The sequence below is a fragment of the Artemia franciscana genome, unplaced genomic scaffold, assembly GCF_032884065.1.
Source record: "Artemia franciscana unplaced genomic scaffold, ASM3288406v1 Scaffold_1012, whole genome shotgun sequence".
In the NCBI taxonomy this organism is placed as follows: domain Eukaryota; kingdom Metazoa; phylum Arthropoda; class Branchiopoda; order Anostraca; family Artemiidae; genus Artemia; species Artemia franciscana.
The window spans coordinates 1-59,434 of record NW_027062722.1 but is presented as its reverse complement, the minus strand read 5'-3'; the positions used below and the strand labels follow the sequence as shown (position 1 = coordinate 59,434).

Here is a 59,434-nt window from a genome sequence, read left to right as displayed (position 1 = left end):
TTAGGAAAATAGGGGGAAACACCCCCTAAAAGTAGTAGGATCTTAACGTAAATGACACCATCAGATTCAGCGTATCAGAGGACCCTACTGTAGAAGTTTCAAGCTCCTATCTACAAAAATGTGGAATTTTGCATTTTTTGCCAGAAGACAAATCGCAGGTGCGTGTTTATTTGTTTGTTTTTTGTTTTTTTATTTGTTTTTTTTCCCCAGGGGTCATCGTATCGACCAAATGGTCCTAGAATGTCACAAGAGGGCTCATTTTAACGGAAATGAAAAGTTCTGGTGCCCTTTTTAAGTGACCAAAAATTGGAGGGCATCTAGGCCCCCTCCCACGCTCATTTTTTTCCAAAGTCAACAGATCAAAATTTTGAGATAGCCATTTTGCTCAGCATAGTCGAAAACCATAATAATTATGTCTTTGGGGATGACTTACTCTCCCACAATCCCTGGGAGAGGGGCTGCAAGTTACAAACTTTGATCTGTGTTTACATATAGTAATGGTTATTGGGAAGTGTACAGACGTTTTCAGGGGGATTTTATTTTGTTTAAGGGTGGGGCTGAGGGGAGGGGGCTATGTTGGAAGATCTTTCCTTGGAGGAATTTGTCATGGGGGAAGAAAAATTCAATGACAAAGGCACAGGATTCTTTAGCATTACTATAAGAAAACAATGAAAAATAAATATGAAAACGTTTTTTTTTTTTTCAAATGAAAGGAAGAAGTAGCATTGAAACTTAAAACGAACAGAGATTATTACGCATATGAGGGATTCTAAAAATGCTTTAGCATAAAGAGCGAGGTATTTAGGAGGAGATAAATACCTTCCTCTTTATGCTAAAGTATTTTTAGTAATTTCAACTGTTTATTCTACGGCATTTCTGATTCAGGGGTCATTCTTAAGGAATTGGGACAAAACTTACGATTTAGTGTAAAGAGCGAGTTATTAACGAGGGTACAAACCCCCTCGTATACATAATAAAAATATAAGGTTATGAAAGTTTGTTACGTAAGTTAATTCTCAAGTTACGTATATTTTTTACTAATAAAAACGTTCGTTAAAAATTAAAAGTTATGGTTACGTTTTTAAGTAACCGAAAAATTGGAGGGCAACTAGGCCTCCTTCTCCATCCCTTATTTCTCAAAATAGTCGGATCAAATCTAAGAGAAAGCCATTTAGCCAAAAAAAGAATTAATATACAAAATTCATTTTAATTAATTTATGTGCGGAGAGCCAAAACCAAACATGCATTAATTCAAAAACGTTCAGAAATTAAATAAGAAAAAACTAATTTTTTTAGCTGAAAGTAAGGAGCGACATTAAAACTTAAAACGAACAGAAATTACTCCGTATATGAAATGATTTGTCCCCTCTACAATCCCTCGCTCTTTATGCTAAAGTTTGACTCTTTGCCACAATTCTACTTTTTAAAACAATTAAAACTTTTAGCGTAAAGAGCGAGGGATTGCGGAGGGGACAAATCATTTCATATACGGAGTAATTTCTGTTCGTTTTAAGTTTTAATGTCGCTCCTTACTTTCAGCTAAAAAAATTAGTTTTTTTTTATTTAATAACTTTTAAGACTGCTTATATCAGTTGCCCAATTTTCTTGCTAATTACATATTGTTAACAAAATCACCAGACGTTACACTACTAATTGAGCTAATACTTTTTAATCGAAATTGTCTCATATCAAATAAAAAACAAGCGTCATACAAGTCAGTGTGTTACGCCAGAAATCGAACCCTAATAATTTTTTCATTTTTCTTTTATTATTATCGTCTCCAAATCTTATCAGCAAAATTATAATCAAAATGACAGCAAAGTTTAAAGGATGAAGAGAGCGTTTGTTTTTCGCTGTTATCTTTTTCGCAGTTTGTTGGTGTCAGTTGCATTGGAGCTGATTGAGTTGAATGTTCAGGAACAAAGCTTTCTAATTGGTGTTGTTATTAGGTAAGATACCAGATTCCAAAAGATTGTTAAGATAATCAGTTTATGTCATGATTTCATTCTATTTGTATTTTTTTTTTCAAGCAAAGTCGTTGGTACTTTTTCAGGAAAGCCAAATCTCCATTAGTACTTCTTAGGGTTCAAAAAGGTAAATCAGGAGCATATGAAGTGTTTTTTTTTTTAAAGTCTGTTTTCGATTAATAAGGTACTGTTTATTCGGCCGAGTTCGCTTGAAAAAGCCATAATGAAGAAAGGGCTTCAGGAAGACTGTGATAATAACATTGGAACATTGTGAAATAACCATGTGAAGTAACCTTGTTAATAACAGAAATAGTACAGTAAATTTTTTCCCTGTTGAAACAAAACACGGTAGTTGCGTACATAATGGTACATACTCCAGAAGGGAAATTAGGTTAATCCAAATGAAATATACCAAAATATGATGAAATAAAAAGACAACACAGAATGTAACAAGAAATAAAGTTTAAATTAAAAGAATTCAAAACTTTAAAGTCTTCTTGAAAAGAAAGTGTATTTTTCTAAAGGAAATGTTCATAGAATATCTTTAGAACGCTTGAAGTGTTTCATATCGAAAACTCTAAGAAGATGATTGTTTTCTTTCCTCAAGTCAATCAAATTCCAAGTTAATAAAATTCACAACTTATATATCAATTTTTGTGTAGGCTAAAATCACTGAAAATTTTTTCTGTTTCAAGGATTAGAATAGGGAGAAAGGAGAAGCGGGTTGGCCATATTCATATTTTCTTTTTGAAATGAACGTTTTCGTTTTTATTTTATTGTTATTTTTGTTGTTTTTTGTATTGTGGAACATTACATCTAATACGATGGAAAAATAAAATACAATATGAAAAAATTATATTGATAACCGAAATACGCACTGAAATATAATTTTCTATCCAATTTTCTTTACATATTCAAGCAATTTATAAGTACATGTTGCCTTGATGCATGTAATCTTGGTAACACCAATATGTAATCATGGTTAAGAATACTTTATTGTATATTGTATTGAGTAGATTGCAATCTTTAGTTTTTCTAAATGTAATTCCTTATAGAACATTACTTTTATAGGATTTTTATCCTCCTGTTGGGCGATCAGCAATATTTACGTTTATTTCACTAGCCAGGTTAGGAGCAAGAATGCTCACTTAATTTTTCAGAGGAAGGATGGATTTTAGTTTTCATATGAGTTTCAACCGTATTATCAAACAGTTCGTGGTAACGAACTGTAGTAAGGAGCGACCCGGCTCAATAGTAAACGAAACTCTACAAAACGGAATTTTAATGCTAAAATATACATCAAAAGATTTGGATTTTTATTCTGATTTTAAATATATAAGTTTCATCAAATTTAATCTTTATCATCAAAAGTTACGAGCCTGAGAAAATTTGCCTTATTTTGGAAAATAGGGGGAAACAACCCCTAAAAGTCATAGAATCTTAACGAAGTCATAGAATCACACCATCATATTCGGCGTATCAGAGAACCCTTTAGCAAAATTTCAAGCTCCTATCGACAAAAATGTGGAATTTCTTTTTTTTTGCCAGAAGACAAATTTACGGGTGCGTGTTTATTTGTTTGTTTGTTTTTTTCGCCAGGGGTCATCGTATCGACCAAGTTTGTCTCTTTGCCACAATTCTGTTTTTTATAACAATTAAAAGCTTTAGCGTAAAGAGCGAAGGATTGCGGAGGGGACAACCCATTTCATATACGGAGTAATTTCTGTTCGTTTTAAGTTTTAATGTCGATCCTTACTTTCAGTTAAAAAAACTAGTTTTTTTATTTAATATTTCAAAAAGACATTGTCTTGAACCATACTGCCTTGGTAAAACAGCCTCCAGAAGAAAATGGCTTCGTCAAAACAATGGGGGGATGTACTCATTAAATGAGATTAAATTGGTCACAGGAGTAAAAATAACCTGTTTAGGCGTTCTCCCCCTGGAAATTATCCCCTTGGAAAATTTCCCGGTACTTGTATATTATTCAGAACACACTCAATAAGTGAAGTTAGGTTCTTTCGTGAAACAAACTACGATGTCAGGTTAGGTTAGTTTTATAAAGTCATGTTGTGTCAATTTACGCACTGTTTTGTTGTGGGCAACAACCCCTTATCCTAAAAATATAATAGTATCTTTTTCAGTGTTTGGCTAATCCCGAATCTTAATTTAAAAGTCCATATTCAGACACTATCTTCTATCACTATGTGTTGCAAACTTAATTGATTTTTGTCTTTGTGGCTTTGAAACCGGATTTTCTCAGCAAAATTCTTGAGTGTGTTCCGAATAGAACTGAATCAATTGAATAACGAATAAGTGCCAAATATTTAATTAAAATGTACCTACATCGTAGTTGTTTCACAAAAGAAATTCAGTGAACTTCAACTTTACTTATTGAGTATGTTCTGAATAATACACATGCACCAATATCCCCCAGCGATTCCGGTTGGACTGAAGGAAATTTTGACAGATAAAAATGGTCTAGAACCCTTTAAACCTCTAAAATGAGGTTCTCTGTTTTTTCTGTAGTTATGGAGGGATGGATATGCCTCAGAGGGTGGACTTTGCTGCCAAAACATCCCAAGTCTCATTGAACCTTCGCATACATACAGAATTAGTTCTGAATGAGAGACGAGAGGAAAGAAGTTGATATATATTCCCCAGGGCCACATCCAGGACTAGATTAGAGAGATTATACAGAAGATAAGAGATTAGAGAGACATTAAGATATGTAAGATTAATGAGATTATTGTAAATAGGGGGGGGGGGGTAAATAGAAAACATACATCTCTTGGAGTCCCAAGCTATTATAAAGATTTTATAACATGTTATACGAAATTAAATTGGACGACAGAAAAATATAATGGCAGTTTTCGAGATCTGAAAAAAACGGAACAAGAGGGGCATGAGGTTATCAGATACTTCTTAGACCATCTAATCAACATTTTGAGCTACTCATTCTGTGCTTTCTCTGAGCTGCTTTACTTTATTTGGGGGGTGGGGGCAATTTTAATCGGAAATTTTCGGTTGGAATGGATATCTGCGTGTGGGAGGTATTTTTCATGGAGGGAAAACACCAGTTCCAATTTTTCAGCCTAGACAGTTTTTCTAAGCATCTTTTTAAAGTTTTGGTTCCTATATGCTACGATTTGCTCTTCGTTCCCCTGCAGCTATCACTACAGCTGTGATCAATTAATATAAAAATTTATGCTCGAGAATTTGAATATAAAGTGGAAAGCCTTATGTATGCTAGGAAATCAAATCATGAAGAAATTGTTAAATCTAAAGAATTTTCCTTTTTTTACCAAATGAGAAATCTTTTGAATGGTATTATAACAATCCCAGGTACTAACTGATATCCTTTTGGAAAAATTAGAAAAATTAAGAATAATTTCAATTACATCCGGTTCGGTAAATGGATACATTTGTGACTAATAAATCTCTTAAGTTTAGTGTTACTCCTTACTTTGAGCTTGAAAAAGTATTTTTTGATTTAATTTCAAAAAAGTTGAACATGTAAAGATGTGTTCTACCCTATGATATTGCCCATACTTGTAGAATACCGAAAAACTGAGTATGGTGGTTCAGTTACATGAGAGCTCATGGACAGCTTTCACCCCAGTCGATAATTTGCAAAAGTGAAAAAAAATAGGAAAGAGCTCATATGGCACTTTTGACGAGGTCGGAAGAGCCATGAGTTTTAGCAAAATTCTAAGAGGCAATAGATTAATTTAAAAGGAAAATCAGAGGCTTAATGCCGGTTTGGATTTAAAATAAGAGCTCTGAGACACGAGGTCCTTCTACATATCAAAATCCGTTAAGATCCGATTACCCAGTCGTAAGTTAAGTATACATCAGTTTTTCTAATTTTTCCTCCCACTGCAGCCCCCCAGATGGTTGAATCGGGGAAAATGATTTTATCAAGTCAATTTGTGCAGGTTGCTGACATGCATACCAATTTCCATTGTCCTAGCACGTCCAGAAGCACCGAACTCTAAATATCCAATTTCATATCCGAACACCCAATTTCAATTTAAAAATACCTCATTTTTTTCAATATTTTCTCTCCCTCCAGCCCCCAAGATGGTTGTATCGGGGAAGTGACTGTTATCGAACCAATTTTTGCAGGTCTCTGAGACAGGTCCCTGACAAGCCTACCAATTTTCATCATCCTAGCACGTCCAGAAGCGCCAAAATCGCCAAAGCACTGGATATTCCACTAATCCCCCAGAGAGAATGGATCCGGTCCATTTTTGTCAATCATGTATCTAGAGCTTGTGGCTATTCTTCAGATCAAGTTTCATCATGAAACGCTTCAACCTATTGAGAATAAACTAAGTTTATTCTCAAAAATGGGACAGACTACCTTGAACATAATATTCTGAGCCAATCCTAAAGACGAAATATCCCCAGTGGTTTTTGGGTTTTTTACTTCTTCTTATGTATTTTTTTTACTTTGATCTTTTTTTTAACTATTGACTAGCTTTTTCTTATAAAATTTGAAACAATAAACACCATTTAAAAGCACCCGTCCAAGGAAAGCAGCAAAGCACTTAATTAGAGACTGCTGATATATTTTAACCCTAACCCTTTTAATTAACCTTTGATATAAATTACGAACATGAGAATATTTTAATTAAAAACTAAAAAGGGATAAGAAAGAAAACTGTCACAGAATCTAAATGAGCATAATTCATAACCAAAAGATATCCTTAAAACTTATTTGGAATAAGCCAATATGTTCAGTTTGGCAATATTTTTTCGAATGTCTGGAGCTAAATAACTACAACATAGAGAAGTCTCAGTTTGTCCAGAAGAATGTGCCAAAAAGTCTAAACCATTTTTCATTTGAAGGTTTTGAAACTAAAATCTGTAAATATTTCACTATAAGAGTCATTTCTAAGGAAATAAATTTTTGATTCCAGGGATGAGTTCCCAAAAGTTGGTCATAAGACGGAAGAAAGAATTTTTGCCTTTAACATGCTTAAAATTGAAATCTGTTGCTGGACCATGGGGATTCTAGTTACAAAAATTAACTTTTAAAAATTTGACATCGGAATTGCACTTTTTTTTTAAATTTGTAATATGTCATTGAAAATTATGCCATTTTAGGATATGTTATGAGCTGTAGCACAGAGGCCATTAAAAATTTTATATATCCTTCAGTACAAATTTAGGCTATTTAAAGTTTAAATACATGACAGCAAACAACAAAGAGTGATAAAACTCAACAAAAAAGCACCAAACGAGACTGGGGCCCTAAAAACAAAAAACAAATTAAACCACCACCAACAATAATAAATACAAGTTTCGCTACTGATCTACTTAGGGAAAAGAAGCTAACAGAGTTACTTCAATGAAAACATCAAACTTTTTTTTATCGAGAACTTTTGTTATCGAAAACTGAGAACTTTTTTTTATCGAGTTTTATCTCTCTTTGTTGTTTGTTGTCATGGCTGGCCAGTTCGACTTTAGAACTTTCATTTAAATACATTTTAAAAATTTTAACACCACAGTCATATAAATCCATAATTTAAATGGTATTTTTACTATACTCTAGCCTCGAACATCTCCTAAATTGGTTTGTTAGCCATGAAGTCTAAAAAAAAACGGTTTTAACAAAAAGCCAAAAGACTAACGACTTCATGACGTCCCAAAACATTTATGGCAACATTTTTGTTCAGACATCTTAATTACTATTTATTTAATTACACATTTCTATAGCACTGGAAAATAACCTCAATCGCTTAAACTTCTCGGAATCTTATGTAATTTTTAAGAAATAATAATTTAATTGTAGTTTAAACAATAAATTTAGCTAATACTTATTTTGATCAATGTTCTATATATGTTATATACATTCGTTTTAAATCGATAGAAATTTAATTAGCAAAATATTTTGCTGATTTGTTGATTCAAAATATTTCTTCAATAGATTTTTCAGGCATTAATTTTCTAACGTTTGAATTGAAATAGATTGTCATTAAATAATTTTATCTAGATATATAATACAGTTTTTTTTGTTCTTGTTGTTGAAAAATTTGCTTCAAAATACGTGATTTTTTTTCGAGCAGCGCGAAAAACATGCGCCTTTAAAGCCATTAAAGGGAGGTAGCTTTGTTCTTGCTTAGGATAATATAATGGAGCAAATTTCCCCTTATGGTCGTTGTTTGGGGTTTGACGTCTTCGTCCACAAGTCATTTAGGGTTTTGCTACTATATTTTGTGTTAATTTAGAGTAAAATGAGTTTTCTTTTTCAGCTACAATATTTAGGCTGAAGTAAAGATCGTCCAACCAAGACACATTCAGGCTCTATACAGTTTGACCTAAATTATCTAGGTCAAACAAGATATAGTAATTTATTGTTATCAGAACATAGAAACCAGTCGACATTAAAATGGGGGTTGATATTGATAGATTCAATGGAGATGTTGACTCCAGTTTCATCTGTTCAATATGCAACGACGTCTTAGAAGATCCTCAACAGGTTTGGATTTACAAATACTAGATGGGTAGCTTATGAAAAACCTTCAGCTGGAAAGAAAAACTATCCTAGGCTAAAGGAAGCACTGGACTAAAAGAAACAATTCAAACAAAATCATAGGCAGTGCAATAGCATTGCTTTAGTAAAGAGCGATGTGGGCACAGTGTATTATCTTTCTTCTGCTTTTTTTTTACCCGGGCACTGCCCATCGAAGGAGTTGTCATAAAAACTCCGAAAAGGTTCTTTTCATTGGAAATTGGAAGGATTTGTGTCCTTTTTGATAGTCAAAAGTGATATGAGGGCAGCTGATATCCCTTCATTGAATCATCTGATTGCTAATCAGATGTTATAGTGAGCTATTTGATATTCAGAGTTATGGGAGGGTGGATACTCCCCTCCCCCGCATCTCGTATTTTCCCAAAATATATTTGATAGACATTTTGAGATGGCTATTTGTTTTTGAATAAACTTAGAAAAGGCTCATTCGTTTGGAGATTGGAAGGACTAGCACCCTTTTTAATAATAAAAAGTGATTGGAGGGCAACTAAGCCCACTCCCACGCCCATGCTTTTCTCAGACACATCCGTTAAAAATTTTGAGATAGCAATTTTGTTCAACGTTGTTTAAAGGCTCAGAAATTATGCCTTTGAAGATGACCCCCCCCCCTCCCAACCCAGAGGCCTTAGGGCAAGGGTTATAAGTTATGCCTTGGGGCATATAAGGTATATATCTATAGAAAGGGTGATCGTATAAACTATTTAGGGGACTCATTGGATTGGTAATAAGATGTCGTAGTGCTCTTTTAAGATTCAGAGTGATCAGAGGGTGGATAATCCTCCTCCTGACACCTCGTATTTTCCTAAAATGCATCTGATAGAAATTTTGAGATTGCCATTTGTTGCCGTAGAAATTTGGAAAAAGGTTCATTCGATTTCAAATTAAAACGGCTATTTTTGATAGTTGAAAATGATTGGAGGACATCTAACTCCCCTCCCAAGCCCACCATTTTCCCCGAAAACATTCAATCAAAATTTAAAAATAGCCACTTTGTTCAACGTAAATGAAAGACTCGAAATTTATGACTTTGAAGGTGAACCCTCTTCCCCTCCCTAGAGTCCGCAGCTAAAAAGTTCCCGAAATGCATCTGATAAAGTTTCAAATGGCTATTTGTTGTTGTAGAAGCTTCGGAAAAGGCTCATTCGATTCAAAATTGAAAGGACTATGGCCCTTTTTAATAGTTCAAAATGATTGAAGGGCAGCTAACACTCCTCCCATGCCAACCATTTCCCCAAACACGTCCAATCAAAATTTTGAGATAACCATTTTGTTTAACATAATTGAAAGCTCAAAAATTAAATTTTTGAGGATGACAACTCCCCCCAGACCCTTCATGGTAAGGGTTGTGAGTTATGTGTGAGGGGCATATAAGGTACTATAGGTAGCTCAATAGTCCTGCCTAAGTAAAGAACGACATGGGCACAATATATTATTTATTTATGTGTTTTTTTAGACCAGGTCACTCTGTATCAAAGGAGTAATTGGAGGGTAACTAACATCCTTCCCACGCTCACCATTTCCCCAAATACATCCAATCAAATTTTTTCACATGTATTTTGTTCAAAGCAATTCAAAGGACTGGAAATTATGTTTCTGAGGATGACAACTCCTCAGACTTAAGGGCAAGGACTCTAAGTTATGCCTTAGGGGTAAAAAAAAGGTATATACAGACAAGATGATCTTATAAACTTCGGGAGGTGCTCGTTGAATTTCTAGTGTTCTTTTTAGATTCAAAAGAAATGGAGGGTGGATAACTCCCTCCTCAACACCTCGTATTTTTCCAAGGTGTATCTGATAGAAATTTTTAGGTGGCCATTTGCTGTCGCAGAAACTTTGAAAAAGACTCTTTTGATTGGAAATTGAAACGACTAGTGCTCTTTTTACTAGTCAAAAATAAACAGAAGGCAACCACCCACCCCCTCCCCCTTCCAACGGCCATCAATTCCAAAAAAATGTCTAATCAAGATTTTGAGATAGCTGTTTTGTTTAGTGTAGTTGAAATTTATGGAAATTATGTCTTTTACAACCCCCATATCTTCTCAAGACCAGAACATAACTTGCACTTTTCTGAGAAAAATGACCGTGGATTGTCAGTTTGATATACATATACTGATATATATGTACATATATATATATATATATATATATATATATATATGTATATATATATATATGTATATATATATATATATATATATATATATATATATATATATATATATATATATATATATATATATATATATATATATATATATATATATTCCTTAAAGTTTCGATAATTTGTGATACATTAAAGATGAAAAGTTAAAAAATTTTAAACGTATTTTTCTTAAATTTAAATAATACAATAAATAACCGATTCAAACTCAAAATGAATAAAATTAACATGAGTAGGCCTGAAAACTTCCATGCTTTGTCAAAAGCAGAAGATAATTTGCACTTTACTGAAAACAAAATACATTTAAAATGTGTTCACTATGTTTTTACTTCTTTAAAATGTGTTTACTAGATATATGAAAGGGGAACTCCTCCCCCTTGCACTTCAATTATAGCACGAGTATCTGGTGCCCTTTTTATAGAATAGACTATATTTATTCACTACAATAGCCTGAACTAGCGTTAGCATTCATGACAAAAATAATTTATACCTTCAAGAACACTCACAGGAAAATTTTAACAAACATTATATTAATCAAACACATATTAATCAAACATTAAATATTAGTCGTGTCAATATTATTAAAATGACGGGTAAAATATGGAACAAATGATTTGCGATATCTTTCAGTACTATAGGCTGAGTAAGTCAGTAACTGTGGAAAATTCCTTTTTATTTGTCGGAGTCTAGTAACTGGTCCTTCAGTTGAGGGGCTCTCAAGGATGGGTAGTAGACGACAATGAGTTGGGGAAGTCTAAGAATTTAGCCAAATCTATATGTTAAGCCATCTCTACGACTATCAACTGAGTCCAAATTTAGTTTTTCAGTGCATCCTCGTAATTTGAGTAGTTTTGTCCAAGTATAATTTTTACAGCTTTTTTTTTGTATCGTCTCTAGTCTATCTCTTTGATCTTTTGTCAATCCTGGATGCCAAGCAGGACATGCATACTCAAGAGAAGGTCTAACATAGCTGTAGTATACAGAATTTAAAACCTCAGTTGGTGTACCAAATCTTTTTAGGTTGGAAAATGAATGTAAAAGCGAGGCGCCTTTTTTAGTCAGATAGTCAACGTGCGAATTTCATCTTAAATCACGTCCAAAAGAATCCCAAGTATTTTAACAGTTTTCTTTGTTGGCAGTATGGAATTATGAGAAGAGTGGTTGTTACCCTTTAGGAAGGAAAACGTCATATAAGAGCTCTTAGTTTCACTGACCGTCTGTTTTAGCTTTCTTAATTAAGCTCTTAGATCATGAGAGATTTTGATCAAGACAGACTGTTCAGTAGTCGGAGGGCTTAGTCGCAGTGATAAAACAGTTAAATCATCAGCAAATTTAAAACACTCACGAATTATTGTTAGAATACGGTTAAAAACAGTAAGAAAAATAAAAATAATAATTTATTTATAACCCATAAAGTACATTAAACTGTAGAGTAAACACACAAAAAAAGAAAAAAAAACAAGACAAAAAACATAACAACATAAATAACATAGCAGCATAACAATATACAACTTAAGTAAATTACCTCAATTCAAAAAATGGCAAAAGAGGGTCAAAAATACCAATCATTTGCCGAGTTTTAAGACATATATCTTTAGATAAATGTTTCAGTTGCGAGGGTGCATCAATGATGTCAAATTTGGAAACGACTGTATGATTCCGATACCACCGAGGCAGACGCAGCAAATACTTGCAATACTTAATATATCCTGAGCGTATTTTCCTTATATCCTTCTTGCAAAGGAGGAAAGCAAAACCAGAAAGATAAAAAACAGCAAGGGCGCAAAAACTAGAATAAAGACAGCATAGTCCTTTTCGGTTATACCGACCACGATTTGGTGAAATTTTCGCGTATCCAACCCGCATGCTTTTCAGCAAGCTAGACGTAATAGCGGAGCAAGTAGACGAAAGTGACGTGGAAAAAGAGAAACCCAACCATTTAATATTTGCTGAACATGGTATAATTGAAGAACCCAAGCAAAGAGGTGATGCTGATGGAGGACTCCCAAAACACAAAAACTCACATTTGGAGGCATTAACTGAAAGGCCTAACTGTCCGGCTAAGAAGCAGAACATCATCAGCATATGCAACGTGACTAATGCCTAAATTATCATTGTAAAAAATTGACGGTTGAACACGTTGGAGACACCAAGCTAAAACACATTTAAATATGCTCGGGGATAACACGGCACCTTGCCTAACGCCTTTTTTAACAGGAATATACTCCCCTACAGTACCATTCCACTTCACCCTAACTGAATAATTAGCATACCAATACTTAAGCACGGAAACAGTAGAAAGGTAAACACCTGAGGCTGCTAGAGAAAATAAAGCATTTGAATGAATTACATCGTCACAAGCACTAGATATGTCAACAGTCAAACCATACAGGGGACTTTTTTTTAGCAGCAGCTTGTTTCATTAGCCCACCCACAATACGGTGAGCTTGAACGCAGCCCATACCTTTTCTAAGACGAAGCTGGAATGGTGTAAAATTGCACTTGGAGCTAATGGCCGGTAGCAGTACATATTCAAATAGCTTACTAACAAAACAAGACGAGTGATAGGACGGTAATTAGAGCAAGCACTGGGGTTCTTTCCTTCCATTAACTACTCCTTACCTTCCACAACGTAGCGTTTTCCTTCTGTGGGAAGTGAGATGCACATTAGGACAACAGTTCAGGAAACAAAGGCCATGAGCAAATTTTTTATACAGAGATCTGTGAGGCAGAATACAACACTCATCACGGCAGATGCCTGTGAAATACTCCAAGCAAATATGGAGAAACGTGCAATTCTCCGCCTTTCTGAGGCCTCGCCTTATGTGAAATCTGCAGACACGTCGTTCAGGAATATGGTCTGTTGCAAGACCATCTTCATCTTCATCGGTGTAAGCAAAGATGACAATAAAACGAAGGACTGTCTTTTGTCGGTTCTTAACACAAGAGACAGCTCAGATCAGGACCTGAGCAGTCATTTCTTTCTTCGGTGATATTTTCTATAGTATCCATAATTCTCAGTGCACCGCCAGGAATGCCTGGAGATTTAGATGACAAGGGCTCTTTTAAAGTTGATCCTGGATTTAATCGTTGTTACTTTGCTGTTTCGGACTATTATTTTTCGATGTCATTTTTTTCAGAGTAAAGGTTTTTGGGGAATCTTTTTGTGTACAAATTACGCACACATAGGTCTTCTTCAAGTCATTAGAGTATTTAGTTTTTCCACGACTAAAATGAGACCATTTATTACATTTGATACCCTGCAAGCTGCCTGTTTTGCTTGTAATTGTTTTTAAACGGATACCACACTGTTCCAGATCCATAATAGATATCGCTACTGAGTAAACCGAGTTAAAATTGCAAAAATTTCAATAGTAAATAGATCTAAACAGTCGGATATTAAATGACTCTAGGGAAATCACTCAGGTTAATTCTTAATCAAAGTTCCCAAGGGAATCTTTTCTCAAGCCCAAGCATATTCTAAACGTATCCAGTCAGAATTTGGAGAAAATTGTTTTCTTCAGCATAGTAGAGCGCTTCAGCAACTATGTCCTTAGAGATATTAGGGATGTCACCCCCCAAAATTGTGCAAATTGCCCTTTATATTTTAAAATTAATTTGTCTTTAAAACAAATCAGAAGGCAATGTGCTTATGGTTGTCAATAAGACACCTCAGTAATATATCGAGAACGACTGAGGGCCTTAAGTTGAATCATTGAGGACTTTTACTATTTCCGTAACAAAATACGTCTGGAATGTTTTTGCCTTTCTTACTTTCATTAATGAAAAATTATTAAAACCTTAACTTAGAAACGTCAGTGCATGTTAATTAAACTGAAAATTCACTGTCATTTGTTTTTATGTTTGTTAGTTTCGCGTTAGTTTTTCCTTGGTTATAGTTTGACTCGGCTACTTGTTGTAATTTCTGTTCGTTTCGAGTTTCATTTATTTAGTGATAATCATTTTTGGTAGTTTTGCGCTTGGAAGATTATTTGACTTTATTTTTACTCATTCTTGGATTAATGGAGCTCTTTACTTTCCTTTGAAAAACTTGTCTTGTGGAAAAGGTTTTTTACATTATTCATGCGAAATATCCATTCAAGTTATTCCAAGTGTAATTTATTTATTTTTTCTTTCTTGTGTACTTTATTTATATTGTTTCTTTTCTTATGTTATGTATCATTTTGTATTTATATATTTTCTGAATCACATATTATTCTGTTAATATAGCCGACTAGCTAGTATTTCCATGAACTATGAGTATAGCATAATATTTGTTAGTTTTCTTGTGAATTTGTATTTATATTTATTTTCAAATATTTATATTTATATTTATACATCTATATATTATGTATTTCATGCATATATATATACTCTCCTGGACTTAGATTATGCTGATATTTCAGGCATCCTAGATATAATTGTAAGCAAAATGAGTAGACTGTTGGAGGTTTTGTGAGTTCAGGGTGGTAGAATAGGTTTGAAAATTAATGTTAAGAGGACTAAGTCACTAAGGATAGGAATAAGTGAGCAGGAAAAGGTGACGTTGAGTAAAACAAAACATTGATCAGATGGGCAGCTTCACTTACTTTGGCAATATTATTAGCAAACAAAGTGAGAGCAGTGAATATGTTAAAAGTAGAATAGCCAAGGCTCAGGGTGTTTTTTCACAATTAAAGAAAAGTTTGGGAGAATACAAAGATGAGTGTGCGAACCAAGATTAGAATATTGGAAGCTACAATGATGACAGTCATCAAATATGGCTCTGAAGCATTTGTGCTCCGATAAGTGGATGAAGATTTACTAGATGTTTTTCCAGAGAAATTGCTTACGGATTGTACTAGGGTCCTGGCTGACTGATCGTATTTCAAACAGTAGCCTGTAAGAAAAGTGTAGTTCAATCACGCTTTCTAGGGTTATAATGAAAGAAAGCTTGAGCTGGTTAGGGCAAGTTCTGTGGATGAAGGATGACAGATTGCTGAAGATTGTCCCTTTTGGAAAACCGTCTAGGGCTAAACAGAAAACAGGTCGTCCCTATCTGGGTTGGGAGGGTGTAAAGAGGGAGATTCTGAAAAGATCGGGATGGAAGGGAGCATGCGTAGCTGGGTTAACCTCAGATGGCTTGGTGCTGTGGTGAGTTGTTAAAAGTAGTAGTAGTAGTAGTAGTAGTATACACAGGCTATATACGTATATACCTATATATGTGTTTATTCTTAGTACATAAATAATCGCGGTTAATGAATAATGGACAGCCTAAAACAAACACGAAACAAGATGAATGAACAGACAAAGCTTATAGCAATGGCTTTTACTAAAAAAGTATAAATCTAGCTAAAAATGAAGAGAAAATTCAAAAGAACAGCCAGGTCAAACAAATGACTTTTTAAACTCAACTGTAAATCCGTGTTATATGGACCAAATCTATGAGTTCTTTGAGATTTTCCAAGAGTTTCTCTATTTAATAGGATGTACTTGTGCCCATCCTATTGGTTGATGAATAGCTATGCCATTCTTAACAACCACTAGTTTTACGACGTAGACTAAACAGTCTTTTTCATTTGATCATTTTTTTGTGAATTAACTAAAAAAGCAAGACTTTGTTTCGAATTATTTGGGAACAAACTTCTAAACACAAGAACCGTTGATTTGGAATGGGAATTATTTTTGAAACATTAAAAAACCTGAGCACAACAAGTGAGGAATTGAGAAGCATAGCTCACCTAGTATATGGTATATTTTATGTCCACTTTGAGTTTTCATTTTGCTCCAATTGAAAATCTTTATTTTGCTATCAATTATAAAACTGTTTTGAAAAAGTCATTTGAAAAATCCATTAAAAAGTGTTCTATTACTTTAAAAAGTAGAGGTGTGAAAAAAAGGCAATCTTTAGTGTAAAGAGCGGGGCATTATTGAGGGGACAGCCCCCTCCATATATGGCAAAATTTCTGTTCGTTTTATGTTTTAATGTTGCTTCTTACTTTCAGTTGAAAAAAACTTGTTTTTCTTTTTTACTTTTGGATCTTATTTTTGCATAATGCCAGAAAATCTGGCTACTCCTCCACTAGAAAATCCCTCCCCCCAAGTATTTATTCTCTAGACAATTCACTCCTAGTAAAACTTTACCCTGGACAATTTCCCTTAACATGTCCATGCGTAGAATGGAGTATGTAATGAGAAAGCACGACGTCAAAAGAATTTTGTATAGGATTTCCGGCATATTCCTCCAGTGTAAAATTTCCCCTGAAACTTTCCTCCCCGCAAAAAATTATGCCCGTGGAAAATCTCATTCTTAGAAAATTCCCCCCTTGTTTTTGAAAAATGTACGCATACTTCCCAATAACAAATACTATACCTAAACAATAGGACAATTTTTTAACTTACAGACCTTTCCCCATGGGCCTGATATCTCCAAAAGCCTATTTATTTGGCCTTTTTACTATGCCGAAACAAATACCTGTTTTAATTTTTAATGGGACGATTTTGATAATAAAGGAGCATGGGAGGGGTCCTAGTTGCCCTTCAGTTTTCTTAGTCACCTAAAAAGATCACTAGAACTTCTATTTTGCTTTTGAATCAGCTCGTTTACGTTATTCTATGACCACGTGGTCATAGGTGGTCGATAAGGTCACCCCTGGAAAAAATACACAAACAAAAAAATACGCCTACGTGATCATTCTTTTATCAAAAAGAAAATTCAAAATCTTTTCAGAGAGGCGCTTGAAAATTCTACAGTAGGGTTATCTGATACGCTGAATCTGATTATGTGCAAAAATAATTATGTTACTATATTTGGAAAAAGCTCAAACGGCTAATTCTTCTAATGCATTGTAACCAAAGTTCCTTCTGTTAGAGTTTAAGTTACTATTTGGAATATTTTGCTTCTATCCCGTTAATCTATTGATATCAAAATTCCGTTATAAGAGTTTTAGTTACTATGGATTTGCTTGGCTCCTTATTTCCAGTTAGTTACAACAAACTATTTGATTTAAAGCAAGTTGAAAGAGCAAAAGAGTTTTGAATCTTACTAAACAAATAAAATCTGTTTCTCTGTCGAACAAAGACAGTTAATATACAAGCTTATGGAGCAGGTTTAGTTTCCTGTCTTTGTTTGACAGAGAAACAGATATTTTATTTTTTTAGTGTGATTCAAAAGACTTTTGCTGTTTCAACTTGCTTAAAATCAAATTTTAAACCAAGAAAATAAATATGTTTTATTCAACATACTATGATTAATTTTAACTAGTTAATTGTTGTATTTATATTTCAGGCTCCAATATGTGAACATGCTTTTTGTAAAATTTGTATATCGCAGTGGTTGAACACAAATCAATCGTGTCCACTTGACAGAGAACGATTAACCATAAGTGATTTGAGGCCTGTGTCAAGGATTTTGCAACATTTCCTTTCGAAGTATTTGGCTTTTTTCTTTTATGTAGAATGTGAAAGCTCATGTGATTTTAAAATGAAGACCATGGGCATATGCGTTCAATCGGAGCTTTATATATATATTTTTAGAGATGCTTAAAGTATAAAGAAACAGTTTAATTTGTTGTAAAAAAAATTTAAGTTTCGAGCAGTTGGATAAAAGCCTAGGTTTTGGACTGGAGCATAGATGAATTTAGAGAGAACTTAAATTATTATTTAAACAATTATTGCTAAAAGCCGAAATAACTTTTTTGTTTTTTTTTCTTTGATTAATTAAAAACAAATTCTCCAAAAAATGAGTTTTTCAAAGAAGTGTACAGAGCTCCATTAAACCAAAAATGAGCAGAAATAAAGTAAAATTATCTTCCAAACGCAAAAATGTCACAAATAGCCATCAATAAATAAATGAAACTCAAAATGAACAGGAATTACAATAAATAGCCAAGTCTTATTCAAAACGAGCAAAAATTAATATGAGTAGAGCTGACCGCTTTTCCCAGCTTCTGGAGACTAGAAGACAATTTGTAATGTAGCGAAAAGCAAACCAGGATTATTGAAAAAATTTGTCAAATGAATGTGGGTTAAGAGTTTAATGTACATATACAATACTTATTATTTAAAGTCTAAATGATTTTGGAGTTATAAAGTAAAAACTGTTTATTATTTATTTTACTTTTGGTAAAATACAAATTATGTTCGGGTAATCAGAACGTGCTGGTATTGTCAGCCCTATTAATTTTTCCTTTTATTTTTTCATTATTTTTCTTTTATGTGGAACGTGACAGCTCATTTGAATTTAAAATGAAAGTCATGGGCATACGCGTTCCTTCAGAGCATTTTTTTATTTTTAGAGATGCTTAAAGTACAAAAAGACAGTTTAATTTATGGTATAAAACCTGAAGTCTTGTGGAGATTGACAAAACCTTGCTTCTAATAATTTGGATCATAGATGAATATAAAAAGAACTTAAACTTTTATTTTTGAAAAATTATTGCTAAGAGCTGGAAGAACTTTTAATTGTTTAGTTCTTTGATTAAGCTGAAAAATTTCTCCAAAAATTCGTTTTTTAAAGAAAAGTAAAGAGCTCCATTAAATCAGAAATTAGCAGAAATAAAGTCAAATAATTTTTCAAACGCACAACTACCACAAATAACCATGCATAAATAAACATAACATAAAATGAACAAGAATTACGATAAATAACCAAGCCTCATTCAAAACTAGCAACAATTACTATAAGTATGACTAAACCCTCCCCCTATTTTCTGAAAACAAAACAAGATTTGTAGTCTACTAAGAACAATCTTTATATCGACATTCTTGTTTCTCATATTAGCGAAAAGCAAATATCATAACCAAGATTATTGAAAAAAACGCAAATGAATGTGGGTTACCAGCTTAAAGTACATATGCAATATTTACTACTTGATTTCTTAATGATTTTGTAGTTACTAAGTGAAAATCATTTAATGCTTATTATATTTTCAGTATAATGCAAATTATGTTCGGTTAATCAAAACTAATTGGTATTGTCAGCCCCATTCATCTTCGTTTCTGCTCGTTTGGAGTTTGACTCTGTTATTCATAATAATTTTTCGTTCGTTTTGGGTCTCATTATTTATTTGTTGTTATTTTTGGTATTTTTGCACCTGGAAAATTACTTGACTTTATTTCTACTCATTTTGGTTTATTATAGTTCTTCACTTTTCTTTGACAAATACTTTCGTGGAAATAAAATTGTTTTTAGTTTGTTTCTATTTGTTTCTAATCGAAACAGCATTTTTCATTGAAAAAGAAGTATAATTTAAATTGTTTAGTTTGGGAACTATAGTTTGCCTCACTATGTATATTTTGGATAAAATTTTTTACCAATTTTAAAAACATACTTCAATTTTGATAATCTTGGCACACAAAGAATTGTTGAAATTAGTTTCTTGAACCATCAAGTTTTCCTGAAAAATATCGCCAACAATTTTTTTTCTTAAAAAGCTCTCTTTATCGAATAACCTGTTTTAAAATTTCCCAAGATTTTTGACTTCATACATTTAGTGGCAGTAGTATCATTAGTAACAGCAGTAGCAGTAGAATTAGCAGAAGCCTTATCTTTTGTTGCAATTATAGCAACAAAAATTGTAATAGAAGTAGCAGCAGTGGCAGTGCAGAAGCAGTAGAAGTAGTAAAGTATGATGCAAATATTACTTCTGTGTCAGTCCAACATCTCCCACATCAAGGCTGTAATTTTCAACTTTCAATTTTCAAAAAATTAATTTTCAACTTTCATTTAATTTTCAATTACTGTATCGCTGATGCGCCCTATTGACAATCTGCATGCAAACGACGTGTTGAGATTCAGTTAACCTCCTGTCCTTAGCATTCCCTGGAAACGTAACCTTCATACACTCAGCTTTGGTTATAATAATAGTTATTATAATCCTTATAATAGAAACAAGTCATTTTTTGGGGAGTTTCTACCTCTCCCTGGATGATTTCTCATTCCAATCGAATTTTCACAGGGTTCCTCTCCCTGGGTTTTGTTTCCTAGACTTAGGAACAAGTCTTGTTTCTAAGAAATGTTTATTTGTAAAGATGTGGCATATAATATCGTGAGATAAGGTGTTTCTAGGAGATGGCATTAACTCTTATAGTGAATACCAGCTTCACTGCTTTTAAGTGGTTCCACGTGATCTAAGCTCCTAAAAACAAATCCCCAAACAACCTAACCCTTGCAGCCAATAGTATAGCATAAGGCAACGCAGAAAGAACTCCCGAGAATCTAAAAATTATAACCTGAACCTCATTGCATATACCCTAAACCTCATTCGCATACTTCAACAGGCACAACATTAGCATAATACAAGGTATATCTAATTTGATAACTTACATGGGCCCATATTATGCTAGTGCAGTTTTTCTATTTTATTGAGACATGACATCACACATATGCAACGCAATTGACTTCTGACATGTTAATTGTCAAGAACCTTTTTTAATTGTTGGATTTGCACTCGCGAGTCATAAGAGACGCTTTGCCTTCTAAACTGTGGAGCTACCGGATTTTGAACATATTATTTTAACCCAGATCAAAAGTTGTTATAGATTCTTGAGGAGTCATTATTTAACGTCAGGGGAATGACTAGACCTTTTGAGGTGAAATTTTCAGGCAGTTATGGAGGGGGAAAGTAGAGTTGGAAATGTGAGCTTGGGGATATAAAGGGTGTCTAATTGGGACTGTATGTATATTTTTTCTCTGATGCTTATTGATCAGTTTGCGATGTTAATAGCTAATGTAAAATACTCAGTTAAGACAGAAAATGAACGCTGCCCTCTCAGAAGAACTATACCAGGAATTTTTTGTACGATAAACTTGAATATCCTACGAATATGCTCCTTGGGAAATGAGTACTTTGAATTTGTTTCTTAGTCCCTTGGTTAGGGGAGAGGTTAGGAAAGAGGGAGAGATCACATTTCTTCACTCTTTTTTCTTAGATAAAACAACAAACCTTATTAAAAATAGTAAACCTAACCTGCGTGACACCAAGATATAGGATCATCCTACGTCGAATAAAGCGATGGCTGCTCCTTCTCATCCCTTGTTTGTTCACTAGATTTCATTGTTGCTTTACCACAATGCTTTGACTTTTGAATCAAGTGTTTTCGCAATCAAGTTACAGGCGTGGACTGATATGAAATTTTTATTTATTTATTAGACATCTACAGTTTACAATGAGTTGTATTGCAGCTCTTGAAGAAGTTCACGACAATATGTTTCAATTTAAAACACCATTCAGATCGTTTCTTTGCGGCTTATTAATATCGCGCAAAGCAGCACTTTAATAAAAATAATTCAAAATTGTAGTCAAATGTTTTTGAAATTCCGAAAAAATCTATTATTGTTACTTTATTTGGCCAGACTCCCATGATAAAAATAAAACATATGCGTGAGAAGCAAAATTCATACTGGGACTTAGCTCGTTCAACACTATTGAATCAAACTCTCGGTTGACTATTTATGATCTAGCCAAATCCATTTGACAATGGTCCAAAAAATGCTACAACTGTTTAACGTCCACTCACATTATAGAACAATTTTCTTAACTTTAGTTCTACACAGTTCCTTTATTCAGAGCAAACATATGATGTTATTTGCTTTGAATTGTACCTACCATATCATTTACAGGAGAAGTATATAAAATGTGTGTTCTGCCCAACATAACTCATCCATTTATTTTACAGCATTTTCGCTCCATTTTATGTAATTTTAATATCAATTATTGCACATTTTGAACATTTTTCACCCCTATATTCTAAATGAAAACAAGTCCTTCGAAACCAAATTTGGTCTTATTTTTATGCTTATCAAAATATGTACGGGATCTAGACTCCGCACCATCAGTTTAATTGCTTTTCAACTCAATTTATATCTTTTGAAATTAAAATTTTCAAAAATTTTACAATTTCCCTTCCTGAGCTTTAAGATCGTAACAGGTCTTGTGAAATAAGAATTTGATTAATTTGTGAAATAAGAATTTAATTATATTCCATTTTTTCTAGGCTACCAGTAAAATTTATTAGTTTAATATTTAGTGAAAAGTTCTATATCAATATCGACATAATTTATTTTATCTTCATTATTAAATTGACATATAATTAGTTATCAATGACTTCCATTATTGCTTTTGTTTCTTTTAATTAACTCTGGCTCTATTCCCAAGAGATTCCGTTAACCAGAGTTCCGGGAACAAATACAAACACGCGTCACCTGAAACTTCAATGGAAACCTTTCAAATGAAACACAAAAAGAATAAATAAAGTTTCTCTGCAGGCTGAAGATGGTCGAGTTAGTTAATCGATTGACTGATCATCGGTTGCTATTCAAAAATTCGACTATCACTGTTATTCAACCTCATGTAGCAGTTGACGATGTCAAAACAATCAGACCAAAGGGGCCCAGATTGAGGAGTAAGAATCAGCCAGATTTCCTCCAAACAAAAAATCCTGCGGGGTTTGTCCAATAACCTTGGCTGAAATTACCAACAGCAAAAAAAAATTAAAAAATAAGAAATGAGTAAAAGCCTGCGGGAGGGGTTTTGAGAAAACTTTTAAATTTAATTTATATTTAATTATGATTTAATTTTCATATTTTTATTTTAAAACTTAAAGAGTTTATTGAAATAAAATAATAAATTGTTAACAGCCAGGAGTTTTAACAGCCATCGTTATCTTAACTATGAAAAGAAACTAGCCTTTAATTATTTTCCCAAAATGTGTTTTTTTGGTCAGGAAAATGTTATTTTTTTCAATATAGATATCAAATGAAATTTTTTAATGAGAATTCTGAATATATTTAATTTATTAAGTTTAATTAAGCCAATTAAAAGTTACGAGACAATTACTAATTATTGAAATAAAACCTGTGACTTCACTGTGTGTTAGTTTCTCTGAAAAGACTCTACTTGGCTCTGGAGACAAAAGAACTTGTAGGCTAATTTAAATTGAAAGGGGCTATTAGCTGCATTTTATGTTATGGTTGTTACTAACGAAATATGTATTCTGAAGAGCGGGTGGAAAGTAAGAAGGATTTTATTTATGTTTTAAAGTACACAGACTTTACACGATATTTATAACCATTTAATTTTACTTGTTTCACATATTTTTCACGACAAAACATGTAATGTTTTGCGTAATTCAATTTCTCGTTTGGTTTTTCCTCGGGAAACAATTCACCTGACTTATACATTGCAAGCAATTCTAAATAGAACGAATAAGTAGTTTTATACACTGTCTTTCTTTCTACTATTCTTAGATATTTTTCACGTATTTCAATCAGAAATGTCCTAAGACTTAAAGACACAAGAGGTGGAAAAGCAAAAGCAGATAAACCTGATGCACTAAATATAAATTTGAATACTAAGAAAGCATTACTAACATTTTCATAACCATCAAAACTTTTATGGTAAACAAATGATCTCTTTTCTATTTCTCCTTTCATTTAAATTTGAAGCTAAACTTTAAACAAAATTAAGTGGATCCATTCCCTTGAATCTTCTTTTTATGTAATCAACACAAAAATGACCACAATTCACATCGTTAAAATTTTGGACTTGGGTAGAATGAAAGGCACTTTTCTTATTTGATGTCTTAAATAGTTGACTATTTCATTTCCAGGTTGAATTCCAAAAGAATCATAAAATTCTACGAATGAGTACTTGGGATCATTGAAATAACAAGTCCTATGCGTCCCAGGCGATCCCGTAAAATCACAATTGATTACACCACATTCTTTTTTCTTTATTTACTTAGAAAGTTATCTCGAGAAAAAATACCTTGAAAATAAGGAATATGACCTAATTCATTGAATATATTAATATTTGTCAATAGTGTCATATGATTTTTGATTCTTTCTGATGTTCCCTGGTTTTCGGAAGTGAGCATTCTTTGAATTGTAAAATCTCAGCTGCAGTTGCTTTTCTCGGTCTTCCAAGCTGTTTAGGTTTTTTTAACTACTTCTACTTGTATTTTCTTGGGTGTACCAAGTTTTTTGGGAGTTTTAAAAACTACTTCCGATTCAGATCCAACTATTTTGTGTGCAACTGATATTTTAAACCTCGAACTTTTGGTAAAGTCCCTGGTAATATTAAACATTCATCTTTAGCGTTTGAAGAATCATTAATTTTATGAACAATTTATTCCTGCCTATGTACCTAATGTAAGAGCAACTTAACCACTTGTAAGAGCAGCTTTACCTATTGCAGCTGCTAATAGTATAAAACATTGAAGTAAGTCACCATTTTGAAATAGTTGATGATACAATATAATTATATAGACATCTTTATTCTTTATTTTTCCTTGCCCGATTTGTTCAATTTGATTTCTTTTAATTTATAATTTAGCAGGTTCTTTACCAAATATTTAGTATTTGAGTTGGGCAATTTTCTTCCTTCTTAAAATATTGGTTGTTTTTACTTTTTGAAAACGGGATAAATGAATTGTGTATTCAATTAAGTCAGCTTTTTCATTGATTTTGAATTTATCAAGAAGAGATAAGAAGGATAATCTTGGACTATTTTGAAGGGTTGATCGATATCGCATCCTTTATTTTTATTTTCATATTTTTCAATCTTAGTTACTTGTCTCTTATGAAGTAATAGATTAACAGGTTCTTGTTCCTTCACTTTTGTATGTGTTACTCACACTTTACATTTTGCTTTTGAATCAAAACATGTTTTAATTTTCTGTTTTTCTTAAGTTCTGATAAATAAATTTTATAATCTTCCATTTATTAGAGAATTATTTTTCTAAATAAAACTCCAAGGTAAAGATATTCGTAATACACTTTTCAAAAAAAACTTAATAGGCTTGATTTTTACTTCAAACTTCCTTTCATTCTCTATTGAAATGCTTCATCGGAATCTTATTCAAGTTTACTTATTATAATATTTCCGAAATTGTCTAAACGTTCAGATAACTGCACAAAACCCGTCGAGCATGCGAATAAAGTTGGAAAATTAACTGCATCTTACCCATTTATTGGGTTTGCAATATTTCTAATTCGTCTTTCTTCTGCATTAATATTCCTTTTGTTACTTTTAAGGTATTTTTGTACTAATGTCATCAATTATAGTCAATATATTGTCAGGCGATTGACAAGTTTTGGTTAATCTATTAATACCCTCAATTAAATGCTGATTTGTAAGAATTCGGTGGTTAATAACTTCAGGCTTGAAATCGTTTAAAATAATTTTATCCTTTTGTGAATTCATAGCATCTTTCTCTGATTCTAGATCACCTAGATTTGTTAATCGTTTCAATTGTGAAATATTATTGACATCATCATTCAGTTATATACTTTTGTTCAATTGAATTCAATTTATTTCCAAAACGGGCAGCGGACAAGCCGAATATTCGTTTAGTCGTCAAAATATAAATTTAAATACAATCTATAGTCAACACGATATACAAAAATAATTTAGAATAATTTTAAACATCAACTAAAAACCAGTAAACAATAACTGACTAGTCAAAATATAATAAAATATAACTGACGAACTAAAGCAGCGGACAAGCCAAATATTAGTTTTAGTCGTCAAAACACAAATACATGTACAATCCATCGTCAACAGTGATGAGATAATTTGAAATAAACACAATCGCTTACTTAAAATCAGTATACAATAACTGAATAGTCAAAATATAATATAACAAACTAACTAAAGCTTTAGCTATTCTTACTTAATAGCAGTAACATTTACAAATAGCACATTTAAAACTTTACAAATAAGAGAACAAAGCTTCATTAAATATCTGTTTCGAGACACATTGACTGGCTGTATACGAGGTAAAGCTTCTGCCACTGCTCTTGCGGGTCATTCTCGATGTGGTTTGAAGTTAAGGTGTAGTATGGATTGAAGGGATGTAATGTTCAACACCCCTGTTCCAAAAGGAAGTGATAGTTTCAGTCAAGGGCTAGCAAGGGTATCTAGGCAGAACTGTTCAAGGAGGGCACAGTATGGGACTTTGGGCACTTTTGAAATTACCAACAATGTTCGAAATTGAACTCTCTCATGTGCGTCGGACTGTTCCTGCGTTAGGCTCTTATGCTAAACGGGCTAACAGGCTTTAGGTCAATTGCCATCAGACTAATCCTGCGTTCAGGCTTATCCAGATATTTGAGAACTGTATCCAACATACTTACCAGATAATGGGCAGTGGACATTTTGGGTATGTTTCCAAACTGTCTATGATCAATAAGCTTAATTACTTGTTTCTTTAACCAAGCCGCCAAAAAACTCTCATAAGCTATGCTAAACACAGGGATTATTGTAATTGGCCATATTCCAAAAAAACAATCATTTGGTGCTTCTGTCAAGGACCGCTTTAATTAAATCTACCGGGATATCAACCGGAGTTGCACTAGTTCTTTTCAAAACGTTTAACTTTTGTTTTAATTCATTTGGCTATATAATAGGGAAGTCACCAAAATTAAGTTGAGGATTTGGTATTTCCTCTTTTGGTAGAGGAGAGATTGACTATACAATATTAACCAGGTAAGAATTTGTTTTGTTTGCAGTTTCAAATTCTTTTACATCTAAATTAAAATCCACTCCTTTTTTCAACTATATTTTTAATTTCTCTGTACCACTGGCATTGCTTTGACAAACATATTATTCACTTTTCTTTGGGTATATTCATGAGTCGCATTTTTTCTCATTTTCCAAATTAGTTTTTTTAGTTTATTTGGTTGTTCACGTTTGCCTTCGCGGAAAAGCCGCCTATTTTCTAGAATGAGCGTCTTTATATTCATAGTGATGTAAGCACGATCCGCAAACTGGAGTTTTGAAGTTCTTTGGGAAAACGAGACTTGTATCAGACTTGAATTTTAATGTGTACCTTCTGCTTTATAAATATCATCCCTGCTCACTTGACTAATCCTAGCCCCAAACTTTGAGAGACCTTCGTCTCCTATTGGTCTGCTCGTCACTGTTGTACTTTTGTACTCAATCCGAATGATTTGTAGGGGATTAAGCTCTAGAGTAAAGTGATCGGTACACCAGGTACTGGTTCACTATAAAACTCATGTAAATTAGAAGAAATAAGGTCTAACATAGTATCACCTTTAGTGATTGGCTTTTTGACCAGTTGCTTAAGACCAAGTGTTCTGTTGATTTGCTCAAGTTTCAGTTTATTGGCATCAACTAGCATAAATATTCCGTAATTAGGGTATTTACTAGTTACATAATTATCACTTAATTGCATTTTTCTAGAAATAACTGGCTATTGGCATTCTGGCCCGATGAATAATAAATTGAACAAACAGTGATTCCAGCGAATTTGCTTGGAAGCCATTTAGGGTGCAGAAAAACCCAAATCAACTCATCATGCTTATTTAAACACGGGACTTCTATTAATCTTGCTTTGATTTTATTATGCGAGTAAATCATAACCCCGCCTCCCTTTTTACCCAGAGGATGGTCATCAGGGCGAAGCTTAACAAAAATATTATAATCTACAATTTCTGTTAATTAAGAATACTGTCGGTGCGCTTCAATAACAACTACGACTGAAGCTTTAACTATATTAATCAAACTGTCTAACTCACACACTTTATCCATATTCAAACTTTCTGCGTTGCTGTAAAGAAAAGTTGGAAAATCAAAATCATCTGAATTCAATTGATTTGCAGCACTTGCAGCACTGTCGTAGAGTTTACCTTAACAATAACAGTGAAAGGTTCGGTTTTCAAAACTGACTCTAAGCTCCTATCCATGTATTCATCTAGGGTAAATGTTGCGAAGGGGTTCCGCATTAGGTATATGACTGAAAAGGCTGCTCTGACTAGCTGATGCTCACTGGGAGTGCTGTCTGGGGCTGTGAACTAGACTGGAGCGGGAGAAGTGAGTTGGGTGGACACAGAAGGGGGAAATGTATGTAAGGGAATTAGGGAATGTAACTGAAATCATGCTCGAAAGGGATGGGACCTTCCTCTAAAATCGATCCCCGCTTTTTGTCTAATTCTTTGTACTACCATCGTATCCTTGCGAAGGTTTATCTCATGGCCTAGAGAGTATCCTACTAAAGGATTTTGGGGTAAAAATCATGATACATGAAAACATGATACTTGTGACAACCGAAACAACGACCCCACATAAAACCAGAAAAAACTGAGACATGGCCAAACAAGAACGAACTCTTATTGCAAGAACGCGTTAGAAAATATTCACAAAACTGGAGCCGATTACATCTTCTTCCGTGGTTACACTGTGCAAGTAAAAAATCCTTGCAAACTAATTTCGTTTTCTTATTTTCAATTACACGCTGATCACCTTTTTTCCAGCTAATTTTTCCATTTCCTCCACTTTCATTTGCCACAAGTTCCTCATAAACAGTTTCTATATTTTCATAAAATTTTGCAGTAAACTTATAAGTTTTTAAAACAGAAGTGTCATTATCCTCTTTCAAATTCAGTTTACAACTATAAGCCGTTAAATTATTCCTGTATTCGGGGGCTTGATCCTCTACCATAGTAAAAAAGGATTTGTTTGTGGGATTTTTGTGTTCAAGAATAATTGATGTCATTTCAATACTATTAAATTAACTGTTCCGGTCAATGTCATTGCTAATCACTGTGTTTTTCACAGGTTCAAACGTACTTGACCTCTCAAATGAATTTACAAAGGGTAATATACCGTTTTCTGATTTATTTTTTTTTACTTGATTGACTTCATTATTCTTTTTTATATCACTGTTTTGAGTTGCAGAAAGAGCTTTGGAAATAACGATCGAAATGTAGCTTAATAAATCTTCGAGTCTATCTGTTAATGGCTTAAGAATTTTAAGATTTGTCTGGCAAGAAAAATGCTTAACACAGTTATTTGGATACGTTAAATTTTCACTGGTAGCATATGGATAAGGTTTTGTCTAAACTGATGCCTCACATGAGCATGTACGCAATTTTTTAATGGTGGTGTTGAGTATTGGATGGATTGACGGAAAACAAAGGCCTTGCCCTCAGTGTGAGAAGAAACTTCAAGGGGGGATATCTGTTCTTGCTGTAAATAGGGTGAGGCTGAAATCATGCAAAGAGGGGAGCAACGGCAATTTAAGCTCTTTTTAGATATTAAGTATCAAAGCTCTTAAATTAGGAGGACGAAGGGAACATGTTGAAGATAAAAAAGGTGAATAGAAAGAATTTATCTGATTGATTGGCATTCAAACAGTTCGTGGTAACGAACTGTAGTAAGGAGCGACCCGGCTCAATAGTAACCAAAACTCTAAAAAATTGAATTTTGATATCAATAGCTACATCAAAAGAATTGCATTTTAATACTGATTTAAATATATAAGTTTCATCAAGTTTAGTCTTACCCATCAAAAGTTACGAGCCTGAGAAAATTTACCTTATTTATGAAAATAGGAGGAAACACCCCCTAAAAGCTATAGAATCATAACAAAAATCACACCATCAGATTCAGCGTATCAGAGAACCCTGCTATAGAAGTTTCAAGCTTCTATTTACAAAAATGTGGAATTTTGTATTTTTTGCCAGAAGACAAATCACGGGTGTGTGTTTATTTGTTTGTTTTTTTTTCTTTTTCCCAGGGGTCATCATATCAACCAACTGGTCTTAGAATGTCACAAGAACGGAAATGAAAAGTTCTAGTGCCCTTTTTAAGTGACCAAAAAAATTGGAGGGCATCTAGGTCCCCTCCCATGCTCATTTTTTTCCCAAAGTCAATTGATAAAAATTTTGACATATCCGTTTTGTTCAACCTAGTCGAAAACCGTAATAACTATGTATTTGGGGATGATTTACTCCCCCACAATCCCTGGGGGAGGGGCTGCTACTTACAAACTTTGACCGGTGTTTACATAGAGTAAAGGTTATTCGGAAGTGTACAGACGTTTTCAGGGGGATTTTATTTTGTTTGGGGGGTGGGGCTGAGGGGAGGGGGCTATGTTTGATGATCTTTCCTTGGAGGAATCTGTCATGGGGGAAGAAAAATTCAAGGAAAAGTGCGCATGATTTTCAAGCATTATCATAAGAAAACAATGAAAAATAAACATGAAAACCTTTTTTCAAATGAAAGGAAGGAGTAGCATTGAAATTTAAAACGGACAGAGATTATTACACATATGAGGGGTTCTAAAAATACTTTAGCATAAAGAGCGAGGTATTTAGGAGGAGATAAATACCTCGCTCTTTATGCTAAAGTACTTTTAGTAATTTCAACTATTTATTCTACGGCCTTTCTGATTCAGGGGTCATTCTTAAAGAATTAGGACAAAGCTTAAGACTTAGTGTAAAGAGCAAGGTATTAACGAGGATACAAACCCCCTTGTATACATAATAAAAATATAAGATAATGAAAGTTTGTTACGTAAGTTGCTAATTTATAAGTTACGTATATTTTTTAATAATATAAACGTTCGTTAAAAATTAAAAGTTCTAGTTGCCTTTTTAAGCAACCGAAAAATTGGAGGGCAACTAGACCTCCTTCTCCACTCCTTATTTCTAAAAATCGTCTGATTAAAACTAAGAGAAGGCTATTTAGCCAAAAAAAGAATTAATATACAATTTTCATTTTAATAATTTATGTGCGCAGAGCCAAAACCAAACATGCATTAATTCAAAAACGTTCAGAAATTAAATAAAAAACTAATTTTTTTTACTCTTTTTTGACTCTTTGCCACAATTCTACTTTTTAAAACAATTAAAAGCTTTAGCATAAACAGCGAGGGATTACGGAGGGGACAACCCATTTTATATACAGAGTAATTTCTGTTCGTTTTAAGTTTTAATGTCGCTCCTTACTTTCAGCTAAAAAAATTAGTTTTTTTATATTTAATTTCTTACAGAAGCAGTCAGGACAACACCAACTCTCACTCCATTTAGCTGTATCAATTCTTGCACACTTTTTCACTCCTGCATGAAACGAGGAATTGCACCCTCAGTATTTCACAGAGTTTCAAAAGTCTCTCTGCTTACATTCAGGACAAACTAGTTTTTCTCAAACCATTGTTTTTAAGAGGTTAATTGCCCGGCTGAAGAACTTAACTTAACAACAAGACTAGATCCTCACACGTTGGATCCTAGATGAAGACTGAACGTTACTTAGATGATGACTTTGTTACTCGTATACTACCAATATTTACTTCTGGTGCTTCCAAAATTATTCATTTAGTATAAACAAATTTTGTGAAGTGGATATCCAAGCTATTTCTGTACTTGAGAGATCCATCATTTGTTTTCAAATCATTTAGTAAAAATTTGTGATTCTTTGTTGCCGCGTTAACGTAGTTGATAAATTTTTGATCAAGTTGATCAAATCAGACGCATGTTTTGTCGGATTCTATCTATTTTTTTTGGATTACAAAACTTTAAAATGCAAAATAGCTAATATTTAGTCGTATAATCTTAGTTGTATCAAAATTGCCCAGAGAAATATAAGTTATTGATGCATTTTGTTTTTTACCTCTCACGAATAAATATTCAATTTTATCTGATCTTTTTCTGTTACAAAATCGTCAAAGATAAGTAAAGTTTAAATCTTGGGATCTTGGTCATCTAAATTAATGATATCACTTTCATCATTACTTGCTAAAATAAGATCCATGTCAGATTTTATTCCAAGACATTCATGTTAATCATTTCATCTTTATATTTTATCTTCTTCTAGATCTTTAGCATACAGATAAATTGTTTTAAGTTTAGGTAATCATAAATCAAGTTCAAGAGTAAATTGGTTTAACCACATCCAAACCTACCACAAATCAATAGTCAAAACGTCTGTCTCTCTTTCTCTCTAAACTTACATTTTTTTATAGACTAACCTTGACTTGCAACAACCAAATACACGGATGCCTTGCCATTGTAGCACAGGAAGAACTCGAGACACATCTTTTGGAATGTAGCTTCGATCCTAAGAGACTTGTTAGTTGTAACTCTGGATGTGGAATTACAATAAGCTTTGGTGAGCTTGCAAACCATAATTGTGTGCAAAGTTTAAGGCAACAGATGAAAGAGACTTCCGAAATTCTCTTTGGACTGATAGATACCGAAACAGAAAATAAAAACAAAATGTCAGAGATAGAATCAAAATTGGCAGGGTTCCAGGTAGAAACTGGTGAAAAAATGTCTAATCTAGTCAAAAAACTGGAAAGAATCGAAAAAGAAAATGAAGACAAAATGTTAATGATTGAATCGAAGTTGGAATTACTTGAGGCGGAAATGGCAAATATTCGAATATCCAAGTCTAATTCATTTCATGTAGAGAGTGCTACACTAAAACAGGTAAAGACAAAATTTGAAAAATATTTAATATTGATCTTTGAGAAGAAACCTTAGTTGTTTTATTTTCTTCAGTTCCTATTTTAATAACAACTTTGCGATTGTCCACTTTTTTAGTTTCTCGCAAATTATGCAGCGATTGCGTTTTCAATATCTGTTCAATATATATGAAGGGGTTTTTCCCCTCATTAATACCTCGCTCTTCACACTAAATCTTAAGTTTTGTTCCAATTCTTTAAGAATAACCCCTGAATCAGAAAGGCCGTAGAATAAATACTTGAAATTACTAAAAAAAGTATTTATCTCCTCCTAAATACCTCGCTCTTTATGTTAAAGTATTTTTAGAACCCTTCATATGTGTAATAATCTCTGTTCGTTTTAAGTTTTAATGCTTCTCCTTACTTTCAATTGAAAAAAATTTTTCATGTTTATATCCTCATTGTTTTTTTTGATATTAATGCTAGAAAATCCTGTGCCCTTTTTATTGAATTTCTCTTCTCCAATGAAATGTTCTTCCAAGGAAAGATCCTCCCATATAGCCCCCTCCCCTGAACCCCACACTCAAACCAAAAAATCCCCCTGAAAACGTCGGTACACTTCCAAATAACCATTACTGTAAGTACACATTGGGACTGTGGGGGGTAAGTCATCCCCAAAGACACAGTTAGTACGGTTTTCGACTATGCGGAACAAAATGGATATCTCAAAACTTTGATTCGTTGGCTTTGGGAAAACAATGAGCGTGGGAGGGGGCCTAGGTGCCCTCCAATTTTTTTGGTCACTTAAAAAGGGTACTAGAACTTTTCATTTAAGTTAGAATGAGCCCTCTTTCAACACTCTAGGACCTCTTGATCGATATGATGACCCCTGGGAAAAAAATAAATAAACACGCACCCGTGATTTGTCTTCTGGCAAAAAATGCGAAATCCCACATTTTTGTAGGCTGGACCTTGAAATTTGTTCTATAGGGTTTTCTGATACGTTGAATGCGATGGTGTGATTTTCGTTAAGATCCTATGACCCTTAAGGGTTGTTTACCCCTATTTTCCAAAATAAGGCAAATTTTCTCAGGCTCGTAGCTTTTGATGATAAAGACTAAATTTGATGAAACCTATATTTTTCAAATCAGCATAAAAATTCGATTCTTTTGATATATCTTTTAGCATCGAAAATCCGCTTTTTACAGTTTCGTTCACTATTGAGCCGGGTCGCTCCTTACTACAGTTCGTTGCCACGAACTGTTTGATGAACCTAAGAAACTATATAATCAACGAGTTGTCTAATCTCCTCGTACACCTGCGCCCTCAGTGCAAAGATAGAAAAATAATAAAAGACTGTAAAAAAAAACACGCGAAAATCCATAAAGCAAACTATAATTAAAAGTTAAAATAGAGAAAATGCTTTTAATAGACAAAGAAAAAAAAGAGAGAGACAGAAGGAGAAAAGGAAGACTGTTTTCCTAAATTAGTGATTAATATATACCAGAACTTGAATGAAGCCTTAACCCTACTCATCCATACAATCACATAGGTCAAACAGCAAAGCCATACACAATCAACCATAAAGAATAATCCATGGACAGGCAGTCATGTCGTCAATAACTATAAGTCGTCATTTACCAAACAATAGAAACTATAAAGACAAATAATTCAGAGGCAACAACCCAACACAAGGGCTCATCAGGAGAATACACTTGTCTGTAGGGTTTCGCCACATTAAATTCTCTACCCAGCCAAGTGTTGTGGCTACTACAAAATAACCATGGCATCCACGTGTCAGGTATCACCCCCAAAATACATGCATATGAAACAAAAAAAACAAACAGCAAATGTAAAACAACCAAGTAAAACCAAAACAAGCTTATCCTGTTAATATATCCCTCGTTTTAGCAACAATAGGTAAACTAAATATGATAAAATTTACCAAATCACAAATATTAACACATTGCAAAAAACCTGAATGAACTAAACAATTATAGAATTCATCTTTACCATGTGACTAATTAAAAAAAAATCCGTTCTATTAGAAAGACAATTCAAAATAAATGGCGCTGCAAGATCATTTCTCAAACCTCCGAAATTCGTTGAAAATTTCTTTAAATATTTCCAGATAATTCTTTTCATATCTATTTAAAAGTTCGTTATAATGAAAACAAAATTTTTTAAATTGCCAATTTAATTTATTTGCAGAAAAACCTCTTGATATCAATTTTTGGCTTAAGATTTTACATCTATTTTTAAAATCAATATAATTACTACAAATCCTTGCATAACGAAGTAACTGTGAAAAAAAAGCTGAATATGTGATATTTGAGTGTATATTACTTTCAGAGAATGGGAAACTATTCACTTCAAAATCAAAATCATCCGTTTTAATACATTTTAAAACTTCATTTATTATTATCACAAATATTAATATTTAAATCTAAGAAATGATCTTCATGACCAGCGCCATGACTAGGTTCAAGAATAAGCTCTGATGGATATATATTTTTAGAAATATCAATGAAATCCTTACAATTTAAGACCAAAATATCATCTAAATATCTTTTATTATTTGACAAAACATGTTTTAAATTATTCGGATTTTTCTTATCCATCATATATTTATATTCTAGTTGACTTAAAAACAAGTCAGCTATAAATGGGCTGGCATTCCCACCCATGGGAGTCCCCACAAAATGCTTGTACAAATCACCACCAAATCTTATATAAGTATTGTATAAAACAAATTCTAATAACTCAAAGATCATATCCAAGCTGTAACTTCTCAAGTTAGCTGTAGTATTAAAGCAATTTGTCCCTATAGCTTTTTTATTATAAGTGTCTATTTTTAAGAACCTTTTACTAGATAAGAGGAAAGATTTCTTGATAACAGTTTTTAAATTATCTAACACTACATTAAGTGATAAATTAGTATACATTGTCGCAAAATCGAAAGACTCAATTCTTTTAGCTGAAACCATTGTTAAACAATCTATCACCTGAGGTGAATTATTAACACTCCAATATGGATTAAAATTCGAAAATTTTTTAATACCAGAACAATAGGTTTTAAGTTTTTTTACAATTTCTTTTAAAATTAAAGAGAGGTCAGTAGCAGCAATGCGGGTTGGACATTTAGCTGCTCCAGCAATAAACCGTGGTTTAGGGGGATTCTTATGAAATTTTACAGTCCAATATAGGAAAGGGAACTTTTTATCATTGTCATTTATTTTAATATTAAAAATTTTAAAAAGTATTTCTTCAGTCTATTCAATTAAATTCTCGTCCTCTAAATTTACCTCTTCGTAAACATTAGTTGTGCATAACTCCCTTTTTAAGATATCACAATACAGCTTCTGACAAATTATGACAAAATTATTATTAGCTTTATCCACTGGCACAATTACAAATTCATTCTGTAGATTAGCAATTGCTTGTTTAATATTCGCATTATAAAATAATGATTTAGTGTTACTATTTTTTAAGTTAGAATATATTTTATTTCTTATTCTACTAATAATTAAATTCTTCTAACTTTGGAAACACTCTTTATGTTTATTCTCTTTCTTACACCATTTATCATCATAAATAAATCAAAATATTTTAAAAAATATATATATATATATATATATATATATATATATATATATATATATATATATATATATATATATATATATATATATATATATACATTACGAAAAGAGAAATAACCAATGCAACAGCACAAACACATTGAAAAAAAGGGAGAAATAATATAGAGAGCTATAATAAAATAGACCAACTATACTATAAAAATTATAAAGTAAAACTATACTAACTATATAAAAACTATACTAACTATAAAATAATATAGAGAGCTTCTATAAAAAAAAAATAGAAGCTACTATTGTGACCCTGTGACTGCTGCTATTGTTGATGGTTACTGGAACAATTTGATACTGCAAGGGGGGGGGGGTGAACGACCTGATGAATTCTCAAGACAAATATCACTTTTAGAGGGAACTAAAATCTCTGGTATTTTGCAAATTTCAACATAGGAGGAAACAGGCTGGGTCCCTCCAACATCGTTACTACCTTCAAGTAGAGGATGCTAAGAATCTCTGAGATTTTTTTTGAACAATTGAGAAGCTAAAAAGTCTCCAATAGCTTCTAAACCTTGGAATTTATTTTTAGAGGGGATAAAATAACTGTTAAATCCTATAGTTTGAATTTGTTTGAAGTGGCAGTGTCACATAAGAATTTAATAGATGGAATATCCGATAAATCATCCTGACAGATATTGAATTTTTACATGATATTGCTGCTGCAAAAGGATTCCAACTTTAGAATTTACCAGACACTACTGAAACAAAGAAAACACTTGAACAAGTATCTGTAACTAAAAATTTATTTATTAATGTTATCTTTAGCTGTTTTTCTTATCAAGGATATCAAACAAAAGGATCTTTGAGAATCACCAAAATATTCCTAATCAACAGTGATTAGTTTCATTGACTCAAAGCCAGGATGCTCGTAGAAGAGATTGCTTATGGAATGAAACAAAGGTTCATATGAATAATCAATGACAAAGAACATGGAAAGCTATACATTGCTAATAGCGGTTCGGCCAATAGTAAAAATGTTTTAATATTGTTCCTTTTTGGGCTCTAATTTTTTGGGACACATTCTGTAGATAGGCCTAAATCATATTAGGTAATGCAAATTACACTATTTTATTATCTAACAAGAGTTAATTAAAAATACTGATTCTTGGACAGATAATCAGAAATTAAATTTAGCAAAGTTAAGAAATTTGACACTGCTTCACCGGTTTGTAATTTTGAGTCATAATTTTGAAAACAAATCTGATTTATCGAGATATGTATCTCTTCAGTCATTTTATTATATTCTGTCCAACTTTGTTGTCAATTATTTTTCCATAATCTCCTATGCTCCTTAATTAAATCGTGACATATTGATTTAAGTAACTCATCTGACTTTTCTGAGGCATGTGGGACACCTTTTTGTTTTGTGTTAGTCTTGGTAAGAATCTCTCTAAGTTGCCACTCTCTTGAGTGTCATTCGGAAATTATCTTTGAAATATTAGAAAATTAGCATGGTGCCTAAACAAAAAAAAAAACAAAAAAACAAATAAACACGCACCCGTGATTTGTCTTCTGGCAAAAATACGAAATCCCACATTTTCGTAGACTGGACCTAAAGACAGAGGAAGATTTATTACATGTGAATTAACTACAAACCTCTTTTTTTTGGGGGGGGGGGAGGGTGTAAGTGAGCCAAGAGATAATTGAACTCCCGTAGCTGAACTCTCGTGCAACTGAACCGCCATTTAGCTGAACCCCATTTAACTGAATTCTCGTGCAACTTAACTAGCGCAGGACCGATAGGGTTTTTTGGGGTCTGATATACGGATATATTGGTACTACACCAATACGGATATAATTTGCCGTTAAATTTCACTCTGAAAAATAGCTTATCAAATTTTAAACATCCTCATCTCATATTCATACTCACATGTTTGCACCTGATTTATTAGACACCAAAGAACAGCCTCAATAATTCACTTTGAATTCTAACAATTAGGCCTTTTACAAGAATTGTTTGATTTTCTTTACCTTTTCTGATCAGTTGCTTCTGAGCACATAAAAGAAATGGCGGATATTTGCAGAAATTGAAAATAAGAAACAGATTAGTCAACGAAGCCAGTTAAATTCCATAAGCACCAATACGTGAAAATCTGATTGACAGAAGTGTAAAATACTTATTAAAATTGATTATTCAAATCCTAATTTTAATTGCACAAGTTTGAATTTCAATCATTCACATAATAATGTGAAAACTAATTCTACTTTCGGATGAAATGGTCTCCTCCTAACTAATCCTCGCTATGCATACTGGATGTAAGGTTGCAGCTAGAGTATTAAGTATGAAGGAGAGATTTAAAGATTGTATCGAAAAAATCGTCCAGTATGGCGAGAAATGTGGGCACATAAGCTTAACTTCCTAGGTTTACAGGTAAATTTTTCAAGGTGTTAACCACGTGGTGGTGACACATTGGGACCTCCCCCCACCTTAAAATACCTCCTCTCCCTCAACTGTTTACTTGAATGGATATCATGGCTTTAACCGATTGAACGTTGGATCGTTCACCCACATAAGTACAAAATCACCAAACAAATGTATGGTGTATTATATTCTTTATAGTTGTTGTGTACGTTGTGGTATAAGATGTACGGTCTTGAAGTCGACTCATATTTAGAATATTACTGCCCTAGGTTTTACTGCCCTACAGAAATTATTACGCATATGAGGGGCTTACCTCCTCGTAATACCTCGCTCTTTACACTAAATTATTTTTAGAAATTTCAACTGTTTATTCTACGGCCTTTGAGATTCAGGGGTCATTCTTAAGGCATTGGGACAAAATTTAAGCTTTAGTGTAAAGAGCAAGGTATCAACGAGGGGTGAGCCCCCTCATATACGCAAAAAAAGCATACGAATATAGAAGTTTGCTACGTAAGTCAATTCGTAAGTTACGTATATTGTTTACTTATGAAAACGTTCATTAAAAATTAAAAGTTATAGTTGCCTTTTTAAGTAATCAAAAAATTGGAGGGCAACCATGCCTCCTCTCTCGCTCCTTTTTTTCAAAATTTTCCGATTAAAACTATGAAAAAGCCATTTAGCCAAAAAAAAAATTAATATGCAAATTTCGTTTTAATTATTTATGCGTGGAGAGCCAAGATAAAAAAATGCATTAATTGAAAAACATCCAGAAATTAAACAAAAAAATTATTCTTTTTTAAATGCAAGTAAGGAGCGACATCAAAACTTAAAACGAACAAAAATTATTCCGTATATGAAAGGGGCTTTTTCTCCTCAACGGCTTTCCTCGCTCTTTACGCTAAAGTTTTTTACTGTTTTAAAATGTAGAGTTAAGAGAAAGAGTCAAACTTTAGCGTAAAGAGCGGGGCGTTGAGGAGGAAAAGCCCCTTTCATATACAGAGTAATTTTTGTTCGTTTTAAGTTTTGATGTCGCTCCTTACTTTAATTTAGAAAAACTTGTTTTTTTTTGTTTAAGATCTAGTTAAAGTGATGAAGAAAACTTATAACTTTGTTTTTGACCGAGTTGCCGCCCCTAAGAAAAAATTGACTAGGGAGTAAATTACTTGGACTTCCGCTAGGATTCAAAAGAGCACTGGAGCTTTTTTATTTCCAATGGATGGCACTTTTTTGAAGTTTCTACGACAGCTAGTTCTATATGAAGTTTCTTGGAAAAAAAGAACAAATTTAAGTATATTGTAGGTAGCGCTATTGCGCTGCCTATGTTAGGGGTTCATATTGATCTGCCCACGTAATTGTGTACAAATATTCTGTTATGTCTTAAGCTACATTTTCTGATTTCAGTTGTAGACCTGGTGATTTTAAATATAGGTTTTCACCATTTTAAGGAACGTTCAAGTTCTGATATGCTGTTATATTTAGTTCCTGATTGACAGCTTATTCAACCAACCCTGGTTTTTCACGATCTTTAGAACTCCCAAATATAATTATAGGCTTCCGCCGGTGCTAGGGAAAGGTTGGTTGGACATATGGGTATACTTTCAATCTTAGAACAACTTTGATTCTAATGGTTTTATCGTGCTTAGACTGGAAAACATGGAAAACAAGATGTTTCGTTCTAGCTTTACCAAGTTAATTTTTAATATTTGATTTTAGGGGCTCTTGTTTCTTCAGTCACCATGACATAGTTTACATAAAAATTAATTAAAAATCGTCAGTCTGGTACTGTGTGAGGTTTTCTTCAAGGATGAAAAGAAATTATAGGAGAGGGGAGAGCAAATAGCATGTGAGGTACTATTTGGGGGTCTGTTTGTCTAACTACCACTTGTCCTAAGTTTCTAGTGTCCATAGATTAAGATATATGTATATTCAGAATATCGATAGATAGAAAGGGGACTCCTTGATGAAAGTGAAGTACCTTATGGCTGATTTTCCACAAATTGTTACAAAATAAGTGCTAAACTGAAAGGTGTTTGTACTAAGAAAGCCGTACCCTTAACAATTTGGTTATAAACTTATTTATGTTATCAAGAATCTCACTAATTTTTCTTGCAACAAGGACTTGACAAAAACTTCTAGAGGGAAATTGGTTTAAAATAAACACGTAAATAAAACTCAGCAAAAAGGGGTTTGAAACTTTTAGTTTCATCTCCCCAATTACCCTTCATTACACTGATTCATATTATTATAATTTTTGTTTTTGGCTTGTCAATCTAGTTGAAACCCATTATTTTGAATTTAGGGTATTGTTTACTGGATAGATTAACAACATGGTTTTAAGTTAATTCAAATTCAAATGTTTTTATGCTGTTTTGTATTAACGCTATCACCGTCGTCTCTTTTTTTCTAGAGTAGGAAATGATTTATCCTTCTGTCAAATACGTCCAGATAAAGCAAAATTTTATTTCCGTAACAAAAAAAAAAATCAAAACAAATTTTAGTTTATTTTAGTTCTCAGTTCAGGATCGCTTACGTCATTATGTATCTGTGAAAATGTTCATGGTGTCTGACAATAATAAAAAAATTTTTAACTCAAACCAGAAAATTATGTTAAAGGAACTGTTGCCCAAAGTTTATATTAAGAGACGTTCATCAGAAGAACAAACCATTGCAAAAATAGGACTTAGTTACCTGCCTGATTCTTTGAGGCCGCTAGTCGACATGACAGGTAATATATTATGAAAGGGTCCAGCAGTTTGTATTAAAAAAAGAAAGTAAGACCTAAGAGCTAGTCTGGCTGTAAATTTGAAAAATGAAAAAAAAAATCGGACAACATTTTAAAACTTAAATCGTCAAGAAAAAGATAGTTTGAAGGTGAAGGATGTGATGAACCGGGTCCAAAAATTATACAACCTGAACTGTCAAAAAAGGAAGTTAACGTGATGAACCAGGTGGGAGCAATGCGCAAAGATTACAATGCATTTTTAGAATAAATTAGACAAAATTTAATACCCCTGCCAGGAAGTTCTAAATTCACTCTGATCGAAGCCCTTTTCCTAATTTTTCATGACCACTCGTTCTAAATGATGAGACCATGGACAAAAAAATTATCATAGGAGATACATATTTCGACTGTGTGAACAGTATCGCCTTGAGTCCTGCTTCTGAAATCTCAAGAAATGGAGTATGCGCAAAGGTGCTTGTCGAAGCACCTTTCGATAATTGGGCACCAACACAAAAGTGTTGCCCAATTATAGTCCCTAAATTATCTCTGAACGACTTAGGTTGAAGAGACGAAATATGTCTTTATTTATGAAGATTAGAGGCCCCTCCTCTAGCTTTTGCCATTAAAGTTACACGAATCCAGGAATCCTCGTATTCAAACACACGAGCAATTTTGGGGTTATTTTCTAGATGGCTTCAAACTCCTTCGCTTAGTTGATTTCATGTGCTATATGATAAGAAAATGAATAAATATAGCCTACTTGTACGGGCCTCGGCCTCTACTAAATAGATGGTGTCACTTTTATTGAATGAAAAACGAAAATAAAAGAACGGAGGGTAAAAGTTTATTCCTGTTTAATGGTGTGTCCATGGAATATTCTTGAGGACTGGTATTTTTTTACCTAGTTTTAGCGTATTTAGTCAGTGACGTGTTGAATAAGCCCTTTCAAGTTTATAAATGCCGCAAGGAGCTTTCGAAGTTTTTTTTGTAGCAACCGGAAGAACCATTGATGAGTAATCCTGAAAATGAACCTCCTGCCATAGATAATTCGAGTGACAAGCCCGAAAGCTCGAAGGAAGAATCTAACGCGTGGAAGACCAAAGACAGACCCACGACGTGGTACAAAGGACGTCGTGGAAGAGGAAGAGTGCGTGATGGATTCCGTGATAGTAAGTCACAGAACCGTGTCAGAGTGTAATAAAAACCTTTATTGTCTGGTTAATGCTCTGAATTTGATATGGATTACTGTCTTTAATGAGTTTTCTTTCTTCTTTTTGAAGAAATAAGGATGTGCCTAGTTGTATTGAGTGACCTAAGTCATAAAATGCTCAATGATTTAAAAATCAAGAACGGGGGGAGATAAGATATCCAAACTTACTTTAGTTTTTATTGCTGATTTCAAATAATGAACTTATCACGATTGTTAAAAGAGTAAGTTTTATTTTTTAAAAATGTGTTCGTGTTTTTTTATTGTTGGGGCAAATACCATTAGTCATTTGATATATGTCAGTTGGCAAGATCAGGTGGAAATTTGGTTGTCCCAGTCCTCATATAAATCAGTCTTCTCAATCCCCCGGGAGTTCTAGACTCAATTATTTCGCCGTTTCGGTAAAATAAAACTAATGTGGCTCAAATCATATTCTACGAGCTTGGAATCATGGGTGCCAGAAATTCGAAAAAAAAACACTTTTTATTTTAAACCTTGGTTGTAAAATATCGTGAAATCCTTACCCCCTACTACATTTTTTTGGCGAAGTTGCACTTCTACTTGGGATACGATTAAAAAGTAGATACCATATTACAAGGTTTGACTATTTAGCGTAATATTTATATTTCTCCATAACTGGCTCATAGTCAAGCTTTTAGAAGTTGTCTTCTTTCAAGGTCAGCTAATATATAACTGAGGTAAGACCCTAGTACTTTGTCATTACCTTATCCTTGGCAGATATTCTGATTTGAAAGTCTTTCCTATACATACAACAGGCTAATCATTGACAATAGGTTTATATAGTTGGGATTGGCCGATAACTAGGACTAGACTATTTGGGATTGGCTAGTAGTGAGGACTAGACCTGACTGACTATTTGGGATTGTCTGATAGTTAGGATTAGTTTACTGAGGACTGGCTGATAGTTAGGATTAGATTACTTAGGATTGGCTGATAGTTAAAACTAGACTATTCGGAATTGGCTGATAGTTGAGACAGGTTATTTAGGTTGGGCTGATAGTTATGACTAGACTAGTTGGCATTGACTGATGGTTAGGGCTGGACTTCTTGGGATTGGCTTATAGTTTAGACTAAACTATTTGCGATTGGCTGATAGTTAGGACGAGACTATTTTGGATTGGCTGACTGCAAATTTGAAAACTTCTGGTTTTTCAACATTTCATTGAAGATTAACTCTTTCTGTTGTTTTGATATGTTATTCTAAGATATTCTCCGAGATAGGCTCAAGCTTTAAATATGTCTCCAACAATAGGCTCGATTGTTTTCTCTCAGTATATTCGAAATTTTGAGTGTTGTGTATGGTTAAAATATGTAAGCTAATCACATAGTATAAAGTTAACAAATATTTTGACAAATCTAGTATGAAAACAGTCCACTTTATAGGTACTCAACGCAGATTATACAATGACTTAATTGTTGAAGTGGAGATCAGCTGCCCAACTACTGGGTATCTTACCCTATAAATTATTCTATCCAATTTCTAGTCATAGAATTCCTAGTTCAAGCCATTTCAGTGTCGTTTCATATTACAGAGTAGGCAGTTTACCGTACTTCATAATCAATCTGATAATCTTCGAATGCCGATAAAATTTGTTTATTTTGTGATCTACTCGGGATATCATCAGCTAGTCTGAGTGTTTTTAAGAATAGTGGCAGTTCTAGGCCTGGGCAGCTGTTCCCCCCCCCCCCACAGTTTTGCTGACATTAAGCCTTAAGTTCTTTTTTTTTATATACTCATGTTGTTTATCTTGTCCCCCTTCCTCTGCACATTATAACGCCTCAAACCACTGCTGTTTAAGAGCCTTACATAACTCAAGAGTGGCTCATACATTTTCAGTTTATGATAAAAAACCAAAAGTAACTGCTGAAGTAAGAAAGCAGCCTTGTTGACATTTCTTGTGATAACAAATTTTAACTGAAGATGTGAATCTCACTAGGGGAATTGAGACACAATTATCAGTTATGGTTTTTATATTTGGGAAGAGCGTTGGATGGTAAATCGAATTGTATGTTTGTATTTCATTTAGCGAATTTAATAAAGAATTGACATGTTTACAGCCAAAAGTGCCAAAACCAAAAAATGATTAAAAAAAAGAATCACTTTCAAGCAGTCTGGTGTGAGAAAAAATATTTTGTCTGATCCCTGTGAGAGCCCCTAAATATGAAATACGTTGACAAAAAAAATTATCAGCCAAAGAAACAGAAAATAAATTGTGAACATGTAAAATGCTTTCAAATTTCTTTATGTAAAATGTCCCTTTTTAGGACTTCTTTGACACTAAATGTGTGCAATAAGTTTATTGAATTTTAATAATTTTAATTGTCAACTTAACACTTTTTTATTGTGAGTTTCATTTACTTTTCCTTATATTTAAGTCCTTAGACAAAAAGTGTTCTCACAAAACCTTCCAAAGCTTGATTTGACTTAGCTTAAACTGTGTAAAATTATAGTTTTTTGGCTTCTTGCTATCTTGGAAACCAGTTGAGCTGGGTGAATGAAAATGTAAAAAATCAATCCAGGGTCATAAGCATATTGTGGGTAGGTATTGTCAAGTTTTTACGTCTACCCTTGTCTTTAGTTTTCAATCCCTTTTTCATTGGCTTTGATTTTTGAAAATGCAGTTCCTGCTATTTCAGTGGAATTTAAAGGATATCTTTTCTTCTCAATTTAAAAATTTATGTACAAATATCTAAAACTTATAAGTCAGGAAGAGCAAAGGTAGGAAGCTAAAAACACTTGAGCAGAAAATCTCTTGTACCTCATTTGAGCAGTAAATCTATTTTGCAGGGTTTCATTTGCACACTGTTTAGGTCATCAGAGGTCTTTCCCCTTGGGGGGGGGGGGAACCAAAGGATCAAGGTGCTTCAAAATACCTTCCCCAGAGATTCCTTGAGAATCCCTTATGTGGGATGATCTTTCCATAGAGCAATTTTAGCATGGGGAAAGGGGATTTTCCATAAAGATTTCTCCGCATTATTCAAAAAATTATAAAAAACATATTTTTTCAACTGAAATAAGGAGGATCATCAAAACTTAATACGAACAAAAATTATTATGCATGTGAGAGCACAATTATTACGTATATAAGGCCTTGATGCATCTCTGACAGATTCGTTCACCTAACTCAACTACTTTCTTAGCTAAGAAAGAGCTCCTGAACTAGAATTTTACCAAACTATTGAAACGTCAAATCTGAAATTAATTTTGAGGCATTGCAATATAAAACGGAAAATGTGAATAAAGCAAGAAGTAAGGCCCCTGATGGATTTCTGTAAATATGTGCTTAATTTAATTGTGTTCATTTTCATAAACATAGAGTTAAGTGGGGTTGTATTTGCTTGAAGTTGAGTTGAATAGCGGCTTGAACTGGAGTGGATTGAGTTAAGTTGCGTATAAATTGAAAGAGTCTTGAACTGAAAGGGGTTTGAAAGCTGCACGAACGTTGAGTTCAACGGGTTAATTTAGACCCAAATCCTTAATTAGACTCAGATGAATTTTACTTACAGTTACAGAAGCAAATAGACAGGGTACCAGGTAGAGAAATGGTCTTACCTAGGAGATTTTAACGCCCAGGCCGGTAGAAATAGGGATAGATGGAATCCTACCCTACATAAATTTTGTGTAGGAAAAGAAAAACGTTATGGGTATAGACTTTGGAATTTTGTAGAGTATAACAACCTAGTTATAACCAATACGGTGTTTAGTCACAAAATGGGCCATAAGTTAAATTGGTATTCACGTGATGGTAAGACAGCAAACCTTATTGATTACATTATTGTAAATTGAAGACTAGCAGGATCAATACAAGATACGAGGGTGTATAGGAGGGCTGTTATTGATGTTAAAAGTAAAGATCACGATCTAGTAGTGTCTAAGGTTAATTTAAAGCTGAAATTTCGCAGGGGAAACTACCTCCCTGAAAGTTATGATGTTGGTAGATTCCAGGATGAAATTTTGAGAAAACTTTCCAGGAACAGCTGAATACTAAGCTTGAGAGTTTAAATTTCGACAATGTGGAAGATGGATGGATTGATTGCAGAAAAACAATTTGTGAAGTTGCTGATGGTGTCTTAGGGAAGAGTGCTAGGACTGCAGCTAGGAATATTAGTGAAAAAGCTTTAGGTTTAATGCAGAGTAGAAGTGGTTTGCATACGAATTATCTGAGTGATAGGTTGTATGAAACCAAAAGGAATGTAAAGAAAATGGAGACAGCATTAAAATATGAACTAAAGAGAAATGAAGTGGAGGCCCTGGATAAAATTGCTGAGGATCTGGAAGATGCAACTAGACGGCACAATAGTAAAATATTATATAGGCACGTTATTAAATTTAAAGGGAGTGGTCAATCCGGACTAGTCCCAGTTAAAGATAGAAATGGGGCCAAAATTAGTGATAAGGAAAAAGTTAAAGACAGATGGGTGGAACAGTTTGAGAATGTGCTAAACCGAGATACAGGTGCAGGAAAATATATTGATGAAAATGAAAAAGTTTGTAATACCTTGGATGTGAAGGAAGATTTGTTTAGTGAGGAAGAATTAGCGACAGTATTAAAAGGATTAAAAAATAATAAGGCTCCAGTGGCTGATAGTGTGATAAATGAGTTTCTTAAATATTGTGGCTCTGAAATTAGGAATAAGCTACTGAAGATTATGAATATGACCTTGAAAAGGGGAAGTACCTAATGATTTTAGGAAAACATTACACGACTGTATAAGAAAGGTGACAAGAGTGAGTGTCGTAATTATTGAGGCATTAGCCTGGTCTCTGTAGGTAAGAAATTACTTAGTAATATGATACTTTGTAGACTGAGAGATGCTGTGGACAAAGCTTTAAGGGAAGAACAGTGCGGTTTTAGAAAAGGTAGAGGATGTGTCCACTAAGTTTTCACTATTAGGTTAATACTTGAGAAGTCCCTTTGATGTCAAACACCTTCGGTCGTCAGTATTATCAATTATGAGCGAGCTTTCGATTCTGTTGATAGAAAAGTGTTAGCAAAGGTCTTATCCTTACATTGCATAACAGGAAAACACATTAAAGTGATTTGTGCTATGCACGAGAATAATACTATTGCGGTTAAAGTAGGAAATGAGGCTAGTTAAGCAGCATTAACTGGTTTTGTATTGAATCAGAAATTAAGCAGGGTTTTGTTCTATCCCCTTTATATGGATTATTTTGATGAACTTCGTCTTAAGAAGCACAGGAAAATGATTTAAGCATATTAGATGAATGTATGAGCAAAATAAACGAATTTTACAGGTTTTGCGAGTTCAGGGTGCTAGAATAGGCCTGAAAATTAATATGAAGAATACTAAGTCACTAAAGCTTGGAATAAGTGAAGATGAAAAGGTGACGTTGGGTAACGAAAATATTGATCAGGCTGGTAGCTTCACTTACCTTGGTAGTATTATTAGTAAAGATGGTAGGAGCAGTGAAGATGTTAAAAGTAGAATAGCTAAGGCTCAGACTTTTTTTTCACAGTTAAAAAAGGAAGAATAGAAAGATAAGTCTGCAAACCAAGATTAGAATACTGGAAGCTACAGTGATGACAGTGGTCAAATTTGGCTCTGAAGCATGGGCGCTCCGAAAAGCAGATGAAAAACTTACTAGATGTTTTCCAGAGAAATTGTCTATGAATTGTTCTGGGTACCAGTCTGTCAGACCGAATTTTAAACAATAAGTTGTACAAAAATTGTGGTTCAATCCCGCTTTTTAGGGCTATAATGAAAGAAAGGTTGATTTGGCTAGGCCACGTTCTGCGGATGAGGCATGACAGATTGCCGAAGATTGTCCTTTTTGGGCAACCGTCTGGGACTACACGGAACGCAGGTTGTCCTTTTGTGGGTTTGGAGGATGTCATAAATAAAGATTTAAAGGAAATGGGAACTTCATGGGGGGGGTTAAAGAAGGAGGCCTTGAATAGATTAGGTCGCAGGAAGAGCGTTTTGGCTGTGTTGGCCTCAGGCGGCTTGGTACTGTAGTGAGTTATTAGTGGTAGTAGTAGCGAACCCAGTGGAAGCTGAACATTGCTTAACCCGGCAGTGTTGTGTTGTGAAGTCGTGCGTAATATCGATTCTATCCAACGCAATACCTGTGAAACTTGTACGATTGTTCGAACTTTTGTATTTCCATTTGAAAATCTATGTATTTGGTTTATTCTACACATCTCGCCAGTTGATGCTTGAAACACTGAGGGTGGTAAAAATCCGAGTTTAGCTTGAGAATTCTGTGTAAGAAAAAGATAGTCACCCTCATAAATATGATAATATTTTCCTATTTTAGTTTTATTGCTTGTTTACTTTCATTTTTAGCAGAAAGTCTGCCTGAAGGTGGGCGTGTTCCTTCCAATGCTTCCCATAGTCGAGAGCTTGTATCTTGGCTGATATATAGGCCTAGATTATTTGGGACTGGCTGGTAAATTGTGACTAGACTATTTGGGATTGGCTGATGGGATTGGCAGATTGTTAGCATTGCTATTGGTGTAATAAGACATTTGACCCTCGTATGACGTTACTTCAATGGCGTTTTGACTTAATTCCAGAGGCGCCATTTGGACAAAATCTTGGGTTGGGCATGAACTCAATCTTGCCCCCCCCCCTCTCGACTCACTTCGTGTCGCGTAAGAAAAAAATGTTTTTCCTGGGTTTTGGCAGCACATCGATCGAATATTCTAAGTAAAAACGCATTTTCAGCACCTGTGTGTTGCTTGGAAATGTATTATAACCAAATGTGGAACTCAGCCACACTGACCTCTAAGATTAATTATAACATCAATGATCACAATCAACGAGGTTAAGTAATTAAACTGAAAGTGGAAAATTCAACCAGACTACAGGGTGGCCTTCCTCAGCAAGAAACTTTCTTATTTAAGTAAACAATACGTCGGTTAAAATAATTTTCAGTAGCATGCTGAGGGCTGTAGCCAAAATCTCGGTTTTCCTTCAGCAAAAATCTTTCAGATCAAATATATTTACAAAAAGGAAAAACATAACAAGAAAAAAAATATTACAACACTCAAGGTAACAAGGGGAGCCACCGAGGTTTCATCTTTGCAAAATCGTCATCTAGCTGGTCGTAGTCCAATTTTATACTAAATCCTTCTCTGCAAACATCAAAAGGAGGTGATTGAGACAATCGTCTCCTGTTGTAGACCGCAGGTAGTATTTCATTATTTCCAGGTAAGAAAAAACGCTCATTGCTCGCTGTTGTCCAAGGAAGTGTGGCAGCAATACGAAGTACTTTAGTTAATTCTGAGTAAGCCACTGATAATGCCTGAAGATGGTTGACACTGTCTAGGAAGTTTTCCGGCTTTTTCTCCTCATCCAGCAATCAATACTTGGCAATACGAGCTTCAGATTCGAGAAGAATGTCGTTGATATCCAGCTGGCCGTAAAGAGCAGAGAAAAGCTTGAGCAACTCTGTGTCCATTAAAAAGAAAATTATTTCCTTGCTATCCTCCAGTCGCTTTAATTACTTTGTTTTATAATTCAGCAACAACCCAGGAATGCTCAATGCCTACACCTTCTGAAATATCGAAATTACGCATTGATATAGTCATTGTTGTATTTTTTAGTTACAGGTCATAGGATAGCGTGTCAGCAATTTCTGTTGGATTAGAAATTTTGACATGAATTCAATTCCCCCTACATGTTTATCCCTTATAGGCTCCAAAATAACATGAAAGCATTGCTTTTTATAAGCATTTTCCTTTTCTTTTTCCTCACTTTCCTCGTCTTTTTCTAAAAGTTTCGGTAAAAAACTTTTCTCCTTACTTATTCTCTTTTTTTAATTACTTTTCCTTTTCTCATTTCCTCATTTATCGCTTTCTTTTTTCTTTACTTTTTGTTGTTACAGCGGTAGCTGCATTAGCAGCTACCGCAGTTACTTAGCAATAGTTACATTAGCAGTTACTATGGGAACAAGTCCCATAGTAACAAAAAAAAAAACAGCCCAAAGCCACTAAAAATGGTTAAGACGGTCGTGATTTGTGATTTAATCCATATGTTTGCACCTGAAAACAGTGTATTAATATAACATAGTAATTTTTACCCGGAAAAAATCACTGCTGTTAACTTTTCTTTCTTTTTTTACTGAAAAAAAATCTGTGTTTAGGACTATATAAGGATTCTCTTATCATTTTATGTATCCATATAGGATACATATATAAAGTTTTAGAGCTTTCGAGTGGAGATTTTGTGCAGGGTAACTTGTCCGGGAGAAAAAAATTTCCAGTGCCAGGAAATTCATCCAATACTAATCTTCTCCGTTTCACGGTAATCCCGTGGCATCAAAAAGGGTATTTTGTCTTGTCTGTTTTCAAGGTAAAGACCGAATTGCCTTCAAACTTATTTATCTTCTGCAAAAATGAGAGCTCGTAACATATTTTGTTCTATGCCGCGGATACAAGTAAACCTATGGTCTTCTCTGTAAGTGAGCATGAACAGAAATTGGTCCTTTTTTTTCTTCTTTTTTGACTGCCAATGGTTGAGATAGAATCTGCCATTCAAGTTAATGAAATATGTTTACCTTTTCGTTATATGTCTGAAAAGGAAGATCGGTGTAAAACTAGCTTACTGTGGAAACTTTGTTGAATCTTAAATTTTGGTATCCTTTAACTACTTCATACCACTTGTCTTATCATCAGTCAATTTATTACCGTTCACTTTGCGACATATAATATGATTGTTTTTATTATTTCTCAATAAATACTAGAGCTCTAGTCACTAATAGTGCGAAGTTCTTTAATGGTGGTATACTTTAATTAAATATTTAATATATAGATACAGTTATGTTAGTTATTTAATATAATGCGTTCTGAACAGCTTGCTTTCCATAATTCTCTGTTATAGTTTCTATAATTTTGCTACTAAAGTATTATTTTTACGTCATATTTAGGCATATTTCATTAGAATTAACCTAACTTCACCTGTTGAGTGTGTTATGGATAATACGCAAGTACTGAAAATATTATAGTTTTTGCTATATCTCATGTTACTTTCTTTCTTTTTTTTATACTCCTTCCCTTTAAAAGTTCTTATGTATAAGTGTCAATGAGTAAGTGAGAAATCTACCGTAAAACCCTGTGTCTCTTAAATAAGCTCCCGTCTGTATATTTTTGCAAGTTGTGGCAATTTGTTCTATTGTAATTGCAAAATAAGTGATAATTTAAATCTTCTAACATGGTGCAATATTTTTTTCAGGTGGTCATGACGGAAATCGTGGTGGAGAATCACGTGGTCGTGGTGGCTATGGCAACCCATGCCATCCTTAGAATAAAATTTTTTGAAGTTGCAATAAAATATCCCTCAAACACAACAATTCAGAATCTAAAAACTCCCGGAAAAAAAATTCTGAAAGCTCTATCCACCAGTACAATCATAACCCCTCGTTTCACTGACACAGGGTGGCACGAATGAAAGTTCAAATATCTATTACTGTGTGTAGGCTTTCTATTTGCTGAGAAAATTAAATGAAAATCACTTTTAATCACTGGAATATTAAAAAGGTAGTTTGTTCTTTTCTTCAAACTCCACTGTAAATTCTCTCCAATGTGAAATTTTTCAACTTATTAGTAAGATCAGTGGAATTTTTTAAATATGATTTTTGTGTTCCTAAGAGTGGACACAATGCTACCGATAACCACTTTCCTAATTTTGCCGAGGGTGATGAGAAAGTTGATAGAATGGGACAGAGAGGGACTCCCGTCTTATGAATTTTGGGTAGACCATAGATCTTTGGTGCGGAACCATCTCTTGGATAAAATTTATCATAAAATTGTGGGGTAATGTGTAAATTATTTTTCAATGACTCACTGATCTTACTAATAAGTTAAAAAAATTCACATTGGAGGAGAATTCCATTCTCTGTCGTTTTGATGTGGTTTCCTTGTGTTCGAATTGTAATGTAAAAAAGTGCGAAGATATATTAAGGATTAAATTATAAAAGCACTTTGATTTGATAAAAGATGTGGCCATGGTTAGTTTGGAGATTTAAGTCATTATGAAAGTGGTTATCCTTGCAAATGAATATTCTCTTTATTTTGGTTTTAGAGGTGAATTTTACAAACAGGTGTTTAGTTTGGCTTTGGGGCTCTCTCTCCCTTGTTGGCGAGTCTCTTCATAGACTCTATTGAAACCTCCGCTATACACAGTTTTAGGCTCTCCCCAGTTTCTGGGGCAGATTCATGGATGATTTGGTTAGCAATTAGAAACACGGTTTAGAGTCCTTAGATTTTTTTCCAAAAACATTGAAACAGTTTTCATAAAAATGTAAAATTTACAGTGGAGTCTGAAGAAAAGGACAAACTACCTTTTCTTGATATCCTATTGATTTAAGTGATTTCAATTTACTTTTCTCAGTATATAGAAAGTCTATACACAGTGATAGGTATTTGAGCTTTCATTCGTGCCACCCTATTTCAGTGAAACGAGGGGTTGTGATTGCACTGGTGGATAGAGCTTTCAGAATTTGTTCCCATGAGTTTTTAGATTCTGAATTGCTGTATTTGAGGGATATTTAATTTTGTAATAGTTAACCGACGAAATTCATTGATAAAATAACAAAAAATAGACACATTAAACACAACAATAGTGTTTTTGGGGATTCACAGTTTACAGAATTAAATATGCCGAAAAGTGTCATTTCTTTGCCTTATGTACCTATTTTGGGGGAGATGCTGAAAAGAATTTTTCGTAAACATAACATAGATACTTTTTTCCAATCAGTGAGATCATTAGGTAGTTTTCTTAATTCTGGGAAAGACTTAACCTGGGGAGATTTAGTTAGTGGGGTGTTTAAAATTCCTTTCTCTTTTGGAAAGTTTTATATTGGTAGAACTCACCAACAATTTACTGAAATATTTATTGAGCATCGGAAGTCAATAAAAAAAACCCTACGATTAAGAAAGTCTCCTAAAACTTTTGTTTTGGCTCTGGGAACATACGTTCTTTCATCCTGAACATTTTATAGAATTTGATGAGGCTACAGCTATTTCTAATGATAGGGGTTTTTCTTGATGGGCAAGGGAGGCTATAGAAATTAAAAAAAAAATGTTTACTTAATCTTTCAATAAATAAAGATACAGAGAATTTAAATATTGACCCAATTTATGACTGATTTTTGAAAAATGAACCAATAGTCAATAAGGGAATTAAAATTTTACACAATCACCAGGGGACAAGATTAAATACTAGACCAAAAAAGTTGCTTCAAAATCAGCTGACAAGAGCATTATTTCGAAACGGAAAAGTTAACTTAGTTTCAATTTTCATAATTTTTCCTCAGTTGCTTTGATATTCCCATTGAAGTAACTCTAATAGCTTCTTTTTCCTACGTGGATCAGTAGCGACAATTGTATTTATTAGTACTGGTGGTAGTTTTATTTGTTTTTAGATTAGCGTTTTTTTATCTTGTGCTGAGGACGCCTAGTTGAGGTACTGGCGAAACATCCACCTTATTTTAGTCTTTTCTCTCTACTTTCCGCAGTCTCGTTTGGGATTATATATATATATATATATATATATATATATATATATATATATACATATATATATATATATATATATATATATATATATATATATATATATATATATATATATATATATATATATATACTAGCTGGGTCCCAGCTAGTATATATGAATTCTCATCGTCCCTTCTTCTTTTTATATTTTATTTTTCTTCTTTATTTTTTAATTTTTTTTTCCAGAACATGCCCAAGCAACAATTGTGCGAGGTGCTAATTTTAGTTGCGTAAAACTTACGGATATACAACTGGCAATTCCTGTGATATACTCTGGTAATTCCTCGACACACATTCTTTTTTTACTTTCTCTTTCAGCCGCAAGACAGGTTTCGCATTGCTCTTGTTATACATCGACATACTTTCTTTAGGTAATTTCTCTCTGAGAAGAAAGCCTAACCCTCCCCCTCCGTAAAGCAACACCTATGCAAGGTGCTAACTTTTAACTGCGTAAAACTTGTGGATATACAACATTCTTCGCTGTCCCATTGTCTGTGCATATAATTAGATCGTCCAGTTTACCAGTTCTAGAACATGCGACATATAATTGTCAATGGGAAAAACAATCCGTATTAACATCTATACCGAATTTTCTAATGATTGCCCTTGAGTTTTGTTGATGGTGATTGCAAATGCTAATCAAATTGGGAATTCTAATCTTTCAAATTGAAAAGGCAGATCCGTTATAATCATGGGATTGCGAGGAATAAGAACACCCTCACCCTCGGGAGGCCCTGTCAAGATTGTTGCCTGTATTACGTTTTCCATTGTTTTTTTTTTACGGAAAGTCGCGTGCCGTTGGAAAGATTTGGTGGGTTAATATTTCGCAACAGTCGCTAAGGGACTGGTTCACACAAACCGACAGACTAAAACTGCGTTGTGTATACTGCAAATACCTCAAGTTTTTGCTCCGACACCCACTCTACGAGAGAAACACGTTTGTTCTAAGATCTTAAAATATGTTGGACCCAATGGTCAGTGTGCCGAATTCTGAAACAAGTGCAGATAAAAAAGTGTTGGAAAAATTGGTCAAGTTTTTGCCAATGAAGAGGTTATTACTTAATCTTCTTCTTTGATTCTGAGTGTTCTTGTTTTTTCCCTTTCTTCTTTTGTATTGCTCAATTTTTTTCCTTTTTTTTTATGAGCGGGCAAATAAAGATATATTATTATTATTCATATGAACCCTTGTTCAATTCTATTAGCGAACCCTTCTACAAGCATCTCAACTTTGAGTGACTTTAAACTAATCGCTGCTGATTAGCAGTATTCTGGTGATTATCAATGATCATTTTGTATAATATACTTGATAAAAAAAATTGCTAAGAAAATACATTGATAGAAAAAATTTCGCAGACACATACTTGTTCAGAAGTTTTCTTTGTTTTGGCAGTGTTTGGCAAATTCTTTTCTTGGAATCCTTTTGTAGCAGGAGTATCAGATAAAAATTGTAAAGATGATTTATTAGATGTTTCATCTATTGGATTCTTATGTGAAACTGACACTGCAAATAAATTCCAACTAAAGGATTTATCAGTCTCTTTATCCCCTCTACAAGTAAATTCCAAGGTTTAGCAGCCATTAAAGACTTTTTAACTTATAATTTCTTCATAAAACAATCTCAGAGAGTTTCTGCATTTTCTGATTGAAGATAACAAGGATGTTCCAAGGCTCTCTCCTCCAAGGCTGAAATTCAATAATTATCAGAGAATTTAGTTTCCTTTACAAGTGATATATGTCAATCGAATTCATCAGTTTGCCCCCTCCTTGCAGTATCAAATTGCTGCAGACACTATAGACAATAGTGACAAAACAACAGTTACAGTGAGAAGTAAATGTTATCAAGATACATACACTACATAACAGGGCATTTTCTTACCTTCTAGAGTGCTGAAGCAATCTTGACCACCATCATATCACGGCCTTGTATAAAGGCCAATATATATCCACTATTCATTTATTATCTCTTATCATTTTTGTGTTTTTTTGTTGGCTTTTTTTTACAATTTGCTTTCCCATAAATATGACGTAGATAATTGCAAAGACCACACTGCCTTCCCATGACAATAAACAAAAGTTCAAACAAGGATAAAACAGGGCGTTCAAAAGTTCTAAACAGGGTAACACTGCCACTACAAAGGATTTCCTACTAAAGGATTTAACAGTCATTTTACCACATCTAAAAGTAAATTCCGAAGTCTAACAGTCACTGATGACTTTTTAAATCATGATTTGTTCAAAAGAAAAAACAAAAACAATCTCGGAGATATTTTCAGCATTTTCAACTTGAAGATAATAATGATATTGGAGAGACCTTGCCTGTCTCCTCAAATGCTGAAATTAAAGAATTATCAGAGATTTTAGTTCCCACTACAAGTGATATCTGGGAAGAGAATTCATCAGGCTGTTCACCACCTCCTTACAGTATCATATTTTACCAGTCACCATCAACGATAATAGTAGTCACAGGGAGACTTAAATGTTATCAAGATGCATTATACTACAGAAAAGGGTATTTTCTTACCTTCCAGGTAGCTGAAGCCATCTTGACCACCGTCCTATCACTGCCTTGCATACAGGCAAATCCTTATCCACTATTCATTTTATTATCTGTTATCATTTCAGATTTTTTTGGTTTTTTTTTTGTTTTTTTTTTACAGCTTGCTTTCCCATAAATATGACGTAGATAATTTTGAAGACCACACTGCCTTTCCGTGACGAAAAATATAAGTTCAAACAGGGATACATCCTTTTGATAGACTTTTATTAGACTATTGATTTATTGTATAATTTACAACGTTCATTATTAAGTGTCCTATAATAAATCGTAGCACTTTATTATAATTGTTGCTACACTCCTCCCTAATTTCCACGTTCTCTTGGGTCAAACGCGAGATCTCTTCACGCAAGGGTGTCAATTCCTCAGCTGCCCTTCTTTCGGCTTCCACGAGTCTCTGAAATAAAACAGTTATAAAGTATATATAATAAATAAAACTGCAGCCAAAAACACCCTTCCTATAGCTTTTCCTGCCCTGTTATTAAGAATTGGATAAAGTACAACTCCAGCATTCACCTATGAGTACATCAGTCTCAGTTATTTCGTTCAATATAAATTGCACCAAAGATAAGGATTTTGTTATTGATGAGTTGTACGGTTCCTACGATTTGGTATGTCTCCACGAGTATTGTATTGTATCAGATTAACGACGCTTCCTAACTACTAAGGTCCCTGCGTCGGCCCTGCAGTGCATTGCTGCAGCATGATTCGATCTCTGGGTCCCATATTACCAAGCTAAGGTCAAACCCACTGCGCCACCACAGAACTGTCTCCAGGAGCATCTTCTCACTGCATCAAGTTTGAATTTTTTGCGTCGAAGTCAGCATCATACTGCGTTCCTGAGTCCAGAGAAAGTTACTGGCAGTCGCCCTTCCGGTACACTAGCCTTTGTCTTTAAACGGGACATTCATCTACCCTCCCAAGTACTCTTCTACTCCGACGAATTCTTTTTGGCTGTGCCGTTCGGCAGTATTGTATTTATAAACTCTTATCTCCCATATGAAGGATACTCGATCAGATCCTTGACAAAATTCGCAAAGGCTTGTGGTCTGCTGAAGAATTTTGTGACAGTCAAACTCTCTACAGTATATAATAACTGGGGACGTAAATACTGATATTAATCGATCTTCGTGAGAAGTGATTCGTTTTTTGAGTGTCTTCAGTCGCACCGCGTTGTGCCCAAATCCCACAATTTTTCATATGTTCATCATTCTGGAAGGACAAGTAATATTGACCATATTATTTGCTCGCCTGGTATTATCTATTCTTCTGCTTCTGTTCATGTTAACAAGCAAGATACTGACCACGTGCCAATTTCAGCGACATTTACAATGGATATTGATCTATCGGAAACCAATTGCTCGTGAGAAAAATCGAAGTGGTTTGAAAAAAGTAATTGGATCAAAGCCAATATACCGCACTACATCTCTACCTTGACAGCCCTTCTTTCTACGATACGTGTTCCATATCATCTTCAGCACCAGGTACCTACGAATGGTAAAGCTGATATTGACTGTTATCATAACCAACTTGTGATGTGTCTGAAAACGGCAGAAGAACCTGCCGTACCTTGGCAACGTATTCGTAAAACAACGCCAAAAACCTATCTGGTCAATGGACCCTTGTTCAAAGACGATAAAAATAAAGCGAAACTAAGGCTCCAGATATGGAATGAATCTTGTCGGCCAAGTTCTGGGTGCTTCGCTGATCTCGAAGTAAAACTGAAGCCAAATATAAACGTTATCTGAGGTCGGGCGTCCAGGTCTGAGTCCATACGTTACCGCGGTTTGGACTTCCTGTAAATAGGAGGGATGGGCGAAAAGTGATTAATTCTGACAAGTTAAATGATGAAACTATGACAAGTAATTGCCTACCACCTTCAGCTTGGTATAAACATTATTTTTCGATTTTTTCAGTGATGAACTATTCAGTGCATTCTGTATATACTCGCCTTCTTACCCCCCTCTTCAGTAGAACGCTTTCTCAACGCCATATAGTGCCCATATCTGATTCAAGAGATAAGGATGGTATTTCTAAGATGCATATGCCGATTGAATGCACCCCCCTTATATCTCACTTTCAGCTTCTTTTTTCAAATATGTCTATGTACTTCATACGTACCTGAGAGTTTTCTGTGTGGCACACATTTTTTTCAACGGTATCATTTGAGTTTTCATTCTTTCTGACGTTCCCTGTTTTTTTAGGAACCGAGTATCCTTTGAATTGTGAAAACCTCAGCTTACAAACATACAAACATACACAATATATACATGACGTCATAATGGTCAATCCTTATAATAATGTCAGTCGTAAAACATACATATAACTTATTTATATATATATATATATATATATACTAGCTGTTTGGGTGGTGCTTCGCACCCCCGTAAGCCGTTATATATATATATATATATATATATATATATATATATATATATATATATATATATATATATATATATATATATATATATATATATATATATATATATATATATATATATATATATATATATATATATATATATATATATATATA

General features: G+C 33.7%; 1 protein-coding gene across 3 annotated transcripts; it reads left to right on the top strand.

Moving 5' to 3' along the window:
- The first annotated feature begins 1,812 nt into the window (after nt 1-1,812).
- LOC136042278 (E3 ubiquitin-protein ligase NRDP1-like) lies at nt 1,813-52,160 on the top strand. Of its 3 annotated transcripts, none has more exons than XM_065727231.1 (6): nt 1,813-1,949; nt 8,225-8,451; nt 17,934-18,076; nt 32,414-32,879; nt 42,583-42,760; nt 52,018-52,159. In XM_065727231.1, exons 2-6 carry the CDS (start codon nt 8,362-8,364, stop codon nt 52,086-52,088), a joined length of 948 nt encoding a protein of 315 aa, XP_065583303.1. In that variant the 5' UTR covers nt 1,813-1,949; nt 8,225-8,361; the 3' UTR covers nt 52,089-52,159. The 3 variants fall into 3 exon arrangements, with proteins under 3 accessions (XP_065583303.1, XP_065583305.1, XP_065583304.1); XM_065727232.1 differs by lacking the exon at nt 1,813-1,949 and adding an exon at nt 1,997-2,094 and having other exon boundaries at nt 52,018-52,160; XM_065727233.1 differs by lacking the exon at nt 52,018-52,159 and having other exon boundaries at nt 42,583-42,963.
- Nucleotides 52,161-59,434: the final 7,274 nt, after the last annotated feature.

Excerpts from the sequence above, each read along its gene's own strand:
- LOC136042278 (XM_065727232.1), top strand. The coding sequence starts at position 8,362 with ATGGGGGTTGATATTGATAGATTCAATGGAGATGTTGACTCCAGTTTC. Across the intron at positions 8,452-17,933 it reads TCTTAGAAGATCCTCAACAG|GCTCCAATATGTGAACATGC; the intron begins GTTTGGATTTAC and ends TTTATATTTCAG. Across the intron at positions 42,761-52,017 it reads GCGTGATGGATTCCGTGATA|GTGGTCATGACGGAAATCGT; the intron begins GTAAGTCACAGA and ends TATTTTTTTCAG.